This window comes from Arvicanthis niloticus, chromosome 2 (genome assembly GCF_011762505.2).
Source record: "Arvicanthis niloticus isolate mArvNil1 chromosome 2, mArvNil1.pat.X, whole genome shotgun sequence".
NCBI lineage: Eukaryota > Metazoa > Chordata > Mammalia > Rodentia > Muridae > Arvicanthis > Arvicanthis niloticus.
This window is the reverse complement of record NC_047659.1, coordinates 135,280,151-135,352,239: the sequence shown is the minus strand read 5'-3', so window position 1 is coordinate 135,352,239 and position 72,089 is coordinate 135,280,151. Positions and strand designations below refer to the sequence as shown.

Here is a 72,089-nt window from a genome sequence, read left to right as displayed (position 1 = left end):
ATGTGCCACCACTGCCTGGCAACCAAGGCAACTCTTATAAGGACAACATTTAATTGGGGCTGGCTTATATTTCCAGAGGTTCAGTCCAATATCATCAAGGCAGGAACATGGCAGCATCCAGGCAGGCATGGTGTTGGAGGAGCTGAGAGTTCTACATCTTCATCTGAAAGCTGCTAGTGGAAGACTGACTTCCAAGCCGCTAGGATGAACAGAGCCACACCTCCAAATAGTGCCATTCCCTGAGCCAAGCATATACAAACCATCACACGACCCTTTCTCAGGGGTCACCTAAGACCATTGAAAAACACAGATATTTATGTTGCAATTCATGACAGTAGCAAAATTACAATTATGAATAGCCACGAAAATAACTTTATGGTTGGGGGTCACCACAACCTGAGGAGCTACATTAAAAGGTCTCAGCATTAGGAAGGTTGAAGACCACTGGGTTAGAGACTGAGGCTAGGGTCAAATGGGCCCCCAAATTGATATCCTAGGTTACAGGGTCGCATTCCCAGACTCCAGCTTCTTCATCTTGGAGATAAAGCAGTCGAACCCTGGAACCCCTGGCTTATATGACCTCACCCAACCACAGCCAAACCAGAGGAGGAGGCAAACCCTGGACACCTACGTCTCTAAGTCTGGGCTTCTTGCTCAAATTCGTGGCTTCTTCAGCTATCCGCAGAAGGGGAACCTCATCTCATCTCGTCCGAAATGAATAGGAGACAGGGACATGTCAACAATCAAAGTGCACTCTCAGCATCCTAGGCAGCTTTCCTCAGTGCCCATCCCCCAGTGCAGACCCAAGGCCACAATCTAGCAGGAAGACAGTCAAGGAAGACAGTTTGTACAGTAAAGTCTGGCTGTACAAACAAACAACTTGGGCGGGGGTGGGGCGGGGCGGGGGCAGGTGTTCAGTTGGTAGAGTACTTGAGTAGCTTTCATGAAGCCCTGGGTTCCACCCCCAGTGCCACAGAAACCAGGAGTTGTGGCACACACCTGTAACACCACCAAGAAAGTCAGGAAAATCAGACAGTCACTGGTCATCTTCAGCTACATGGCTAGCCTGGGCTACAAGACACTCTCTCTCAAAAGAGGAAAGAAAATGGGCCAACGCCCGAGAAAGAGCCTTAGAAACATGAAATTGGCTCCTGCCATGCTAGAGCAGCTGGCACAGCCCTTATGTCCTAGACAGTGAGCACCTGGATGAGCTTCTCACTATAACCCCAGCTCCTCCCTCCTGAGGGTCTCCTTTGGCCTGGGGCAGCCTAGAAAACTGACACAGCCTAGAAAAAGACACAGCCTCCTACCTATGATGGCTGAGGACCACAGGACTGCCAGATATCAATTATCCTACCTCCTACCCAACGACTGCTATAGAACATTCCAAAATCAGCTCAGAAAACAGACCCCTAACTCAGATCCTCCTGTCTTGTGTATTTCTGGGGGCCCCTCCCAGGCCTGTGACTGCCAAGCGTGAAAGCAGAACAGAACAGGGGCCACGTAGGAGATATTTTAGAGTCTGGCTGTACAATCAACATCCCAACCGCTGCCTGAGTCCTTGAAGCAAGAAAGAAGTTAGACAGGACAAGAGAGCACAGGTCAGCGTGTCTCAGTAAAGCCTTATTTATGAAAGCAGGCGATGTAACCAACGTGACTGTGCTGGCAAGAGAGAAGATATTCTGAAAGGAAACATCTGTGTTATCACGTAATGGGGACAGTGGACTCCACAGAATTAAACTCTCTCCATAAATCCCATGCTGGGGGTGGGGGGCAAGGGGAAGGCTGAAACCCTGGTGCCAGACAGAGGAGGGACTCGCCTCTGGAAAGGGGCTCCACACGTTCTGATAATTCATCAGATTGCTCTGTGGGGGCAAGCCAGAACAGTGGTGGGTCATGATGGACAAGGCCTCTCAGTCCTTAACCAGGCCTTCTGAGCTGCACGGACCTGGTACCCATCTCCTGAAAACTAAACCTCATATCAAGACCCCACAGACAGATGTGAGGGTCACTTCCCAATGTGGTCACACTGAACACTGGTCTCTTTCATTGGTGTAGTGGGGACAGGTGGTCAAACCTGGCATGTTGGGGTTCCTGGGGCTCCAGTAGTTGGTGGTATCAGGCCACAGCTGTAGGTTACTTCCTGTCAGCAGCACAGAGGATGGCCAAGGGCTACCTCAGACAGTGGTCAGGGAGAGCCTGACTGAGGACATCACATATTCAAGAAAGGGCCAACCAAGAAAGGTCCAGGAGAGAGACCTTCCAGTAGGACCAGCCAGAAAAGAGGACAGGATGATGTGGGTAGGAAAGGGGTGGAGACCAGAGGGGTGAGGCACATTCCAAGTGTTGACTCCCCACTGCCTCTCCCTGAAAGTGGTTAGTTGTTCCCATTTCCCAGAGAAGGAAATTGAGGCACAGGGAGGTGACACAATTGCTCAAGGCCTCCCACCTTGGCTGGGTCATGATGTTCCTCCCTTTGCCCTTCATGGGAACTAGGTACACCTTGCAGTAATGCTAGGAATCAAGCTGTGCATTTAGGGGACAAAGGGGCACAGGAGACAGCAATGGGTGACAGAGGTCCAGCACTGATCCTGTGCCAGATCCCCCTTCTCAGAGGGTCACAGAACCAAAACATCTCCAATCATGGAATGATTGCTACCATGGGACAAAGGAGGACACAGAAGCATCCAGAAATTGTATTGTTGGCTTGAGATTGTGGGTTAGCCAGGACTGACCTGGGATAAAAATAGAGATCATGAGGCCCCAGGAGCTCTGTGCAAACATTTATGCACACATACAAATATGCATGCCCATGCGAGCAAACACACCTATGCTCCCTGCATCTCTCCCCTGGACCTTTCACCTTTGCACCCAAACATATTTTTGCACGCATGCATGCAAACACACGTGTGCACTCCTGCTGTGGAGGAGCAGCAGCGTTAGCAGATGGTGCTACAGAGGCCAGCATAAGCCACGTCTGCAAGGCTACCCTCCTGGGCTTCAAGTCACAGGTCTATGAGCTGACCCAGGAAGAGGTGGAGCCCTTCAGAGCTGCTGAGGACAGAGTGAGCGTATGCCAGTAGAGTGTCAGGAGCCATGACCTCGCACAGTAAGTACTTAATAAATGCAGATTTAACAAATGTCCTGTACACACCCAGTTCCCCGACTCCTAGCACCAGGCAGATGCCGGCGTCTCTGTAGGCATCACGTGGCAGTTCGCTGTTTTGAAGTCTCATTGATCCAGGCACACAGCAAATGAAATGTCAACCACAGCCACAAAATCCCCCGCCTTTACTTCCCTGTCCCAAACAGACTGAACAGAGGCCACATCATTTTTTTTCCTTCGTTCCTCCTGTTCTTTCTCTGTGGGCGTTGATGTGGGATGACAGCTGCACCTGGACTTGTTTAAATCACTTCAGGAATGCACAGGAAATTGTATGGCCTGAGGACATGGCATCTCAGGGGTTCATAAGGACAGGCCAAGAAAAAGGCCAAGGAACAGGAGAGAGACGAACACGGAGGGATGGGATCATTTAAAAGGAAAAAAAAAAAAAGCATTCACAGTCAAATAAAGCTAAATGTTCTTCTGGTTTTGTCCCTGGGAGACATTTCCAGGGAGTAGAAGGAAGGCCCCTCCCAACGTCCAGTTGAAGGTGAGAAATTGAGTCTATTGGGTTCCCAAGTGTAATAAACCTGTTCCCACCAAGGCCTTCCTCTGAGCCACAGGGCTCGTCTACCTCTCCTACCTGACTCTGCTCCCCATTGTAGAACAGCCTTACAGGAGAGAGCTCCATCCCCCTACACCCCTGCATCCTCTAGCACCAAGCACCCAGAACGAGTACATTCTCAACAATGTACACATACTTGTACCTTATTAGGTGAATGAATGAGTGAGTGGATGTATGGATAGATGGATGTGTAGAGTGAAGAATTATAAAGACCATTTTATGAAATATGTAGACTTTTTCTTGGCCCTTAGACCTGGGCAGAAAAAGTGCAGGTTCCAGAACGTGGAACTGAAAATAAGATTTCAGACCTTCACTGCCCCAAGACACATTCTGGGTGGAGGACATTATCCCTGAATCAGAGGACACTTACTGGATTACATTCCTCAAGCCTCAGGTAATAGACCCCACCTATGAGTGGGAAAAGCCCAAGGCAGGAAGACACATTCCTGACAACAGAGAAAGATGCAAGCCATCTAGGTGGGGCTATAGCCAGAAGAAGTAAAAAAAATAGTTTACCTGAAATAGTTGGTAATGATCATTTAGGGTAGGTTCCTCTGAAATGTTCCACTGTTCTGGGTTACACCCCCCCCCCTTTCCCTATAAAAGAAACCCCTCAGCTTGCTGGCCTTTTGTCAAAATTCTGTTCCTGCGTGGACAAGCTGTTTTGACCTTGGTTGGCCAACTCCCCAATAAACCTCTGCTGATTGCATCCAGGTATGGTTTCTTGTGATTCTTGGGTGATCGTGATTTCCTGAGACTAGAGGAAGGGTCTCCCGAGTATGGAGGTCTTCAGATGGATGGATGGATGGATGGATGGATGGATGGATGGATGGATGGATGGATTGCCTGGTCTCTATAGAAAGAGGTTTCCTCTTTCTCCTTACATCTCGAACCCTGCACACATTCCCTGGGACTGTGTTAAGCGGCCATCCTATGCTGCCCTGCACTTGAATCGTGTCCTTTGCTCTTGACCACCCCTACCCTCTCCAATACCAGCTTTCCCTGAAAGACCCAGAGCTCCTGGAGATCAGGGACTGGCTTCTCAAGACTGCATCAGTAAAAGGCTTTGAGCTTGACCAGCTCTCAGATACCCCAGGGCTGGGCTGCTACTGCTCAACTAGCTTGGGATTACGTTAGTGAGGAGTGGGGAGCAGCTGAGTGGAGTGGATTGGGATCAGGTGGGTCGGGTAGAAGGCTCGGATCAGTTGCAACCTGTTTGGCTGTACAGTGCTGGATTGGATTCCTTGAGTTCAGCTGAGCTGACATGGAAAACTGAGTCACCCGCAAAGTTCATTCACTCTCCAGCTCTCCCAGGCTGAACGAGGCTAGCCCATCAGCAGAAGCTGGTCAGGCTCCAGCCTCTGCATCCACAGCTCTCTCTGTTCAGGTGACTTTCCCTCTCTGTTGCTTCCAGTGAGCTACTATGTGTCCCTCTATTGCTATCCCTACTCTGTGACTTGCCCCCTCACCACCTGGCCCCAGCCTCGGTCCATTGGATTGTCACACACCTGGTGCCTGGCTCGGACTTTCAAACGCTAAGCCCCACACTCATCCAGAAATTGCAAAGCACCAAAGTAAATTTGCAAAGCACACAAAGCCAGGTGTGAGGGCACCAAAAGACACAAGCCAGGCATTTGATGTCTATTTCCCCCTTGGAGAGACTGTGTGCCCTGGCTTTGCCCTCAACCAACCCAACCCAACCTAACCCATCCCTCCTGAGACAGGAGTTCAGGAAACCCGAGTTGATCACAACCTATAGAGGGAAGAGGAAATGACTCAGCCCAGCCCAGGAGGCAGGTCTCAGCTGGCAGCTCCACATCCATCCAATGCGCATGACAGAGTGTCTCTATGTACTGCAGTCTCTGTCTCAAAGCACTGGCCACAACAGCCATTGTAGACTTGAGCTCACCCAAAGAAAGGCAAGCCAACAGCAGACAAACGACACAACCTGGAGAGAAAGATCAGATAGGATCACAGGTTTAAGATGTACATGAAAGTTCACTTAGACAGGTGACCAGAGAGGCCTCCCTGGGGAGAAGACATTGCAGAGGGATCCTGGGTGAATGGCAAACGGGGAGAACACAGTTCTTGGCTCTCAGAGACAACACACAGAAACCACAGCCTAAGATGGCCATGAGCTTGGCTATGAGAGGGAAGAAAGGGGTGATCTATAGGGGTGACGTTTAGGGGTTATGTATAGGGTTGGTGTATAGGGGTGATATATGGGGGTGATCTATAGGGGTGGTGTATAGGGTGATCTACAGAGGTTATGTATAGGGGTTATATATAGGGGTGGTGTATAGGGGTGATCTATAGGGGTGATGTATAGGAGTGGTGTATAGAGGTGGTGTATAGGGTTGATATATGGGGTGATCTATAGGGGTTATGTATAGGGTGGTCTATAGGGTGATATATAGAGGTTATATATAGGGGTGGTGTATAGGGGTGGTATATGGGGTGATCTACGGGGTGATGTATAGGGGTGGTATATAGAGGTGGTGTATAGGGGTGATCTATAGGGGTGATCTATAGGGTGATCTATAGGGATGGCCAGCCTGGAGGAGCAGACAAGAGAAGGAAGTGTCACCAGAGGGATTTTCTAGGACCCACAGAGCCCAGGGAACATCTCCTCATATCATGGGGACTAAAACACAGCATCCAAAATAAACTTTGGGTAGTTTTTGTTTTTTTTTAATGTTTCTGAATACTTGATGAAGATTATTAATATTATCATATAACATAATTTTTTAAAAATAGTAAAGGGAAGAACTTTAAAAAAAAAAAAAGTTGGAGATTCATCTCTGCAGTATTTGGACCAGTTTCTCAAGGATAAAGTCATAGCTTTTAACAAACATCAATAGACCATGTATCAACATTGCATTTAACTCAGTAGCTAATGTGAGGTCTGGGAAGATTTTTAGAGCCAATACAAGTAGACTAAGCTGTCTGGCTGTTGAGGCTCCAGGGATCCCCCTGTCCCCACCTTGCCAGCACTGAGATTTCAGGCCCACCACACTGCACCAGCTTTTCTGTTCTGTTCTGGGGATCTGAACTCAGGTCCTCATGCTTACACGACTGGGCAGGCACTTTCCCAGTGGGCCATCCCCAGTGCTGGGCATTTCTTTGATGTCTGTGGAGTGTGTCATGGTCTGTCCTGTGTCACCTGAGGTCTCGACCAGGAAGTTTCTGAGGTCTTGCCACTCTTGAAGCCACAGGATCATGTATCTCTCGGGAGCCTCACATCACAGGGAAGCTGTTTATGCGCTTATTACTTTGCAGACCAATACTGTAGAATTCTACTGTCCTTTTTCTATTATAAACAGTGTCCTGGGAGTCAGTTCTTTTTATCTGTCCTTGAGTATATTGTTAATGGTGCCTAGGCTGATCACTCTGTTTCTGTACCTCATTCTGGACTAGAGCATCCTGAGAAGATGCAGGAGGAGGATGGACAGAGAGCTAATACTGTGGGAAAGCAGAAAGCCACATTCCCATGGCCCATGGCTTCCTGTGGCCTCACACCCTCGTGATAACAACAGCCCAGTTCTTTTCAGGAGAGCAAGACCTTCCCCCCAAATACTCAGAAAGGCCTGCCAATCAAGGTGGCTGGCCCCTCACCCAGGCAATGTGTGCTTTCTTCCTGGAAGCTGCTCATTAAGTGGGGTGACCAAAACATCACAAGCAGTTGAAACTGGCCCCTCGGTGGCCAAATCTGTTCCTGTCGCTCACAGAGAGCCCTGACCTAAAACGAAAGAAAACAAACCATGAACAGAAATACCATTGAAAAGGCTGAAAGAACTGCTGGGGGTGGGGGAAAGTGCTCCACCAACTGGGGGTGGGGAGTGCTCCACCAGCATGCATAGGGTCACAGGTTCAATCCCCAGTAGAGGAGGGAGAAAAGTCTACAAAGAATGTTAATGAGGTGGGGGGGGGCGGTGAGGACCTGAGTTGGAATTCCCAGCTCCCACATAAAAAGCCAGACATGGCTATAAGTATGACTCCCACCCCAGCACTCTGAACATGAGAGACAGGAGGATCTCAGGGTCTGGCTGTCTGTCAATCTCATTCCATTGAGCAGGGTGCCAGAAGACATCCTCCCCAACACACACACATAGGGTGGTGGGGAGGAAAAACCACCCTATTAATTTGGGGCAAAAGAACATTTAATGTGTCCTTGGACAACGACTCTCATTCACAAAATTTAGCCAGGTCCTCTAGGCTTCTTCGAAACTAGGCCTCAACTTTGACCCTGTCCTCACCAGACCTGCATAGCCACCACATCTCAGCAAGAATTTCCACCTCACACATCACCTTGCAAGGACCCTGCTGATTGATCTACCAAGGTCCACACTGCTGGAATCCTCGAGAACATCCTCCTGGGACCTTCAGCCCCCAGGAGTGAAACTCACCTGTCTTGAGGTGACTGGGGTGGAGCCATCCTCACTTTCCTACTATAACAAATGCCTGATGTCAGACACTTGCTCGAGTAACAGAGCCAGTGTGATGTGGTGACTAGCTCCTTTAAGAGGTGGAGCTTGTGGGAGGTTGTCACTAGCTCACTTCCTCTCCCCAGCTTCCTGTCTCTCCCTCTCAAATGTATCCCCCCCCACCCCCCGCCCCATGATGCCATCTGTCACTAAGCCACACTACCCAGCAGCCCTCACCAGAGCCAGAGCTGTGCTGTTTGAGTTTTCATCCTCCAAGGTGTGAATTAAATAAACATATCTTTTCTTTACAGCTATCCAGCCTCAGGTATTTTGTTACAGTTACGGAAAGCAGATTGTTAAAAATATCTACTGCCATAGGCCTAAGTGAAGCCTTACTAGTTCAACAAGAACCAGATTTTTTTTTAACACCTTTACTCAAAACTATATGGCAGACCCTGTACCTGTAGTGGGGACAGAATACAGACAGACCTAAGAGCAATTCCCATCTCCATGGAGTGTTTACACATGGGGACTGGGATGTGCACAGAACCCTGACAACGGGCAGATTGACAGTGACAAACGCTGAAGCAGGAGAGGTGTAGTCATGAGAGGGGTTGTCCTAACTGAGCTTCTGCAAAAGGAACCTCATTGGGAAGCATCCCCCAGTCCCAGATCTCACCTGAAGCCTTATTTAAAATAATAATCATAATGGTAACTCCCAGGATGGGGGACGTACTTGAGATCATCAGAGAAGTTCCAGCTCTGAGCAGATATTTGATAACGTCTGAGGAATTGCTGTTAATCATTCTCAGACAAGATCTTTTTTAATTGGATATTTTATTTACATTTCAGATGCCATCTCCTTTCCCCATTTCCCCTTCCTAGAAAACCCCTATCCAATCCCCTCTTCTCCTTTTTGCTTTTATACACTTTTTAAAATGTTAACCAAAGGCTTTATAAGTTTGGTAGAGCTCAATATCAATCAGAAGTGTAACCCAATACCCAACCTAGATATATCAACTATCTTTGACTGGCAGAGACATGTGAACATCCGCCTCCATGTCCGCCCCCCCCTTCTCTCTCTCATCACCTAGCTCTTCCTCTTCTTCTCCTCCTCCTCTCCTTACTCCTCCTCTTCCTCTCCGAACTCCTCCCACCTTAGCTCCTCCTACATATCAGCCTTTCTGTTTAAATAAAACTTCTCTCAAAATACAATTAGAGAATAACTATACCAATTTATGTCAGTAAGGTGCAAGATAGACCTAATACCCAGTCCATCACTTTGTTGACAGAACCTCTGTCATCTCTCCTAACTAAAAGACTTAGATCTGAATCTGGTTTTTTTTTGTTTTTTTTTTTTTTCTTGGCTTTAGAATGAATGTCAGCTGAAAACCATCCTCTCAAATCTTTTCTCTCGAAGTAAATAGCCAGGATTGGCTATGAGACTATAAGTTTTCAACCCCATCAGAAATCCAGAATGACTGAGTTAACTGAAATTATGGGCAGCACAAAACATAGCTTCTAAAACTCGGCCAATTTATAGAGACCGCTGAACACCTGGACAGTCCCTATACTACAGAACGTTGGAGCATCTGATCTTCAGCCTTCTGACCCAGGATCATCTGACAGACCGAGTGATGCAGAATTATTAAGGGCTGACTACTCTGCTCAGACAAGATCTTGATATCCTGTCTGTACTTTGAAAAGAAACCCTTGTCTTTTAGAGACACGTACTGAAGTATTATAAAATGATGTCAGGTCTAGGATTGGGCTCAAGATAATCCAGTGGGAAAGGCACAGATGGAATGCGGTGTAGGCAAAACAAGATTCCCCATGAGAGTTGAAGCTGGAAACAGATGAGCCCTAGGGATGCCTCTCACTGGCATCTCTGCTTCACATGTGGTTAAAATGTGTAATGTTCCGGGCAGTGGTGGCACATGCCTTTAGTTCCAGCACTCAGGAGGCAGAGGCAGTCGGATCTCTGTGAGTTCAAGTTCAAGGACAGCCTGGTCTACAGAGTGAGAACCAGGATAGCCAAGGGTACATAGAGAAACCTTGTCTCAAAAAAACAAAGACAGAGAGAGAGAGAGAGAGAGAGAGAGAGAGAGAGAGAGAGAGAGAGAGAGAAGGCTTAATGTAGGAATAAGGTAGTTAACCTAAGGGAACCCCTCCCTGGGAGCAACAGATAAGGAAACAGTTAATCTCCTACCATTGCTGTTACAAATTACCTGAGCAAGTCAAGTTACATAAAGCAAGGGTTATTCTGGCTCAGAATTTCAGATTGGCTGGCTTGATTCAGTGAGTCCGAAGTGAGGCAGAATACCATGATGGCTGGAGCATGTGGCAGAGGGACAGACTGCAGGGGTTAGGACACTGGGACACTAGAAATGTCCTTTAAACACCCATTGCGAGTGCCTTTCTTCCTCCAACCAGGCTACACTTCCTGATCCCAGTGACACCATCTTAATGATCCACCAAGGTCAGAGCCCACCCCTGACCCTCTATGGCGTCCAGCCTCCCCTCCACACAAGGCAAGCGCCTGGGCAGACAGCTTTGTAATGTGCTTGGCACTTACAGCAGCAGGCAGCACTGAGGAGGCTGGGATGTCTGCCACAAGGTCTGTATGAAGCTGTGATTCTGGGAGCCCCTAAAGAGAGAATTAGCTTTATTTCCCAACCTACCTCAGTGGACAGATAGAGAGGCATCTTACATACAGTTCAGTATAATAGTTTTTCTCCTTAGGTGACAGAAGGAATAGTCACATAGGAGAGGACAAGATTGTGTGCAATGCCTGATTTTCTCCTTTGTGTATGTGTGTGTGTGTGTGTGTACACATTCGTGAGTGTGTACACATTCGTGTATGTTTGTGCATGTGCTTGTACGTATTTGTGCCTTTATGTGTATGTATGCATTCATGCTGTGTGTGTGCACATATATGAGATTACATATGCAGAGACAGGAGGTCAGCATCAAGTGTCTTTATGATTGCGGTCACCTTGGTTTTTGAGGCAGAGTCTCTCCCTGAACCTGAAGCACGTCTCTATAGCTAGACCTGGCAGTTAATTAATTTCTGAGGAGCTGTCTGTCTCGGTCCCACCCACACCAGGTTTTTACACAGAGATCCAACCACAGGACCTTGTGCCTGTGTAGCTAGCACTTTACCAGCTGAGCTATTTCCAAAGCCCTCATTTTCTCCTTCTAAAAGAGTAAAGAAAATTCTGAATAAATTGGCAGAATGGCTGACTGTAGAGGATTTCTCCTCCACATTCTTCAGAAACAAAGTTTTTTTTTTTTTTTTTTTTTTTAGTTAAAGTCAGTGGGTGGGGAGATGTATTCTACATATATGGCCCGTGAGTGTGTGTGCACTCATGCACACACGTGTGGAGGCCAGAATAGGACTGCAGGCTTGTTCCTCTATCACCTCCCACCTGCCTCTCATTTCGTTCTGTCTTGGCCTTCCTCCCCTCCCCTTCCATTTTCTTCCCTCCCTCCTCTTCTCTCCCCTCCCCTCCTGTTCCCTTTCCTTCCATTCCCCTCCCTTCCCTCCTCTCCCCTTCCTTCCCCCTTTCTCCTCTTCCTTCCCTCCCTCCCTGCCTCCCTTTCCCTCCCTTCCCTTTCTCCCCTTTAAGGCAAGGTCTTATTAAGCAGTGAGGTTGGTCTCAACTCCTGCCTTCACCTAGTGAGCACTGAGCTCACAGGTACACCCCTACACACCCAATCCATTGTGATTTGTGATCTTCCTAACAGAATCATCAGGACGTACAGTTTATCTCCAGTGAGCCTCAGCGCGTGTGAGCGGATTCTATTTTTATTCACATTCTTTGACAAGAGTGTTCAAAGTTCAAACCCTGCTGAGCAGGCTCCAGTCACCTCACAGATACCGAGAAAACAAACCTTCAAAGGGAGGACACTCCATTTGGCAGGGAGGTGGTTGTATAATGGGGATATTGAGAGCGTTCTGAAAACTATTCCACACTGGCCGGGTGAATCAATGTAACAGTCCAGATTGGGTTAGCCATGTTCCTCTCCGGCTATTGGACTCCACTGTGTCCCCTGCCTGTCCACTGAGCCACTGAGAGACCCTGTTCTGTTCTGTCCACCAAACTAGACATGTGTGAAGTAACAATTACATTTGGGGTTGGTCCTGGCTGTGACTATGTGGATCAGACAGACAGACAGACAACATTTCCTGTTTTTCATTTCATGTTTTGTACCAAGCATTCTCTGTCTTCTGACGAACTTCTCCAAACCAGCTCTCCAGAATCACATGGTAGACACCATAATCAATTATTTTGGACCTGAAACCAGGCACAGGGAGGGAATCCCTGCTACTCCCAGGTTGACACTCCAAGCAGGTCCCAGTCTTCAACACAATTTGAACATCTTCACTGAATGTGATCTAAATGGACACTGAGGGTTTGTCTGTTTATTTGTTCATTTTTTGGAAGCAGGATCCCACTACATAGTCCCAGCTGGCATCAAGCTCACAGAAAGCCTTCTGCCTCAGCTTTTTGATAACAAAACGGAGCCACCACGCCCTACTTCCAGATAGGTTTTTTTTTTTTTTTTTTAAAAAAAAAAAAAAAAAAAAAAAACCAAACTGGGAAACATAGCTCTGGTAGAAACCAGTCTGTCTCTGCTTCCCCTTCTGGATGCACACCAGACAGACTCCCCCTGGACTCTGGGTACACACAAGATGGACTTCCCCTTGGACTCACCAGACGAGAATCACAGACTGAGGCCTGTGCTCCTGACACCTGAGCTTGTGGCAGCCTGTGAGTGGGCAGAACAGACCTCCATCCCAAACCCCTTGCAATCCTAACCCACTCCCTTCTACCCAGATCTGTAAACTGCCTACCTCATAATGCCATACTCCAGGGGCAGAACTATGACAGCTCAGGGCCTGTAATTCTCATCTTGACAGTGATTTTCTTAACCTCAGCAACCCTCTCCAGGCAGTTTTTTTTTTTTTTTTTTTTAATCTTTTAAAAAATTAAAATGCTCTATTCCTCTAAGGCTTTCACTTAGTCACTTTGCCGCCAACTTGGCTTCACACATTGCAGAGATTTCATTCTTCTTTTGGTATGTGGTGAAGCCTTCTACAGCTGGGTTGCTTTTCCTTTTTTACATTGTTATTTAGTTTGTGTTTGTGAGTGTACACGAGCTGGCAAGCCACAGGGTATGTGTGGAGGTGAGAGGCCGGAACAGGCATTCTCCTTGCACCATGGGGGTGCCAATGATCAAACTCTGGTCACCAGGCTTGGTGGCACGCATCACTGACCACTGACTCATCTCGATGGCTCTTGTTTTTTTGTTTTTTTTTTTTTTTTAAAGCCAAAAGAATTGTCCACTATATGTCCTACATCTGGGATTCCCTGCCTCAAGACACCTGCCAAGACATGATTTCTCATCTCCCCACAGGTCCTAAAGGGAGTTTCCTCCTTGGGTTCTACTTTGTTCTTCTGGAACATGGTGGGGACATGAGGAGGGTCCTGGGGGTGGAGGAGAGATGACAGAATCCGTGGAATTGACTCAAAGAAGGATGTCAGGATTCTGATGCCTGCACTTAACACTCCCCACCCCCACCCCAAGGGTTTCTTTGCTCAAGGAATGGATTCTTATTGTCAGCCAACCAGAATTGTCTATTGATGACGCAGACACAGTATCTACTTGAATGATACAGTATTGCTAGTCTGTGGTTCAATTGCCTTAGTGCACAAGAATTACAAGTGTGTTTCTGCTCTAAACTGGTTCAGAAGATGGTTGCTTTGCCTTTGTTGTGGTGTATTTGTTTGGTTTCTTAGTATTTTTAAAATTATGGTTTGACTCTCTTCATAGTAATTTTAAAATAAAATTGGTACTTTTATTTTATGTGAGTATGTGAAATTCTCCAATTTTTTAATTAAAAAACTCAATAAAGTTGCAGGATACAAAGCTAATTTTTTTTAATTCAAATAAAATTGGCTTGCCACTAAAAAAAAAATTTAGAAACAGCTCAAATTTTGATTCCTGGCAAAACAATAGATACAGTCTTTAAAATTTTGATGTTTTGGGTTTTGTAGACACTGGTTTGATTTTTAATCTGTTGCATTAAAATAATATTTATTGGGCAGGGGATCCAGCTCAGTTAGTAGAATGCGTGCCTAGCATGCATGAAGACCTGGGTTCTACCCCTAACACTGCTTAAACCTGGCAGAGTGGCAGCCACCTTTAATCCCTGCACTTGGGAGACAGAGTCAGGCAGATCTCTGTGAGTTCGAAGTCAGTCTGATCTACAACACAGAAAGACCTCTCTCAAAACAAAGAACAACAACAAAAACAAAAACATGGTGTTCTTCCCTCTACAGCTCATCTGAGTCTTGAGCATGGAGCCTCATACCCATCTGTCAAACTCCGACATGCAGGAACAGGGTTGCAGGCGGGGAGAAAACACTAGCTTTGGAGACTCTTGTCATGAGGGCTCAAAGCGAATGGAGCCAGTATCCTCCACGACTTTAGTTGGGGAGGGAATGTCTGCTTAGGGTGAAATCAAGGCAGTGACCAGAGAAGCCAGGACTGGACTCTGGGTGGCTAAATACAGCCACCATCTTTGAGGGACAGGGAAAGGTGGCTCACAGCATTCAACAAAGCACAGAAAAAGAAAAGGTTGTGTTTGTAGGCACAACCAGAAGCCTATGGATGTTTTCAAATCGTTCTCTGTTAGGTTAGACAAAAGAACCATAAATATAAACAACACCTTCCCCCACCCACCCCATGAGTGAGAGAGTGTATTACTGGAAAGCGTAGCGGGCTCTCCTAACCAAAGGAATGAGGAATGACCCTCTCCACCATGCTTAAGCTGTTTAAACACATTCTTCCCCAGTCTGTTTCCATGGAGAGATCACGATTTGTTTACCTGTATTTCATGTTTTTTCTGTGGAGCCTTAAGAGAGACCCTGCACTCTCAGGTTAGGATGAGCACCCAACTCAGTTAATCACCTGATCAACCAAGCAAGTTTGTAACCTCAGAGGCCTGGATAAGGGAGGCCCATGTGCCCAGGGAGATGGGGTGGAGGCTGAGTATTCTGCCAGGGATAACACCTCCTAGATGCTGAGACTTTAAACAGCACTGCATCAATGCTGTTCCCTCCTCTTCCTGCCCCCCTTGACAGTGGCTACGGTATATCCAGACCGTATCTCTCATCACATCCCTCCCCTAGCATCCCAACTTGTCCTTCAGTTCTCTGCCCTGTCCCTTCCTCTGAGCTTATAAACGTGCTTTTCTTACATCTAGCATAAGCCCTTCAGATCCCCCATGATAGCTGCTCCTTACCCTTAAGGAGTCACCTCCTCAGAGAGACTCCCCCTGTATCCTACAACATGAGACAGTTGTCCTTCCCCAGGATGCCCTCTCTCCCATCTGCTTCTGTTCCTGCATCAACTTCCCCTGAAGCTGCCTGCTAATTTGTTTACCTAGACCCTGTCATCCTCTGAGGCAGGACCCTATTGTCAACAGATGGATAGTGTTCGCTGCCATGCCCAACCAAGCAGCTACTGCAGCAGCTGTGGTGGTCAGGGAGGTGCCCATCCGTATGTTAAGTGAAGGGACCGGTGTACGTGGATGGCTGCCTTGACAATCTCTGCAAAGGGACGTGCTATTTTATATCTGCCTCGGTCTGATTTTTCTGTATACACTGTGAACCTGCCAGTGAAGAACTTGTACCCAGCCATCACAAAAAAATTGTCTTGTTAGGGATAGACAGGTGACTCTGTGGTTAAAAGCACTGACTGCTCTTCCAAAGGACCCAGGTTTGGGACAAAGGTTCCCAGCACCCACATGGTAATTTATAACCCTCTGTAGCTCCAATCCCAGGGGATTTGATGCCTTCATCTGGCCTCTGAAGGCACCAGACATACATGCTGGCAAAACACTCATACACATAAAATAAAAATAAAAATCACACTGCCTGACTGGTCTTAATTTCATTTTCTATTGTTGTGCATTTAAAAAATTGCCCTGAAAAATCAGCGTAAGGAATAAATGGTTTATTGGGCTCAAAATTTTAGGTCACGAATTCCATCTTTGTGAGGCTCCTGCTGCCTGTGACTCCTGAAGGAAGAAGAGGTACAGAGCCCAGGAGAGGCCATGGGATGGAGCTCCTGAAAGAAAGGGGAGTAAGAGCAGGGCCAGAGTGACTGTCCTGGCAGGAGGCAGGAGAGTCTAAAGAAAGACACTGTGTCCCTCCCTCCGTTTGGCTATCAGACCATTGAGACAATGGTCCCCAAGAAATTGATGCTCCCAGAATCTGATGCTGGAGAAAACCACCACCAAGGCCTCAGCTATACCACATTCTAGCAGGGTGACTTCGGAATGCTTTACTCTCTGTGCCCAGCTGCTCCTTATCCACAGAGCAGGGACCACCATAGTGCCCATCTTATAGAGCTGCTGGGAGGTTGAGGAGATTGGAGATGCATCACTCGGTGCTTGGCATGCAGTATGTGTGGGCTCGGATGTGGCTGTGTAGGTGAGGACCATAGCCATGCAGAGAATCCGTAGCCATCCACGCAGGATGTCCGCGCTGATGCATGAAGCACAGTTGTCTTGCAGTATCGGTTCTCCCAGGGTCAGCCACACACTGCCAGCCTGCACTACTGACACTGGTCTCAAGGAAGAACATAACCAAGCCTGGTCCTCAGTGCAGCACATGCCACCCTCTCCTGGGGCTTCTGGGTTGGTTTTCTGACTCCATGTATGCAGAGGCTGCTGAGGACGGCTGGGGTTATGTTTATTACAGGGGACAGAAGGACACCAGGAGGGTGGACCTCAGGTGCACTGTGTGGCTCTCATGTGTAGTCCCCCCTGGGACAAGCCATATATTCCCATCAGCAAGGGGGGGGGAGGGTTAGAACCTGCAAAGAAGAGCTGAGTGGGGCCGAGCTGGCTTTGGTGATCAAGATGAAACAGCTTTTTTTTTTTTTTTTTTTTTTTTTTTTTTTTTTTTTTTTGGTTTTTTCAAGACAGGGTTTCTCTGTGTAGCCCTGGCTGTCCTGGAACTCACTCTGTAGTCCAGGCTGGCCTCGAACTCAAAAATTCACCTGCCTCTGCCTCCCAAGTGCTGGGATTAAAGGCGTGCACCACCACCGCCCAGCATGAAACATGCTTTAAAAGGAACTGAGCTGTCCCCAGGGACTTCCAAGGAGAGATAAAAGACTCAGGTAGAGGTGGAGGTTCACGTGGGAACAAGAAGCAAGAGAGCTGATCTCCTTAGCCCTCCCCCTCAGCCAGTTCTCTCAGCCCAGGGCCCATGCCCAGGGCAAGATAGATGAGTTGAGGAACTGGGCTGTCACTGACACACAAATGCCCGCCAGCCAGAGCAAGACCCACAGGGCCCAGCAAGAGCTGGGATGGTGACTTGTTCCAAAGTTTGCACAAGGGGTTTATTGGCACTGTTTGTCTGGCAGAGACTGAGGGGAACAGAATGAGTGACCAACACTTGATCCCCAGTGGCAGTTCCTCCCCTTGAGGTCCCAAGAAGCAAGACTTGGGAGCAAGCAGTAGACTGGTTGAAAGGTCAGAGGGAGAGTCACACACCAAGATTCATTCTTGTCTGCCATGGTAGCCCCTGGGGTCCCACACACCAGCCCCCATGTACAAGCCAGACTCCCCCTTCAAAGTCAAGGAGAGTGGAGGCACAACCTACACCCTCATCCTGATGTCTTAGGGAACATGGCTTGCACCCCTCCTGTGCTGTTGGACACTTGGGTTCCAAGGTGACCCAGAAGAGGAAGCTAATGTCCCCTCCTGGTGCTAGCATATTTAATAAAATGGAACAGAGCTTCTATGACTCCAGCAGCCAGGGTCCTGAAAGAGCCCCCACCACACATGAGCACCAGCGTCTGGTGACTGAGAAGGGTCAGGAACTGGCAATCACCGTATCCATGGCTCACAAGAAATCTCTCGCCCCATTGAGCAGCTGGCACAAGTGGCTGCTTGGCCATTGCTCTGGACTCCACTCTCCAGTTGGAAGCAGACCAGGGCAGGGCCCCTCAGTATCAAAGTCTGCTCAGCTAGAAAGCACAGGCTGATTTCACGGGTACTTACTTAGGAAGCCGCCGGGGCTGCTGCACAGTAAGTCCTCTCCCGGCTAAAGGACAGCAGCCAATGGCTCTGTCATCGCTCACAAAGGAGGGTTGCTTCGGTCCCCACAGAGCATCAAATGGTGAGCTCTGGTGCTTGCCACTGGGCATTCTTTGGAAGTGACCCCTAAAGGAGAGGCACCATTCTGAGGACACAGACCCACTGTGTCCCACAACCAGAGAAAACAAAATGTAGAACTTAAAGCCTGCCAGCAGGCCTGGGTTTCCACGGCCCTAGTCACCCCCAGTCACTAGAGAACACTGTGTGGGACACATTCAGACCCAGCACCCACCCCCTTCCCAGCTAAGGTGGGGTTGGTTGGGGGATGGTCCAGCAAGTTGTCGAGTGTATATTTTACCCACGTCCTAGCGGACACAGCAGACTTCACTGGGTCTTATATAACCTTGGGAGATCAGCCCTTTGATGCCACCAGCACCATAAGCCACAGCTATTGGCTGTGCTCACAGTATTTAACCCCCAGCCTCACCCTAATTGTACCAAACTCACTCCCAACACACACTCCGTACCAGGCGTCTATCAATCATGAGCCCCCTGCCTCAGCTCACAGGGCCTAAAGAACAGCTGAGCAGATGGTCTACATGAATTAACATGAGAGACTGTGTCAGTCCCTGGCTTTTAACCTGACAAACAGGTGTCAGGCTGGTTGCCATGGAGAGGTGAGGGGGTCACCAGGGTCAACCGGAAGTCTCTCCTATTATGGGCAGGTCCTAGGGGTTCTGTGGGGAGACCCAGGTATGCCTGGCATTTTAATTATGCCTAGCTTTGCCCACCTGCTAGTGTGATGTGCTTATGTGTAAGAATATACATCTGTGTGTATGTGCATGATGCATGCGTGTGAATCAACACAACTATGCATGGGTATATACATATATATACATGTATATATGTATATATACATATGTATATAGGTGTGCATGTATATTGAAAGTGTATGAATGTGATCATATGTGTGTGCATGTATGTGCTCACATGGGAAGTGTGTCGAACTGTGTATGCATGTCTGCATGGGTTGACAGACATAAGAGTAGACATGTGTGCAATGGGTGTGCCTATGCCTGTGTGTATGTGTGAGTGTGTGCAAACAAGTATATTAATCAGGATTCTGTAGAGCACTGGTTCTCAACCTTCCTAGTGCTTCAGCCCTTTAATACAGTTCCTCGTGCTGTGGTGACCCCCAATTATAAAATTGTTCTTGTCGCTACTTCATAACTTTAATTTTGGTACTGTTATGAATAGCAACGTAAGTATCTGAAATGCAGGGTATCTGATATGCGACCCTTATGAAAGGTCACTTGACCCCTCCAGGGGTCACAACCCACAGGTTGAGAACCACTGCTCTGGAGGAATAGAATCAATTAGAATGGAATTTAGTGGGTTGGCTTACGTACCATTTGTTGTGGTCCAACAATGTCTGGGGCAGAGTGTCTGCTCAGTCCGAGAAGATAGACACCTCTGCAGCCCCAGCCTCGTGTTGAAAACCTGGAGGATTTCTGGGAACCTCTGGTGTTCGGTCCACATTGGAAACCCAAAGAAACTGGGTCACGAAATCAGTGAAGGTGTGCAGCCGCAGTGACGGTAATGGCGGCTGCAACCACAGCAGAGCAGCTGAACTTGCCAGCAGGATGCAAAGTCAATAAGGCAACAAGCGAAGGTCTTCCCTCCTATCCCCCTTTATCGGCGCTGCTGTCAGAAGGTGCTGCCCATCCTTAGGGTGTGTCTTCCCACTTCAGTTAATAAAAGCAAGGAAAAATCCCCCACTCACATTCTCAAGAGCTGACCTCAACCTAGACAGTCCCTCACATGAGAACTCATGTCTGTCTTAGTTGACTCCTGGTCTAATCGGCTTGGCAACCAACATGAACTATGTCAGATGTGAGTCAATATGTGCATGTATGGATGTGATAGAGGCACATATATAGAGGAGTAGGCATGTATGTTGGAGAAACTGAGGCCTAGGGTGGAGATGACCTGTTCGTGTCCCCGACTAGCCTCCTTTATCATTGTGGCCAAATCTTGTCTCATTCTGACTGATCACGACTCTGGTGGTGCTCATGTGAATCAAGGCAAGGCCTGAGTGACATGGGACACAGCAGAACTCTCCAGTGATGTCTTCCTCCCCCCAAGGCCAACCTGCACTCTGAGCACCTGGATAGATCTCAGACACTCTTCCTCCCAGAAGCCACCTGGTCAGGCTGGAACACTCCCATAACCCATCTCCACACAGCCCATGGAGCCAAGCAGGACTCGGGCCTTGGGGTCTCTGACCCACTCTCCTCCACTGAGCAGAGTGTCAATGGGAAAAAAACAGTTTACAGGGCTGATGGTCCAGCCCCAGGATGCCCTGGCTCCAGGCTCCTTGGTAGGCCAGTCAGGTGTCTGCCAAGAGTCTGGTCTCTTTATCCACACTTAATTGAAAACAGCACACCATCATGGAGCCCATCCACTCATGGCCCTCTCTCCCCTCAATAGCCACCATTAACCTTTAGAAAGATGCTTCACGAGCCATTTGCCTGAACCTCTTTCTGCGAGCCCAGGTGTAATGAGGTTCAGAAACAGCCAGGCACAGGAGGGAACAGATGTGAGAAATGTTCCAGATGACAGCAGGGCAGAGCAGGTCCCAGGGCTGTCACACAGGCATAGCTGTGCATGTGACCATGCCACAGTCCGGGTCTGAAACACACATCCCAGGATGGTCAAGGCCAAGTCTTCTCAAAGAAGTGAACTCCCCTGAGCCGACCACAGCAGAAGCATGTTGGTGAAGTCCTGCTGCTCCCCAGCTCAGAGCCAGTTGCTCCATCTCCACGTGTCACTCAGGCCCTGTGGGCCAGCCTCCTCTGGGCTCTGGATCCCATATCCTCTGCCTTACTCCTCTCTGTCCAGACACACTCATCAGGTTGACCCTGGAGGGACAGAAGCAGGCACCAAATGAGTGTCCAGAGCAAATGCTAAAACCCTCAAAAAAAGAAAAAGAGAAGCAGAGACTCCAATAGAGCTGGGCCGAGGGATGAGCAGAGCCTCAGAAGGCAGAATGAACAGGTGAGAAGGCATAATGGTACTGACATAGTCTAAGCTTCGGGGAGGGTGGAACTATCGCCGGCAGGAGGGAGACTGGGCGTTTCCTGAGTGTCAGGTGGAAAGGCTAGCCACCTTTATTTTATTTATTTTTATTTTTTAGATTTATTTATTTTATGTATATGAGTACACTGTCATTGTCTTCAGACACACCGAAAGAGGACATCGGATCCCATTACCAATGGTTGTGAACCACCATGTGGGTACTGGGAATTGAACTCAGGACCTCTGGAAGAGCAGCCAGTGCTCTTAACCGCTGAGCCGTCTCTCCAGTCCCCTCCGGGCACCTTTAAGATGAGATAGAAAAGATCCCTACTCACAGTGTGTAACTGGGGTGCAGTAGAAGATGGTGACCTCTCGTGTGTGTATTAGGGGCTGGCGACTATGGTAAAAACGGTGTTCCTTACCTGAGCTGAAATTGAACCCTGCACTCCAAAATGAAAGCTACTGGTAGGAAGGACTTTTGTTTGTGTACAGGCGGAATGCAGGAGAGTTCTCACGGCACTTCTCCTCCGTGATGCAAAGCGGGACTGTTCCCAACAGCCAGCAGCAGAATAAAGACACATCTCCTGTCCCCTTGCCCCATGGGACGCCTCGCAGCGGGAAAGCACATGCATGGAAGGGCTGGAGCTGCAGCAACAGTGTGGACACAGAACAAAACCAGACATCTAGTGACTGCCGACAGCAAGTGCCTCCTGGCAGGGACACAGCACAGTGTGGTTGCTTCCTAGCTCGGTTCCAAAGCCATGGCTGGTGCTGGGCAAGCATCAGGACCTGGGTTCGGATTCCCAGAACTCACATAAAAGCCAAGCATGGGGCTAGAAGGATGGTTCAGTGGTTACAGGCACAGAGTTCTCTTGCAGAGGACCTGAGTTTGGTTTCCCTGGGCAGATATTAGTGGCTCAAAGCTCTAGCTCCAGGGGTTCTAACACTCTCTTCCTCCTGGCCTCCAAGGGTACCCATACTTACATGCACAAACCCACACACAGATACACATGCACACACATAATTTTAAAGAATAAAATATATTTTTAAAATCAGGTCTTTTGGAACACTCCTGTACCCCTGGCACTGTAGGGAGATGGCAGACAGGATTGCTGCCATCGGACCAGCAACTTAGCTCCAGTTTCAATGAGAGTTGTTGTCTTAAGGAAAGGAGGCAGAGAATAATAGAACAGGATACCCAATGTCCTCTACACATGTATGTGCCACACTGCCTTAGTTAGGGTTTCTCTTGCTGCTACAAAACACCATGATCAAAAAGCAAGTTGTGGAGGAGAGGGGTTTTTTTTGTTTTTGTTTGTTTGTTTGTTTGTTTTTGTTTTTGTTTTTGTTTTTTGGCTTACATTTCCACACTCTAGTTCATCACTGAAGGAAGTCAGAAAAGGAACTCAGACAGGACAAAAACCTGAAGGCAGAAGCTAATGCAGAGGCCGTGGAAGGACGTTACTTACTGGCTTGCTCCCCATGGCTTGCTCAGCCTATAGAACTCAGGACCACCAGCCCAGGGATGGCTCCACCCACAAGGGGCTGGGCTCTCCCCCATCAATCACTAATTATGAAAATGCCCTACAGGGTTGCCTGCGGCTTGATCTCATAGAGGCATTTTCTTAATTGAGGTTCCCTCATCTCAGATGACTTTAGCTTGGATCAAGTTGACATAAAAATGTCCGTGCCATCAACATTCTTTGTAGGTTACTCACGCCAAGTGAAGGCTGGTCAACAAGGGAATCTTGTCCAAGGAAACCTGGACAAGCCTCCACCTGGAGGAGCTGGGGGATTGTGCAGCTCTCCAGTGACACCTGGCAGGCTGTAAGCAGAGCTCAACAGCTAAGGCTCATGGGAAATTATCTGTACTCTAACCTTATACAGAGGAAAGCTCCTCTCCCTTCTTCCTCAAGCTCAGTCCTCAGGTTAATCTCCACCATCTATGGCTTTAGGAGCTGTCAAGAGCTTTTTATCCGTGTCTTTTTATCTTGATATCTACCCAGAGAGGTAGCCATGTGCACAGATGCACACACAGTTTCATCTGTGATAACTGTTCTGTTCCTAGGACTACTATTGTCGCTGTGATATTTTTAAGCTTTATGATTCCTAGGGATATTAGTCTGGTTCTTTCTGCTTTGTGAGTAAACTCCAAAGGTTTTGGTTTGATTCTGGTTTTGTTTTTTAATGGATCTGGGGCACGCACACCATGATAAAAGTATGGAGGTCATAGGTCAACTCTGTGGAGCCCACTTTCCCTTCTACCTTTATGTGAGCTCTAGGTGTTGACTGGGGTGGCCAGGCTTGGGTGGGAAGAACCATTAGCCAATGAGCCATCTTGCCAGCCCCCAGAGCACTTAAGGGCATCACCATGAGAAATCGTTATCTTGCTAGGGCACAGGCAGATCTGAGGTCTCAAGTGTCGTCGGCATGATTCCATCCTGCCCCCACTTAATGCCCCAACTTTGCCTCCTCCAGGTTAACCTTGTTTTTAGTGAAACACAAGACAAGAGCTGGAAAGATGGGTGCAGCTCCCAACCTACAATATCCCCTCCCCCAAGCCCCCAACAGTTTCCCAAAGACCTTAGAAGTCTCTCTCACTGGCCTGATTTTAGTCACATGCCCGTGACTAGGCCAATCACAGTGGCCAGGAGATGATAAGGAGCCATTTAGTTGAAGTGCACAGAGACAGGGCTGTTCCCAGGATACCACTTTCAAGAAATGTGGGACGGAAGAAACAGCTAAGCTCTGAACTAGGAAACATAAAACAGAATGGACACCACACACACACACACACACACACACACAGAGAGAGAGAGAGAGAGAGAGAGAGAGAGAGAGAGAGAGAGAGCGCAACAACAACAACAATACACACATAGTTAGACAGCAAAGTGTTGACAACCCATACCCATGTGAATGGGTAATTCTATGTGTCAGATGCCTGGACCATGGTGTTGACATACGGTTAAACATTGTTTTCGATGGCTCTGGGACATTGGGTGAGATCAACATCACATCGCCTAGCTTTAAAGGAAGCAGATTGCCTTCCATGCTGTGTCAGGGGGTGTGGAGGGGGGGCTGGGGGGGGGCTTATCCAACTAGCTGCGGGCCTGACTGGAAGAACATACTGAGCCTCCCTCCCTCAGGATTTGACTTTGGATTTGAGCTTCTGCATTGGCTTGTCTCTGGCTCTCCAGTCTGCCAGCCCACCCGCAGATTTTGGACATGGCACTTTCCATACCACAGGAGCCAATTTTCTAAAAGACTTCCCTCTGTCCCTCCCTCCCTCCCTTCCTCCCTGCCTCTCTCTCTCTCTCTCTCTCTCTCTCTCTCTCTCTCTCTCTCTCTGAAACAGGCTCTCTGGCCCATGGTAGCTTCAAACTTAATTATGTAGTCAAGGATGCCCCTTGAACTCCTATCCCCTCCCCCCCCCCCCCGCCTCTATCTCACAGATGCTAGAATACATGCTAAGTTTCTGGGATACCAGGGATCAAACCCAGGGCTTCATGTATCTAGGCAAGCACTGTGCCACTGAGCTACACCTCCAGCCATAAACACACACACGTGCACATTTGTGCAAGCATGCACACACACACTCACACACATTGGGTCAGTCCTCTGGAAAGCCCTATTTAGTACCCCGTGCCCTGGGTTCATCATTCGCCAGAGTGTCGTCAATGTGGCATTATCTAGGCAACAGTTGCACCACAGCCCCTCACCTCTGGCTGTACCCAGCTCTGTGGCAGACTTAATCCATTTCCAGCTGGTGGCATTTCCCCCGCAGGGAAAAGGCCATTTGACAGATTGACATTTCCATCCCACCCCCATCTGACTAGAGTTCTCTCTCTCTCTCTCTCTCTCTCTCTCTCTCTCTCTCTCTCTCTTTCTCATGTTGGTTCATGCTCATTATCTCAGCCAGCAAGGGAAGAGGAAGCACAAAGCCAAGATGAGGACAAACGAAGGCTGGTAACATGAAGAGCTTGTTTGTGCTTTGGGCTGTGTGTGTTTGCATGTGTGTCCGAGTGCGTATGTAGGTGTGTGAGTGAGTGTGTACATGTGTGTATGCTGGGTATGTGTGCATATGAGTGTGTCTATGTTTGTGTATATGAGTGTGTATGTGAGTGTGTATGTTTGCATGTGTGTATGTGTGTGCATGTGTGTGTCATGAGTATGCATGTATGTGCATGAGTGTGTGTGTGAGTATATATGTGTTTGCATGTGCATGCACGTAGGTGTGTGAGTGTGTGTGTGCATGTGTGTGTGATGAGTATGTGTGTACGTACATGAGTGTGTGTGAGTGGGTGTGCATGTTTGCATGTGTGTGAGTATGTGTATGAGTGTGTATATGTGTTATGAATATGTATGTATGTACGAGTGTGTGCAAGTATGTATGTTTCCGTGTGTGTGTGCATGTATGTGTATGTGTGTGTGATAAATATGTGTGTATGTGATGAGTGTATGTGAGTTTGTATGCTTCCATGTGTGTGTGCGCATGTGCATGTGCACACACAGAATGCTAGTCAGTGCTATCTTTTGAAGAGAGGGAGGAAGGTTTGTTCCTCACAGAGCTGGAGGAGACCCTGACCCTGACCCTGAACCTGCCTCCTGCCAGGGTACCACAGTCAGTTTGCTCTGACTCTGCATTCACCTGACCAGCTAAGGAGCCTGGACAGGCTCTCTTGATCACATACCTGCTACCCTGGGCTGGCCCTTGCACCAGCGAGGAGGCCCAGGATGCTCCAGTGCTTCTGCTCCTGCCTCTGTATACTCCTCCTCTTCCTGCCTTGAGACTTAATGTGTCCATCACCTGCCAGCTGGGAACCTGATCAGTGACCCAACACCTATGACCTGGAGAAGGCACATAAGTCCAGTGCTCTATGTGTGTTCTTCTGGAACGCTGTGAGATGACAAAGGAGCTCCGAGAAGCCCCCAAAGACTTTAAGGTCCTCTGAAGCATCTGGGGAGCCCTCCAAGGCAGGACATGAGACCTGCAGGGACATGGAGCAGACTCAATGCAGAGGCCCTGGCATCTTGACTCCAGTTCTTGGCTCCCAACCCTCCTGTCAACAGTCAGGTCACCAGTTGCCCCTCTCTTGCCCTGAGCCTCCTGCCCACTTTGACCTTGAGGGCACATGGGCTCTGCCCTCCTGGAGTGTTGGCAGTTGGGTTGATTTGCATATCGACCTGCAAGGCCTCTTGGGCTGACAAATGGGCCACAGAGAGTATTCCTCCCAGCCTGGCACTCTCTCTCTCTCTCTCTCTCTCTCACACACACACACACACACACACACATGCAGCTCTAGCCCCCAGGAAAAGTCATCTCAGAGAAGATTAGATTCCCACATCTGCAGAGTCATGTCACGCATCAGCTCCCTGAATGAGACAGGGAGACTCAGGCCCCAGCCCCACTGAGCAGCCACCAGGATCCCACTGATGCCGGGGAGGATGAGGGGCTGTGACCAAAACGGTAATGCAGCTGATATGGGATGCAGCCTGATGCCCGTGGCTTAAACCGATTAACCCCGAAATAGGACAGCTCTAATCGGCCTCCTGAGAGCCATGAAATAGGTTTGGGACACTTGGGACAACCATGGGGTGGGGGCTGGAGAACCAGGGACAAGATGGAAACAGACACAGTGCTGTTGACACTCGTGGGCCTGCAGCACCACACACTTGGGAGGCTGCCAGGGTGCATCTGGGATAGCAGGAGTCCACATGCTAGCCACCTGCCACCTCAGACTCCATCCCAGAATTGCTGGGAGCCAAAGACCAACTTCTGAGTCCCAAGCAGGGCCATTCTTGGGTTTGGCACAGAGCAGCTGCAGTCACTGAGTCTGGAATGCTCTGCTGAGATGACTGCCTGTCTGTCATACTCTGTACTTTGAGGGTTTCGAGACAAGTCCCCATCTGTTTCCAAGAGAGTGAAAACAAGGGACCACTTCCTGCAATGGAATCTCTGGGACCGAACTACAACGTTTATCAGGTCAGATTAGCAAAGCCAGGTAGACTGTGAGACATTGCAAGCACTTGGGATGATAGCAGACTCGGCTCTGGAAGTGGTGGGATAGACTCCTTATCAAGAGTCTGGAAGGTTCTTACCCCTGATTTGCCTGTTGGAGTTCACATTCAGGAAACTTCGTACTGGCTATGGTGGCTCACACATGTAATCTTGGCAGTTGGCAAGTAGAGACAGGAAGACTGTAGGTTGGACAGTCTGGGCTCTATAAGACCCCGTCTAGGGAATAAAGAATAAAGAAAGAGAGAAAGAAGGGAGTGGGGTGGTACCTCAGTCGAGGAAGTGTTTCCTGCCCAAGCAGGACCCGAGTTCTCTCCCCAGCACCGTGGAAAGGCTGAACTTGGCAGCACACACCCGTAATCCTAGGGCCGGGGAAGCAGAGACAGGAGGAGGATGCCTGGGAATCCCTGGACAGTTGGTATAGACTAGTTGGCAAGTTTCAGATCCCAGTGAGAGACATTGTCTCAAAAACCAAAGGGAGAAGAGAGCTTCTGAGAAATGACCCCTCAAGGTTGACTTCTAGCCTCTGTGTGCACACCTGTCTACGATAACACACGCATGTGCATATGTGCACACACACACACACACACTCACTCGGCACTGAGGTTGTGGTGCTGTCTATCACAGCATTGTTTATAAAGCATAACCAGAAACATTACAAATGTTGAAAACACAGGGGTGAGAAAGAGATCATGGATCAGAGGATGCTGGAGTCTCTTTAAAAACTATGATATCAGGCTACAGAGATGGCTCAGCAGTGAAGAGCACTGACTGCTCTTCCAGAGGTCCTGAGTTCAATTCCCAGCACCCACATGGTGGCTCACAACCATCAGTAATGGGATCTGGTGCCCTCTTCTGGTGTGTCTGAAGACAGCAACAATGTGTGTGTATATATATATATATATATATATATATATATATATATATATATATAAAATAAACAAATAAATCTTCAAAAAAACTATGATATTCTAGAAAATAGTAAATAGTCATTCTGGGCTATAGCTGAAAATGAAATGTTAGATATATTACTGTACCCACCAAGACCTCCCCGCAACCCCTGCCTCTGCACACACCCCTATATGGAAAGAGACAGACAAAACTGCTACCAGGAAGTATCATCACCTGTGGTGGTAGAACTAGTTACACCAGGTTTTAATTTTCTCAGGACACTTCCACTTTCCTAAAAAAGTAGGCTGATCCTTTACAACCACAAATATAAATATTTTCTAAACCACGCTGGCTAGCTGCTCAGGATCCATGCATGTTAGCAGCTTTGCTCACCTCTGTGCCAAAAAAAACCACCAAACAAACAAAAAAACAAACAAAAACCCACAGAAGCAACTGAGGAAGGAAGGAAGGAAGGGTTTGACTGTGGCTTACCATGGAGAGGCACAGCCCATCGTGACAAGAAGGCATGCTGGAGCTCACGGTGGCCGAGCCTGTGGCTGGGACTCCTCAGACCTCAGTAGAACAGGAAGCCGAGAGCCAAACCTGAAGCAGGTATATCTATGATCCCCACAGCCCAGTGTTGCTCCTCCTCCAACTAAACATTTCACATTCAAACCATATCGGGCCCTGGGTGCGAGTATATAAAATACAGGGCTGTTCACTAAAGCGCACGGTTATGTTAATGAGTGATACTCAATTTTTGTCAGGCTTAGGAGTTTTTCAAAGATAGAGTCTCATGTAGCCCAGGCTAGATTCAGACTCACTATGTAGCTGAGGATGGCCTTGAATTCCTAATCCTCCTGCCTCTACCTTCCAAGCCCTAGAACTGTAGACAAGAGCCACCACACCCAGTGTAAGTGGTCATTTTTAGTTGCCATGGAAACGATGACATCATGGCAGATCGTTTTAGGGAGAGCCACTCAGCCACCTTCTCATGAAGCATAGTAGTCAAGCACCTCGGAGAAGGATCTCGCAAGTGGTTGGCTCTCAAATTGAGGTCTCCTCTCTGCTCCTGCTCGTGTGAGTCAAGAGCCTTTTCTGCTCTGCATCAGCCTTGTAGTCAGCCTGCTCGAGAATACGAACAGGAATGACCTTTAAAAACTTAATTATGAGCTTCCTTTTTCCGTGATCTTATCACGGGGAGGGGGGCTACACATGAATATTCAAACTAACTTCTTCTGCTTCATCGGGAGGCTGCGGAAGAAGCAGAAGAAGCGTGTGATCTCCTCCTAGCTGACCTGGGTACCCTCTTGGCTTTCACATACCCTCCTGACTGGTTTCCGCTAGCCCAGGAAAGGGTCCAGGCTCAGGGCTGATTCTAGGCTTTCACACTTGCCTTGCCCTCCGCCTTTCCCGAGTCTCCCGTCCTTTGGGGAGCAGAAGCTCTTCTCCCTTCAATGTGTGCAGGCTGCTCACCTGCCTAACACACACCCCTCTGTAATCTGACTTTCCCTGGCTAATTACGATAGATTCTGACTCTGGAACCACTCTGAGATGGCTCATTCCCGTTATCGCTTGGACTTGGCCCTAGCTACGTCATCACATTGTAACCCTGCGGCCCGATGCCTGGGAGTTCTCTTACTCTAACCCCGGTTCCTCTGTACAGTAGTGCACACACGCTCCCACAAATCGTTCGGTACTTTATACTCATTCGCCCATTATCTTTCCTCCCCGTAGAATGTGAACCCGAGAAGCACAAGCCAGACTCTCAGCACTCAGGGGGCTGAGGCGGGACAATGTCAAACTCAAGACCATGCGGGCTACAGGCTGAATTGAAGCCATGTCACTATGTGAAAAGGGGGGAAACAGACTGAGATGCGGCTGGGGGTGAGGTAGTGACCTAGCATCGATGCCTTAGTCAGGAATTTTATTGCTGTGATGGAACACCAAGACCAAAGAGCTTGGGGAGGAAAGGGTTTCTTTGGCTTACACTTCCACAATGCTGTTCACCACTGAAGGAAACAGAGCAGGAGCCTGGAGGCAGGAGCTGATGCAGAGGCCATGGAGGGGTGCTGCTTACTGATTTGCTCATCATGGCTTGCTCAGCCGGCTTTATTACAGAATCAGGTCCAACCCAAGGATGGCCCCATACACCATGGACTGGGCCCTCCTCAAAAGAGTGCCCTATGGCTGTCTCTTAGAGTCATTTTCGAAACTGAGGTTCTCACATTTCAGATAACTCTAGCTTATATCAAGTTGACATAAAGCTAGCGTCGTGTCTGTCAGCAGAGCATGGCTGGCGTCTATTTGGAAGGGAGATACAGCTTATTCACACAGCCAGGCTTTCTTGGATCTTCTCATGTTGCTGGAACTTCTGGGTAAAACCAGCTCTGCTTTGTAGGTGGACACAAGAAGACATTCCCAGAGGAGACAACGGCAGGGTCTGAATCTGATTGACCCTATATAGACCCTATATAGATTGCACTGAGGTCTCCATGAAGCGGATCCTGGTCAGCGTCTTAGAGGGACACTGGAGACACTCAGATGGTTTCCTGGTGTCTTAGAGCACCTTTTGTCTGCTTGTTCCCCACCGCCAACCCTGCACCATCTGCTCCAGAAAGCAGACCAAAGGCTGAGGCAGAGCTTGCCCGCACCCAGGGCCTTCTACACCTGTCTAGTGCTGGTGGGTCCATAACACCCTCCCTGCTTTCTAGAAAAGCGAGTCGGGAGTGGGGTAGGGGTCTTGAAACTACCTTTTCCAGACAGCAGTTTCAAGCCCAGAGTAGAAGGATTGCTGCGAAAATCTAATATCCTCAGGAGTTTGAACACACTAAGGAGGCATACTAGGCAAAGTTTCCAAGAAGGATCAGAGAGGCTGAGGCACTTGTACCTGGTCACAGAGCTCCTGAGGAACAGGGGAAAGACCTGAGACACTCAGCTGCCAAAGGAGAAAGCAAAGGAGCATGCCTCGTCCTAGATGAGGCTGAATAGAATTATTTGGAACAATGGGGTTCTGAAAAGAGTCAGATCCAAATGTGCAGAAAGATTGTCAAGGCACAGGGTGGCAGAGCCCTGGGGACCTGGGGACCAGGAACAGAAGGGGACATTTTTGTGACGAGGGCACACAGAAGGAAGAGTTCTGAAAAGAGCCCTGAAAATTCCTAGGTTCGACACTGAACTGTGTGGAGGGTGTGGAAGTCAACCAACCTTGTGAAGGAAAACATGGGATGCAGACTGAGCCCCCACAGGCTCCCGAGGCTCCTTGAAGAGTCCCGAACTGCTGCAAGCAGCATTAGATCCAAGATGGCTCCCAGGACACGGATGAGAGAGCAAAAAGGAACAGAGGCCAGGGCGGTGGGTGCTTCCCTTGTCTTCACAGAAGTCCTAACAGGTGATGATGCTCCCTCAGCCACCAACACCTCCTTCTGAGACACTTCATCAGGCCGGGCTTTCACTGGAGCATGGTGACCGTGTGGTGAGATATGATTGGCCCACGATTTGAGGGCTTGGGATTGGCTCAGACACTGTATGTAAGATTATGTGCTGCTCAATAAACTCAGATCTGCACTGATGCTGGTCTCCAGAGTCTGATTCCTGGGATTCATCATGCGATTCCATTGCTTCTCACCCCCACCCTCAGCCCTGTTTCCACAGAACCTCGGGTCCCTGTGCAGAGCCCCAGACAAGCCATTGTCCTCTGAGTACATCTCTTTCCAGGTCGGGTGCTCTGGGTAAGATGCTCTGATGTACCTGGCCCACACCTGAAGGTCCAGCAACAACAGACATGATGCTCGCTGAGAGGGCACTGTGGGCTAGCACCTCCACCTTTGGCCTCCTATCCATGCAACCTGACAAACAGTGCGGATCAGATGGGAGACTTACCACAGCATGAGACTTGTTACAGGTGATGGAGAGCCTAATTCTAACTGGTCCATGTAAGGAAGACAGGGGACTTCCCCAGTCCCCTAAGAAGGACCCAGTATCACAAGAGTTGCACCATGGGTTTCTGTGACAAGGGCAAGCCAGTTGTCACCCTCCCTTTCCAGTTCCTTGACCTCAGTTCCTAGAACTATTATCTTCAAATGGAAGGATTAATCGGAGACAGGTGGGGCCACTTTTATAGTCTGTTATGAGGACACATTTGAACTTCACATTGCAGAGATGAATCTACAAGTCTGTGAAGCAAGTCGGCGGCGCACACCCACAACCATGTGTTAGCTCTGAGTTAGCCTCTAGCCCAGGTGGCACACGGCCAGGAGGAGCAAAGGGCTCAGTGCCCCTGGGAACATGTAAAACCAGAGAGGCTATAAAGCAGAACCACAGAGGGGGCCATAAGAAAGAGCACCAGCATCATGAGTCTCAGAGACAAGGCTAGCCCCAGACCAGAATGTCGAGGCAGAGTTCTAAAAGGATTGCCTGCGTCTGTTCCTGCTTCTTATATGACGTGCTGGGTGGAGAGACGTAAGGCAGACTGTAGTGTTCCTCCTCTGTCTTCTCAGAACACAGGCTCAGCACACAGAGGCATCCTGTTCACACACTCAGACAACCGTCAAGGAAAGGAGTGTAGGGTTTCCAGGAGCATTCTCTCAGGCCAACAGATGAGCTGAGGTACGCAGACATCAGGCCACACGCACTGGCTCTCCTACTATCCCCTGTCCCTGAAGCTCTCTCCGGACAGAGCTTGCTGTGGCCTCGTGGTCTCCCTTCCTCTTGAGATTCAAGCCTGGCTCCTCCCCACCCTTCTCCTCACCTCTAGACCCAGGCCCAAGAAAATCTTGAATTACAACATTTTTCTAGTGCTTCCCTGCTTTGTGACTCCTGGGTTGAAAGCTAAGTCACACGGTGTGGGACTTACTCCTCAAATAAATAAATAAATAAATAAATAAATAGCAACTAAGAAATTCCTTTTGCTTCTGTGAGCTGACAGCAGGACCCCATCATGCTATTGGTGTTGGTGTCTCTCCTAATGAGGCTCCTTCCCAGACCTGAAGGTTTACGCTTCCTCTCCATGACTGTCTGTGGCCACAGTGCCCTAAACTCTCCTAATAAAGAAGCCCTTCTGGGGATGATTTGTATCTGTTTCCTTCCTGCTGAATCATTTTGCATTTATGTAGCTCTTATTATCCATATAGCAGCTTTATTATTTATGACACTTTGAAATAAAACTCAGTTTAGAGATTCAATCCAGGTCCCCGCTTGATGGCATTGGTGGTGACAGCCAATGTGGGCTTTCATAGCCCAGTTACAAAACTCCAAATGGCTTGTGCAAAGGGCCTGGGGTTCGCTGTGCTCCACTGAGCTCAGGCTCCCTGACACCCAAGCTGATGACAGTTGGGGTGGGGGTAGGGCACTCAAGATGTTTGCTTGCAGAAGGTAATTTAATATATTCCTCACTTAAAACTAAAATTAGAAAAAAGATAGAAAGAAAGGAAGGAAGGAAGGAAAGAAGGAACAAAGAAACAAAAAAGAAGGAAGAGAGAGGGAGAAGGAGGGAGAGAGAGTCATGAGATTTTGAATTAAAAGCAGGACTAAGAAAATTAAAGATTTGGTCTGGCCGGGCGGTGGTGGCGCACGCCTTTAATCCCAGCACTTGGGAGGCAGAGGCATGTGGATTTCTGAGTTCAAGGCCAGCCTGGTTTACAGAATGAGTTCCAGGACAGCCGGGCTACACAGAGAAACTCTGTCTCAAAAAAACAAAAGCAAAAACAAACAAACAAACAAAAACTTTGGTCTGGTCTGGGAAAGCTAGTTCATGGGCCCCTTTTATCTGCCCTGCCTCGGTACTGTGGGGGATCCAGGGCTCACACACACTATGCTCTTGCTCTGCCACTCAGCCACAGCTCTGTGCACCCTCTTTCTGTATGGAGAAAGGGCCTGGGACCCACAGTCATCCTGATCCCACACCCTACAACTGCCCAGAAAAGGAGTGTAGGGTGTCCAGGAGCATTCTCACAGGCCATCAGACAGGCTGAGGTACAGCCAAGGTCCTCAGTCACCAGGGCAGTGTGTGAGAGCTGGCTCTTCACAGGGTGGGGAGACCAGGTTGAAAAAACAGAAGCCATGGTGGCCAGGGCACAACATCTCTACCCTAAGCTGGGATCCTAGGACACAACCCCTGGAAGGGTCATCACCCTCTCTCCTCCCTCCTTTTCTTCATTCACCTAAAAAACTCAGGGTATGAGGAAGGAGCATGTGACAGACTAGCTCTACACCAGTGTCCCTGCCTCAGGAAGCCAGGGGGTCAGTGGAGGTGGGCGGTGCCCCTGGAGACCACTCCTGCAACTCGTACGCACAGAGGGAGAAACACAGAGAAATATCAGCTTCATCAAGAGGAAGTGGATCATGGCAGACAGGTCCCATCTCTGCCCCACAGTGAGCTTTGAATGCTCAGGTGCCTCCAGAGTGGAGAGGCAGGACACAGCCGGATCTATGTACAGAAAAGGCAGATCCCTGGGGCCATCTCTAAGACTCTAAATTCTAGCTGAAAGGTCACAAGATGGTACTTCTAGGGCTGGCTCTTTTATGATGAAATCTTTTTACCAGAAAATTAAAATTCTGCAGGTTCTGAGAGTAATTAACTGGAGGTGTGTTTGCAACACTACCATCATCAAGTCACCTTTGGTCCTCAGTGTGCCTCCAGCATGGCGCTCCATGGTCCCATGGAAACAGCTGTTCCATGTGCCCAGCAGGGCTCTCATTCCACTGATGTCACCCTAACACTGTTAGCAAGTAAGAAGAAATCAGTCCCAGGTCACTAGGAGCCTGTATGGACACCAGGAAGGGGGAGAGGTATGCAGAGGCAGGAGCAGGAGCAGAAGCACTGGAGCATCCTGGGCCTCCTCGATGGTGTAAGGGCCAGCCCAGGGTAGCAGGTGTGTGATCAAGAGAGCTTGTCCAGGCTCCTTAGCTGGTCAGGTGAATGCAGAGTCAGAGCAAACTGACTGTGGTACCCTGGCAGGAGGCAGGTCCAGGGTCAGGGTCTGCTCCAGGGTCTGCTCCTCTCCATCATCCTCACAACTCTGTGAGGAACAAACCTTCCTTCCTCTCTTCAAAAGATAGCATTGACTAGCATTCTGTGTGTGCACATGCACATGCGCACACACACATGGAAGCATACACACTCACATACACTCATCACATACACACACTCATCACACATACATGCACACACATACACACATATACACACATACATGCACACATATACACAGATTCACAAACACACACGCAAACACACACACCTTGCTTGGAGCAAATGGTCTCACCCATCGGATTTCTGTCGTCTCCACTGTAGGCATATAGGGTTCTGAATCGGGAAGGATTTTCTCAAGGTTATTCACACCCTTCCTGGGTCTGTAGTACCCAGTGAGTACTGAGCTACCCAATGCCCAGCCACCTCAGCATGGTGGGCATGAGGAGAGGCTCTGGGAGACATACTGTGCCCGTTACCAACCAGAGAACCATTCTTTGGTTCCAGAATGGTAGATGGGAGTGGGAAGGGCTTAGTTCCAGGTAGTATTGTCTCCATTTCACCTGAAGAACTTTCTAGGCGGCCTCTTCACGCTTTGGAACTTAGTATTTCTCGAGGTACCCTGTCACCCAGTGCTGCAGACCTCAACCTCAGGGTCCTGCCCAGAGACTTTCAAAGCAGACAGGGAGGAGTGTGCAGCCGTTTAGTGTAGGAAGTCTGTCATCTCCCAGCTATCCTACTGTAACTGGTTGCTGGGCAAAGGATCCTGCATGTCACACATCTGGGACGAAATTGTCTGGACAGTATCTCCCTGTCTCCCGTTCTACCCAGAGAGAAAACATGTAGTTAACTTGTGAGTGTGAGGTAGGGATTCCTGTCACCTGCCAAAGGAGCCAGATTGTCACAATCTGGAGACCAGGGAAAATGACTCCGGAAAGTGACCAAGCTGGTAAGGAACAGGCGGCAAGAGAAGCTAGCAACAGTGGCCTCCCTTGGCCACCCTCACATGTGGTGTCCTGGGGTGTGGTGTACCCTACAAAGCCTGGATGCAGATTGTCTACACTCATTCCTCATGCGGAGCCTCTGCTCTCCCTGGGTGAATCTCAGAGGCACCAGGATCCAGGTTCTCCTACAGGGACACAACACTATGCAGTGTCACCAGGATTGTGTGTTTAACACTGGGATATGGGGCAGGAATCAGACCAGTGCTCAAAGCAAGTGTAGGACACAAAAAGGAGACACACCACATTCACCACTGACTTGATGCCCATTCACTGGGGGCAGAGTGGATCGTGTGGGGCAGAATCTGTAGGCTCTGCCTGGGTGACTTTCAGCTTCTGAGAGAAGTCTCTGACCCAAGTTCCCAGGCGCCTTGCCCAGCTCTCTTGGTTAACACTGATCTCGTGGGTCCCTGGGCATCACTCACACTAGCAACACGGAGTGCGCTGTTGGGGAGGAGGGACCACACCATCTTCATCTTCTCCCTCCACGGTGCTGATCTGACTACGAAGGCTCTGTCATGTCACCCCCAAAAGACTCCACAAAAGCTGAAGCAAAGTCAAAGGCAGGAGGAGGGGCAGGCCCTGATCGCCTGACACACTTAAGTGGCTTCTTATTCACAGGGACACAGATCAGGACCCGGCACCCACAGACAGGCTCATACATCACCTGTTCCTTCGCATGCAGCACCGACCGACCTCCGATTCTCCTGATGGGCAGTAGATGCAGGAGGGAGAGGATGTCTGTGAATCTGAAATTGTGCTGTTTACCTGCCAGGGACCTTGAACTTGAGAATGTCCTTCCTCAGAGTGGGGCAGGTGGCCAGCAAGGCAGGAATGCTGTCAAGTCACACACACGGGCCTCAAGAGAGGGAGCTGGGGAAGGAAAGGGGGTCATGCCAAGCTGAGAGGCCTTTCAGAGCTTCAGAGACACCTAGAAAAAAGGTGTCAACAATACAGATCCAGAAGTGACAGAAAGAATAGGCTACACTGGGGACAGAGGTCATTAGCAGGGGCAACAGGCAAGCTCTAGGCTCGGCAGGAGGGAAGCTCGTCCTGGCAGGGAACTGTGTTTTATTCTTTCTCGGGAGCCATAATTTTCAGATGATGCTTCAGGATGGATCCTTTGAGGACAATGGATGACCTGAGGAGACTCAGGTGACAGTTCCTCCTTGGGTGGGGGGGGGGTGATAAAAATCCAGCTCTTCTGAGCAGAAAAGCGTTGTTCAGAGACAACATCACTGAGTTTGTAAGAACGAGGGCCAGGAACATAGACATAAACTTTAATTAAGGGAATGTTCAGCAGGTCTCGCCATGTAGCCCAGGGGAGGTGACAGGCTGAAGAATGAGCCTCCTTGAAATGCAGCCACCACTTGTCACCCCTTAATTATTCACAGTGTCCCTGTTGCTGTTTTACTTGCACTTCCATAATCCCCCCACCCCTCCCCCACCCTTCACCCCACCCCAGTTTGGACTCCAATTACTCGTGTTGCGTAATGAAATAGTTAACTCTCCTAGATGTACAGTTGTAGCCAGAAGGCCTGTTTACCTCCCCTCCCCCAACAACTTTAATATTTTCAGTATCATGCAGGGACATAACAGTGGCCAGGAAGTCACCTGCAGAAACAAGCTAAGTATCTCTGAGTCCTCCCAGAAACACACAGCTAGAAACCCCTAGTCCAAGCACCTTCATCTCATCTCAGAGGCCCCTGTGTCCCCACACATGCTAATGCTCTGTATACGAGCCTCCAGCGCGCGCGCACACACACACACACACACACACACACACACACACACACACACACCCTCAATGCAGACACCACCCTCCATCACCACACTTACCCCACCTCCCACCATCCCACCCACCCCCACCCCAGTCAATCTTTGTTGTCTGCTGATTGGGAGTGAGTTTAACCCAGGAGCGGCTGAGTGTCTTTTGCAGCTGACACCACCCACACTCTGGCCAGGTAGATGAGTCTGGGCCTTATGGTAAAACTGAGGACCTCCCGGTGCTGGGGCTGTGGAGAAAAACAGAACAGAGTTGTTACATAGAAACAAAATCGCCTCTCTGCTCCCACAGGAGGCACAGCACGCCCACTTTGGTTGCTTTCCTAAAGAAAATGTTTCTCTGAGTGGAACAGAGCAGAGTCCCATTCAAATGTTCCCAGGCCAAAGCAGTGGAAAGGCAGAGGTGCCTGGGCCGCTCATCCCGTTTCTGTTACCCATCAGATCTCACTGATCAGGCGCTTTAAGCAATAGTGACCTTCGGGTATCTGCAAGGTAAGCAGGCAAGCGTTATGAACCTCACGTCAGAGGCGCCATCTGCATGGCAGCTGCCCTGCTGCTCCCTGTGACCTCTGAGATGGGTGAGGCCGGGGCAAAGTGAGGGCTTATTTAGATTTTTGCTCAGTAGCAGTTCTGCAATCCCTGCGGATCATGTGCACTGCATATTGAAATGTAGCAGTTGAGCTTGCTTTAGTTGGACAAGACTCACAATAAACATTCTGTCCCGTGATGCTCTCTGTTTTGGTTTTTTGTTTATCTGGTTGGTTAGTTGGTTTTGTTTTGTTTTGACAAAGCTATTGAAAGCATGCTTTAGCGGGTAACACATGAAGGCCCTGGAATTTATTTATCTGTTGTCCACTTAAAGGGGCACCCGCCTGCCTGTCTCAATGTGAGGGACATAGAGTCATAGGCTTGTCCTTGCCACAATATCTGTTTCCTCTCTGAGTCATCTGATTTAGTTCTCCCCCTCCCCCCCCACCCCCCCACCCCCCCCACCCCCCCACCCCCCCCCACCCCCCCCACCCCGGCTTATTTGTATGAAAAAACAAGTCAGGGCTGGGCAGTGGTGGCGCATGCCTTTAATCCCAACACTTGGGAGGCAGAGGCAGGCGGATTTCTGAGTTCGAGGCCAGCCTGGTTTACAGAGTGAGTTCCAGGACAGCCAAGACTATATACAGAGAAACCCTGTCTGGAAAAAAAAGAAAGAAAGAAAGAAAGAAAGAAAGAAAGAAAGAAAGAAAGAAAGAAAGAAAGAAAGAAAGAAAGAAAGAGAAAACGAGTCAGAGAACATTAAAGAATGCTGGAGTGGGGCCTAGAGAGATGGCCCAGCAGTTTGGAGCATGTATTGACCTTGCAGAAGACCCAAGTTCAGTTCCCAGCACAAATATCTGGCAGCTCACAACTGTCTGGAACTCCAGCTCCAGGAGGATCTAACTCCCTCTTCTGGCCTCTGTGGCAACTACACTCTGATGCACATACACATAGATACACAGGAATGTACATAATTAAAAGTAAAAAGTACTAAAGTGATAAGAACAGATATTATCCAAAAGGTGGAGTGCATGAATATCCAGAGAGAGAGAGAGAGAGAGAGAGAGAAAGAGAGAGAGAGAATTCCCCTGACTTGCTACCTATGACAATATGACGCAAACAATATGATCCAGCCTGTCACATGACAGAAACAAGGTCTCAGGGTATGTCATTAATTGATTTTCATGTGCACTGCATATTGAAATGTAGCTACTGAGCTTGCTCTGTTGGACAAGACTCACAGTAACATTCTGTCCCATGATGCTCTCTGTTTTGGTTTTTTGTTTGGTTGGTTGTTGGTTTTGTGTCTATTGTGTGCCAATACCACAGTAATTACACGCACACATGCACCTCACAGATGTAGCCCCACAAAGGTCCTGTAACAACAGTGAGTCCTGATGGACAGCATCCTTGTCAAGGTCCAACTGATGCCCAGGACCACCATGAATGGGTTCCCAGCCTCCATCTGCAGCTACCCTGACAATGATTCCAGACCTGGAGCTAATCAGGGATACTGTGGCCATCCTGCAAGCCAGGGCTTGGCTCCTTCCTCATCCTACCTAGGCAGCTAACAGGGAATATCTCACCTTCAGCAGAGCTCTGTTAAAAGGCAGCTGCCCTGTGGGCTCTGGAGTTGGGGAACAGGAAGGAATCCTTGGCTTCAGGGATGGGAAGAGCACTCAGAAGGCTCAGTCCTCAGAGTCTTAGACATTGCGGCAGTTTGCAAAGCCTCTCCGGCAGAGGAAGGAACGAAGATACACATATCTGTCAGATTCCTTCTGATCCAACCTGAAGGACCAGTTTTGGAGACACCTAACACTAGTGTTGTGCTTGGGGCAATTCCTGGGCTCTTCCTCATCTCCAGTTGTATGACTGCTGTAATAGGAACTATCGCAGTCACAGCTACCATTGGGACTACTTACCGGTCACAACAACCTCCAAGAGTGTTCTTTTAGAAGCCTCCGCAAATAGAAAGCAAAACAGAAGGTGTTATCAGCAGGCTGAGCCAGCCATAGGGTATGCCTGCTCATCTGGTGGGCTTTTCATTTTCATGTTTATAGGATGATGAGACTACAAGAATTCAAAGACACATGAGTGCACACCAGTGTGCTTGTTTATTTGATAATATTAGTTATTTTGGAGGAGTAAAGAGAGAGGGAGGGAGGGAGGGAGGGAGAGAGAGAGAGAGAGAGAGAGAGAGAGAGAGAGAGAGAGAATATCTCAGAAGGTATCTCCAGAATGAACAACTTCCATGTGACTCCATGTGTTTAAACACACAGCTATGTCTGGGCCAGAGTGGGCTCAAGCCTAAAACCCCCTAGCCTCTGGTAATGGGGAAGGTAGACTCTGACATCATCAGTCTGAGACTGAGAAGGAAAGCAAGCCAGGAATGACAGGGTTCTCTGAGCCAGTCTCAGAAGATGACATGACATAGATGGCAGCAATACAGGATGAAAGAATTCCTGGCATAGGACAGTGGCTGAGCAGAGGAAGGCAGGCAGGCAGGAAGCACAGGTGACGGTCCACCCTAAGAGGACACTGAGAGCCAGAGTGACAGGCTGCCTTCTACAGAGGACCCCAAGATTTCTCCCCCTTATGCAGAGGTGGGACTTGTGCCTAGAGTAGGATTTAAATCCCATCGATCACGTGATAGGGCAAAGGTAAAGGGATTTTTGAGGATGTAATTAAGGTTCTTCAAACGGTTGGCCCTGAGTTAATTAATAGGGAGATTAAGTTGTATGTACCTAGCCTAATCAGTGAATGCTTAAGAGAGAATTCGAAACTTCCCTGAAGGGAGAGTCTTAAAGTCAAAGATGCCTCCCCACACCCACTCTTACACAGCCTCACCCCCCCACATACCTACCCATCCCCCCAACACACACACTGCAAAGTGCACACTGCACGAGTGCCTGCACATGCACATACACACATGCACACACATGCGTGCAAACACTTGCATGCACACATATACACACTCACATGCACAAATACATTGTGACTGCTCAGAGTTCTGGAGATGCTCAGAGTTCTGGAGATGAATCCTTCAACAGTTCCGGAAATGTGGAAAAGCGCCATGCCACATCTTTCCTGCCACCTTTGTATGTGTACACATGGTGTGTGTGTGTGTGTGTGTGTGTGTGTGTGTGTGTGCGCTCATGTGAGCAGATGTGTTCACTTAAACGTGCATACATGGAGGCCAGAGGTCTGAGTGTCTTCCTCTGTCATTGTCCACATGTAGAGACAGGGTTCCTACACTGAACCTAAAGCCCACTGTTTGGGCTAGATGGTCCTGCCAGTGAGAGACCTGCCTGTCTCTCCCTCTCCAATGCCAGGTCTATAAGCTCACATTACCAAGCCCAGCTTTGACCAAACTCAGGTCCACTCAGAAAATGCTTTACCCACTGAACCCTCTCCCCAGCCCTTTGATTGAAGCCTTCAAGATTCTGACCTGAGGGCCAAGCTAAATCAGACCTTCAGTCCTGATCCACAGATAGCACACATGCCAGATTCACAGTAATTTACTGTGCAGCCAAGGAAAACTAAAGCAGCCTGCCAGGTGCCAGGACCCCTGCGGGCTCTGGGGAAACCACACTAGGCAGTCTAGACTTGCCTGCCTCTAACCTGCTGGGACCTCTGGTCAGTCAGAGACAGGGGACAAGTACAAGCTACTTATTTAAACGCTTTGAAAAGAATGATCAGGAGCTGAGATGGGGAACAGCCTCACCTACAGAAGTTAGGGGCTGTCAGAAAGGCCCATCCGAGGGGATACTTTTAAACTGAGACACCACCGCCCTCAAGGGTAAGAAGGTATTGGCTATCATAGATAGGTGGGAAAAGCAATCTCAGCTAGGGGAACCGCGTGTGCTAAGTCCAAGAGACGTGATGCACTCATTGGTGTTTGCATGGGCCGCAGATGACATCACGTCTCACTAAACACAGCTCCTGGTTGTCTGATGGCATAGGCTGAATGGGCATGGAGTCATACCACAGCTTTTCCAAACCGAACCGACGCTGTGTTATGTCCACTCAAAATACCTTCTTCCTCACGGTCCCCAGCGCAGCTCGGGTGGTCCACTGTGTGGTGGGAAGGCTCTGCAGATGTGACCCCCAGCTGGAGTCTTGGAGCTCACAAAGACAGACTGGGGCACGGCACGCACAACAGCTGGGCTGTCTGTTTTCCTTTCCGACCCTTTTAAAATATATGTATTTGTTTTTACAGTTGCCTGCTATTTTGGCAGTGAGCGGTGATTTGCCATTAATGTTAGTGACATAAAGCTGCTTTTAAAAGTAAGCTTTATGGGAATTTAATTGCAGACAGTGGAAGTCAGCGACTTTAAGTGAGCATTTTGACGAGTTTTGACAAGTGTAGGAAACCTCATAACCACCGTGACAGTCACCATCTAAAAGACGCCATCACCGGTGAAAACACAATCCCCTCCTGCCCGTCTTCCTGGCCCCTGCAAACCACCATCCATCAGCGTCACTTTAATTTTGAATGTTCTAGAATCACATGCAAGTGAAGCAATACATCGTGTCTGGCCTCTTCCTTATCATAATACTCTTTAGGATCCGTGCACAATGATTTCATCAGCAATCTTTATCTTTTGGTTGCAGTTGGCAGCCTTGTCCTCCGTGTCTATCCACTCTCATGGTTGATGGGCATCGTCATGGGTCGAGTTGAGCCTGTTCTGAATGAAGATATTCTGCCTTTCTGGGGGTGGCCAGGTCAAAGAGCAAGTTCAGCCAGCTTTTTCCCATCCAAGTACTGGCCAAGCAGACCCTGCTTAGCTTCTGAGATCAGAAGCATTTGGAATGGTATGATTATAGACTAAGGGCTTAGTCTTTAAAGACACATGGGGTGCACTGAAAACCTTGTATGTTTGCCTCTGTGATTTGCTCTTGAAGGTCATCTGTCATGTGGTGATTTTTCCCTGAGACTCCGTGCCTGTGCTCAGTGGCCACACACATCTCTGAAATTTCTATTCAATATTCACCCTTTACCAGCTGGGTTATCTCCTCAGCATTGAATGGGTCTCTTGAAGCTCTGCTACCTGCAGTGTTGCCCACGGTCACATTAGTTAACATGGGACAAGGGCTTCATAGATATAGCTAAAAATGACACCTGGCTAGCTTCACCATTTCAGTCAGTCCCACTGTCCCACAAGCCCTCACAGGCTGACAAAGGAGTGTACAGACACTTGAAGTGTGAGGGGAACCCACACACATGGGACCCTAGAAGATGGAGAACACACGAGAGCACAGAGCAACGGCTTCCGCCACCAGTCAGAGACGTTAAAAGAGACTGGAGTGAGGCCAGCCTGGGCTGCACCCTCCCATGTGACAAAACAAAACTGTAAGGACATTTTTTAAAATATCAATCAATAAGACACCCAAATTCAGTCAAAAGCTAGAGATGGCACAGCATTAAGAGCGCTCACTGAGATCAGGAGACCAGAGTCCAGATTTCCAGGACCCAAATCAAATGGCTTACCAAAGCCTGTCACTCCAGCTTCAAGGGATCTATCTGATGCTCGCTCCAGGCCTCTGTGAGTGGGCACACAGACACATGTGCATGCGCTAGCACGCATGCATACACACACACACACAAACACATACACTCCTGCACACATGCACACTTGCACACTTGCACACACAAACACATGCACACATGCACACTTGCACACACAAACACATGCGCACTTGCACACACAAACATGCACATGTGCACATCTGCACACACAAACACATGCACTTATACACACTTGCACACACACAAACACATGCATGCATGCGCACACACATGCACATGTGCACATACGCACACACAAACACATGTACACGCTTGCACACACACAAAGGCACACACACACACACACTGAATTATAGAGTTTGGTCAAGAGTTCTATAGAGTTGGGAGGTGGCTCAGCATTTGAAAGTGCTTGGCATGCAAGCATGAAAACCAGAGTCCTGATCCCCAGAAACCCATGGAAATGGGAACAGTGGCTGTCCTTTAACTGCAGCCTCTGAAGGCAGATGCGGGGGTGGGGGTGGGGGTAAGGGGTGTCCACAGCAAGCTGGATGGCAAGAAACAGCCATGCCAGTGAATTCTAGGTTTGATTGAGAGACTCTGACTCAATGGCCAAAGCAGAAAATCCATCGAGGTGGTGGATTCCCAACCCCAGGCCTCCAGATCCATGCACATCTGTACACACAAATGTGCACACAAATGCACACATGCACACACATGTGGAAACCAGGAAAAGAGAATGCCAAGTTCCTTCAGTTCCAAGGACAGTTGTAAAAGGGCTGTTTCCTCAGAGTGACTAAGTATTTTTTCTGAGCTTAACTATGTAACTATGTAACTACACAGATAAAATGCACGGAGAAACAGTGTATCCGGCTTCACTGGCATGCGCCTCCCACCTGGACCCAGGGCAACCGAACGCGTCGTTCTAGTTTCCAAAAATTCTGGGACTCCCTGATGCTCCTCCACATCTCCAGCAGTGAGAGCAGGAGTCCCTGGCCTCCATTCTCAGGGCCTCCCCATTTCTGCAGTGACGCCATCCCAGAGTGGCCAAGTTTCTATTTGGAGGTGTTTTCTTCCTTCCTTTGTGTTTTCTTTTTAATTTCCTTAGAACCAGGAACCAATCCAAGCAATGTTTGCTTCCCACCATGTTAGCACCAAGCAGCTCCTTTCTGAGGAGAGACAAGCACGCTGCCTTAATTGAGCGGTTGCTATTGAAACACAGAGTGAGAGACAAAGCCCTTCATTTGGGAGGAAAATTAATTGTACACAAACAAGAACACATTTCATCGGGAATTAGATTCTTCAACACTCCCCTGGCGGAGAACTTTATGGCTGCTTCCTTTCTGTCTGACGTTCAGCTTTCTCCGCTTCTTCTCTGGGAGACTTTCTTGGCAAATCAGGATGCAGGTCCCCCAAGGTCCCTTTACAGCCCCTTCCCTGACACTAGGCTGCTATTGCTCCAGCCCATCTTGAGCTGCGACCCTGTCAGCAGACAGTCCCTTCTTCTCAGCCTCTGAGCAGTGACAGCCCCTCAGTCCCTGGGGCCTCTGCTCCTCCCCAGCCCTCAGATTCAAAGGTAAAGGAAAGATTAAGCGTGATGAATCACAGGACAGGAGGTAACCTGGGGAAAGAGCTCGCCTCCATTGCAACTGCGAGATTTATTGCTGAGCGCCGCAAGTAATGAAACCATCCATCTCCCACTGGCTGGAAACGGAACTCAGCACAAGTCTCAAAAGGGCAGAGAGAAAATCGGCCTTGTTGGAGCAGTTGGTGGCCAGGATGCTCTGTGATCTCGTTGCCCAGTGGATGTGCTGGGAACAGACTAGCCCCCTTGTAACTGTTCTGACAAGAGAGAGGATATCTTAAAAAGAAACACTGTGTCCCTCTCGCTGAATATCAGACTATTAAGACAATGGACCTGAGGACCTGAAGCTGAGACAGTGAGCAGGCAGGATGATGCTTTTCCAAGACTGCCCAGCTGTTTAAACCTTGCCATCTATGTAAACCTAAACCTCATGTCAGGAACCCTAAGGTGGAGAACTCTTTTCTCTGCTTTTCATTGTAACCTCTCCCTTCTATTGCAATATTAGGGATGAATAGCACAGTCTAGTCTGTCAGGGCTGCCAGGACCCAGGCTCAGACCTAACAGCTTTGGTCACACCCTGATATTTGCTCTGAGGGAAAAGGGGCACCATCAGCACCCTGACTTGTCAGCTGAGGCGCCATCCTTGACCCCCAAACCCACTGAGAACTCAGATGTTCATAGAATGTTCTCATTTCTGGGGCCATTACAAGAGCCCTGCCCTCGGCTCTGGGCTCTGGGCACATTTCAAAGTTCCCAAGATCTCAAAATATGCCCTGCCCCAATTTCAGGGTTTTCAACCTCAGCACATGCATCAGCTTTATCCCGACAGGAAGCAGGGTACCATCCAACCGGATCAACTGAGGGTCACTTAATAAAAAAGCAGCTAAAGGAGGCATGCGAGCAAGGGAGCATAAAACAGAATGGGAATGTCACTGAGCCTGGGCCTGCAAGTCCACTATGACAGGCCGTGAGGGCCTGGACACTCAACCACACTGTCCTGCCCGGCCCAAGCATCCAGGCGACACCTTAGAGAATCTCTGAGGCCCAGCCATGGGCTGAGCAAAGCTGAGTCAGAGGGCAAAGGGCCCAGACAGTGGCACTTAGGGCCCAGCTCCATGGGCCTGGGGCAGAGTACAGAACGTGTCAGTCTTGGATTCCCGCAGCCTACGTGCTACCGTATTCAGACGGCATGCCCTTATCTCTCAGAACACTGATGTTTAGAATTGATTTATGGACTGTGTTCCTCCTGGGTTCTCTAGGAGAGTCTGTCTCCTGACCTTCTGTGACCTCTTGGGGTCATGCCTATGCCACAGCTCCTGGTCTTATTCCCAAAGCCAGCAATGCTTCTCCCCGCCCCCCCCCCCACCGTCTTAGTTTCTTTCCTGCTCCTGTGATAAAATACCCAGACAAAAGCAACTTAAGGGAGAGGGGATTTTTTTTAAGCTCACAGTTCAAGGTACCTCAAGTCCATCACCACAGAGAAACCACTGCAGCAGGCGTTTGGACTGGAGCAGTTGGTCAGGAACAACAGAGCAATGGACATGTGCACTCAGTTCTCTCCTTTCTATCCAATCCAGAGCCCAGCCTAGGAAATGCTGCTGCCCACATACAGGACAGGCCTTCCATTACAATTAAGAAAAGCCCTCACAATTATACCATGAGTAATTATCTCCAGATCCACAATTAACTACGTGAATTAAGTCCCTGGCTATTCAAGAACTCCTCTGCTGTGGACATCCTGAGGACTGTCTCTCAGCTATAGACAGGAGCTGGGGGCGGGGAGGCTGAGGAAGGAACCACTGACAGGAGCTGTCATACTCAACCATACTGGACCTATTTAGAGACTTACCACCAAGCAAGAGTCGCTGAGTGCAGGCCCAGCTGTGTTGTGTTGTGGTACTCTGTGCATGCCTGGGAGAGATATTTAATGCGTCTGGACCTCTGTGTGACTATCCAACTTGGTAGGCAGATTTCTATAGCCTCCACCAGCCCCAGGGATACCCCATCTTCTGACTTCCACTTCTTTGTCAAGACTTCTGCCCAGCTCCAGCTTGTAGGCCCCGCCTACCCATCCTCCCGCCCACCTGTGCTCCAAGCCCTGAGTACCTTCAAAGGCAGAATAAGGTAAGCACCTAGGCCTGGAGCACACCCAGGCAGGACCAGTTCTCTGCCCCAGGGATAGCTATCTTGCTAGGATTTCTCCGCCTCTGTTCTCCAGACTCTTGGAAAAGCCCAAGCCCCACAGTGGCCACCAAGTCCTCCCCTCAACCCTATCTCCTGTCTGCTCTTCCCTGCAGTCTGGCTTCCCCATGCCCATTCAACACCTCAGCCACTCAGGACCTAGGCAGGCCTTGCAGAGGCAGGCTGCAAACTCGCCTTGTTGCAGAAGTCCCCCTAGGATCTATCTTTCATCTTCTGACAAATCCTTAAAATTTGTAAGTTCTTCTTCTACCACAGCTCCAGAGCCAGCCATGCACCACCCCCACCCCACACATATATGTATGTGTATGAATGGATGGATGAATAGATGGGTAGATCTCTCTCTCTCTCTCTCTCTCTCTCTCTCTCTCTCTCTCTCTCTCCCAAGTACAGGGATATAATCTAAAAGAAGAGTGATCACCCAGCATGCACCAAGCCTTGGGTTCCATCTCCTGTATTAACAAAAAGAAAAAAAATGTTCTTTGCTGTGTCTAGAACCTGTGTCTAGAACCTGCTTGTCACCCAATGGCAGCTCAGCCAATATTTGCTGAAGGAGCCAACAGCATCACAGTACCTAACTGCAATTCCAGCCCTTGGGAAGCGGAGCTGGGGAGATACATACTCATCCATCTTGTTTCACCTCGTCCCCTGCAGGCCACTTTCCACACGGCAGGCACAGACCTGTTAAACCAACCTCCCAATGCCATATGGTCCTGACTCCTTGACTGGATCCCAACTGCATCTCACTACCCACTCTGCCCAGACCTGCTGCTGCCTTGCAAAACGCCTACACACTATGCAGGCACGCACTCAGTGTAGTCATGAACACTATCCCCTTGATATCCCTACAGCTCACTCAGCCATGACCTTGCAGAGTGGCCTTCCCTGACTATTATTGCTGCGAGCACCATCTGCCAGTTATCGTTGCATAACAATACATTCACAAGATTTAGCTATTTCAAGGACGGTGGTTTGTCATATAATACACCTCGCTTAGTAACCTGGTGAGACAAATGCTGATTCTTTTATTCTGGTCTTAATTACTAATATTAACTCTCATATCACATAGCACAAGGCACATAGGAGATATGTCTGTGTCTATACACACCTTTACAGAAAGGATGCAGGCTAAAGAGGTTGTAGCAGAATCCAAAATGCTTTAGAAGTGGCTTGAGAGTCTGTATTGATAAGATACCATGGGATGGAGACACAGTTTACTGGTTAAGAGCACTGTCCATTCTTCCAGAGGTCCTGAGTTCAATTCCCAGCAGCCACATGGTGGCTCACAGCCATCTGTAATAGGATGTAATGCCCTCTTCTGTTATGCAGGTGTAGATAGATAGATAGATAGATAGATAGATAGATAGATAGATAGATAGATCGACAAACAGATAGAATGTCATACCACACCAATGCTGGGAGGGGCTACCACTGCTGAAGTCAGGGTTTGGGGGTGAAGCTGTCCAGCTCTGAGGTAAAAGAGCAAACCTAGGACCAGAGAAGGAAATGGCAAGTTCATGTCCAGATGGGTGACGGATGGACTGGCAGGAAGTTGAATAAGCCTCATCAGGAGCAGGGAACTGAGCTGAGCTGAATGGAGCTCCAGAGATAGCCAGGCCACTCTCTGCTGGTTTGTCCTTGAGGAACACACAGGTATGGATGATAGGTTGACGTGGGGCTAAACCATTGTGCTGTCAGGTGAGAAGCAGTCATAGTTTCCTCTGTCTGGTATACCTGAGCTTCCTGATACGATCCCAATGCACCCTACACTCGTGCGCCCCCTATGGTCTCAGTTCACCCTAACAAACCTGTAAAGTGACTCCCCTTCTATTCCCAGGGATAAGTCCCTTACCAGTCTGGTCTGGGTGGGTGGTACCTGGCAGTTTCGGGGTTCACCCAGGGGCTGCAGTCATCCACATCGCCCCTCGCCATCAAGATGGAATCCAGAGTTCTTTGTAAGATGGAGTCTCCCAGGGCAAGGCCCACTCTGAAACCCCACTGTGTTATACAATATGCAGTAACTTAGCATAGGGTCTAGCCTCAGTCAGCAGTCGCCCTCCTTGTCCTGGAAGGTGAACTCTGGAGACTTTCTTTCCCTACTGGCCATGGACCTCGGAAGGATGATGCTGGGCCACAGGGTAAGTGCAGCCGAGCTCCCCACTGCTCAACAGCTGCTGTCAGGTCCCCTTCTCTACTGAAGTTCAGCCAGGCCCCCATATGCTGCTCCAGGCCTCTCCAAGGCTCACTGCTGTGGTAGCAATGCCACCCTGTTTGGCTGCAAACATAGCCTCTCAGGTCATTTAACCGTCTCTTCGCTTCCTGCTTCAATGCATCATGTTAATGAGGCTTTGTCTCCTACCCTGAAGAGAAGAAAATTAAAAACAGCGAACGCATGTCACATGGCACCTACCCAGGCTTGCGGGGACATTCAGGATGGGGAAACATGCCTCTCAGATCCATCTCTTCAGATAGTCCCTGTCCTTTCAGGTGGCCGCCTCAGAGGTGCAGTTGGCCTCCTTTGAGACGGATCTCTCCAGCCAGGAGCTCACCAGATAGGCAAGACTGGCTGGCCAGTGAACCTCTTGTGTCCACACCCCCAACATTGTGGCTACATATGCATGCCACCACACCCAGCTTTCTTATGTGGGTTCTAGAACTGAAGCCCTCAAGCTTAACTACTTCCTCAGCCCCTTTAAATACCTTTTAGATAAAGGGAGGATATCCAGTTGGTGGCACCTGGCCTTTCGTGGTGGCCTTGGACCCCGTGCCCCTTCCCACACAATGCAAATTCAACATGCAGGGGTTGGGAGGCACATTTGGTTAGGAAGGGAATGTGGGGCCAGTGGTCACATGAGCAAGCCCAGAGTCTGTCCTTCCCTGGCCCTTACAAGAACACCCTCAAGGCCTGCAGCTGTTCCCTGGAGCCCCCAAGCCATTCACCAAGTGCCAGGAAGTCCAACCCTCAGAAACTGGGGGCAAAAAGACTTGTGTATGCCACTAACATTGGAAGGGTAGAGGACTTTGCCTCACAGCTGAAACTGACTGGCACAGAGCCCACACTCCTATGTGTCTAGAAACATCCTGGATGTGATTCCCAGTCCAGCTGCCATTACCTTCCTGCTGCATCCCCTCTCTGCCTTCAACAAGCCTTCAGAATGGTCCCCATCTTCCAATCTGAGCACCAGTCCAGGAGAAGGGGGTTCCTTACCATTAACCCAAGTTTCCGTGAGCTCTGCCTGCCTCGGCCTATTTTCCTGCAGACTTAGATGTGCTGGAGTCATGGACTCGGGAGAGCATATGTCCATGAAGCACTCAGGGCCACGGTCTGAGATGCAATGAGATCTGCTCTGCAGAGATTTTTTATGGAGATTTTTCAATGTCATACCAGCTTGTCTTCATTTAAATCTTCCAACTGCTAAAGGATGTGAAATCTTTACCTCTGCCCACTTCCTTATCCAGGCCCATATGGAGAGCGAAAGGGCTCTTTGGGACTCTTGCTTGCGTGTTCCTTTAGAAGGGACAGGGCTTGTGTGCCCTTTATTCCAACTATGGGCACAGGAACATCTGCCTCTCCCTGCAACCAACAACGCATCCTATCCCAGCAAATATAAACTATTGCCAGGGACATGAAGAACCCATCTCCATGTCTTTGAAAAATCTAAACAGTCTGGCTGTGTCCAGTCACACTGTCAGTAGGAACAGAAACCATGAACATGGGGTAAGTACACCCCACAAGGCATCAGAAAGGGGTGCAGAAGATGAGCTCTCTGACTAGTGTGTGGGTGGGGCCGGTGAGGGAGGAGTTTGGAGCAACAGAATGGAAACTGGAAAGCTGCCAAGGAAACTATGGCCGAGAGAGCCAGAAGTGGAAGGAGGGTGGCGTCAGCAAGCTGACTTGCCTGGGCTTCCAAGAGACAATGGGGCTCATTTAATGAGAGAGGCCCCGACATGGCAGAAATCTAAATGAATTCTTTGCTCGGCAGTTCACAGAGGAGGATGGGGAAGAAGTTGTCTTCAGAAATCCTAACAGGTTTTCCCCACCAAGGTAAAAATTAGAGGGGAAAGAAAGCAGGATAGAGAGAAGAGATGGTGAAGAAACAGAGATGGGAAACAGACGGGAAACGGTGTTTTCATTCCTAATGTGGAAACAAGTACTTCTCAGGCACAAACAAACTTTCAAAACTGGCCCAGCCCTGTGCTTCCAGCCCTGGCTGGCTGCTCCCTCAGGACCTGTCCCAGAGTTCTCTGGGGAAAGCTGTTTCTGAGACCCATGAGATGTCTCTCCCTTGCTGCTGGCCTCATCCCTCAAACTCTCAGTTCAGCTGGCCAACTCCCTGGCTGGGTTTTCTTCTGGTGATTAAAAACACACAAGTCAATCTTTTCCAGATGCCTGTGGTTGCTTTCCCGTGCTCTGGGGCTTCTGTTACCAGGCAGAGTAGACTCTGAGATGAAATTGAAACCTGCCAACACAGGCAGGTCCCCTTTCAAAGACCTCAACTCATAAAAAAAAAGAAAAAAAAGAAAAGAAAGAAAGAAAAAACCGGGTGCAAGGATACTCAAAACAGCTGGGATGGGCAAATGGCTTTTAGAACCCGGGCTCCTGTGTGTTAGAAAGGAGGATGGGTTCGTCTCGCAGGGATTCTGATGGTCTCTGTCTGCTGTGCTGTGACTTCTCCCAGGGCAGGTTGGGGTGTACACACCCATCCTATAAGCTGGAGTTTTTATTATCTGTCTTATACACAATGCTTGCTGCCCACAGTGCTATTTTGACCAAAGACAGGAAAGTAATTTTCCAATACTGAGCTACCAGCCCCTAAGAGTAACAACTCCAGTCCTGAATGGCTCCGCTCCTGATTTCCTGCCTTGACCGGGCCTGTCCAGAGCCTCCAAAGACAGAGTCTAAGCCAATCCCTCCCACTCCCCTCCCCCAGGTTGTTGCTCTGGGCAACATCTTCTCAGGCCGGCCTCTCTTGACCTCTGCACTCTGCATCCCTGTCAGCTGACCTCCAAGGGAACCAAGAGCTCAGATTTCTTCTGTTACAATAGGACTTCAGGCATAAATCTACTCTTCTGAAATTTCATTTTGGCTCTGCATAAACCCAGAGGGAAGCACACACACTACACACAGCCACTAGGAGCTGTGTGTAGCTACTGGTAGAGTGTTTGCCTGACATTTGAAAAAAAAAAAACAAAAAACAAAAAAAAACCTCCCTCAGCATAACCCCTGCAGAGTGGCACACACACACCTATCACCTAGCACTGGAGAGATGCAGGCATGAGGATCAAGAGTTCAAGACCATCCTCAGCCACTTAGCAAGTTTAAGGCCAGTCTTATGAGCCTTATGGAGGAAAGGAGGGAGGGAGGGAGGGAGGGAGGAAGGGAGGGAGGGAGAGAGAAAGAGAGAGAGGAGCAGGAAGAAAGAGAAGAAGGAAGGGCAAGAAAGGAGGGAGGGGAGGGGAGGAAGGAGAGAGGGGAGAACAGGAGGGAGGGCAGGGAAGGAGAGAGGGAGGGGAAGAGGAAGGAGAGACACTTATCATTCAGAAGGGCAGATACTAACTCATCAGGAAGTGTCCACTGCTGCCTCAGGCTGCCTCCCACCTGCCTCCAGGGCCCCTCAGCTCTGTCTGACTCCTCTGTTCCCATGCCTTCCAGAAACGGAAACAGAAACCCTCACTTGCAGAGAGAGAGACAGAGACAGAGACAGAGAGAAACAGAGAGAGATTGAGAGAGACACAGAGAGAGAGATCTAAACCCCTATCACCCTATTATGCACCCTGGGTGTGGCTCTTAGCTTTATGGACTCCTTTCTCTCATCTCCTGTTCATCTCTTCTGGGTTTTTTAGGGGAGACACGGGAGGCTAAGCATCTTTGACGTTGTTCTCTTCAATCTCTGGAGTTCTTTAAAACCCTAAGTGCACTTCAGAGTTCGCTGCAGCTTTGGCTACAGTTCCTGGGTTTCCGGGTCAACTGCTCCCCTGTGTGTGGCTTCCTAGGTGTCCCCATTTTAACTGTGACGTCTAAGAGTGAGCACTGACCCTCTGAATCACCCAGCCCTCGTATTAAAAACATTAGTAAGAAAATTGCTTCTGGCCAGGGGTCGTGACATCTGCCTGAAGTTCCTGAACTTGGCAAAGCCAAGGCGGTCAAGAGGATGGTGAGTTTGAAACCAGGCTGGAGCTGGGTGTGGTGGCTATTACCTGTCATCCAGCATGAGGGAGCTGAGGCAGAAAAATTGCCTTGAGTTCAAAGTTACCCTGAGCTACAGAGTGAGAAAGATCTTATCCTAAAAGAGAAAAAAAAGTTTTATAAAGCAAGTGTGAGAAGGGAGCCCAGTTAGTAGACAATTGCCTAGCACACCGAGGGCCGCAGGTTCAATTCCCAACGCTGTATAGAACTGAGTGCCGTGGGATACACCTGTAATCCCAGCTGAATGCAGCTCGAGGTCATTGACAACTTGGACGACATAGCAAGTCCGAGGCTAGGTTGAGCTACAGGAGACCCGGCTTTTAAAAGAAACAAACAACAGTAACAAAAACAAAACTGGAAAGAGAAAGAAAAACCTTATTTAGAACGAGCGATACCTCTGTACGGATCACATGGAGACCTTTTGTCTATTTTCTCTAACTAGCACCATGTGACAGGTGTCACACAACCTCGCATTGGATCCGGGATTTTAGCAGTGAAGCGGAAGGGTCCGGGAGGATGTGTACAGATGTGAACACAACACCATGTGGAGAGCCGACTTGAGCACTGGATCTACAAACCCATCCCCCACGCGCACCAACGTAGTGCCTGGGACCCCTCCGGAAAAAAAGGGGGCGGGGTTCAAGGAGTTTTTACAAATGTGTCCACCTGGATAAACAGCCACCCCTTCTGAGACAGAGCCCCTCCTGTGAGGCCGCTTTTTATTACTCCGTCTTAGGTTAGGTGACTTGGATGGACCCACAGCCTGTGCAGAGTTTGAAACTTTGTGAAGATTTCTTTTGAACAAACAAACAAACAAAAAAAAAAAAAAAAAAAAAGGAAATCCACCTAAAATAACTGTGTTTGGATGTTCTGTTTTGTTTTTTAAGGAAGATAAGTTAGATGGCTCAGTGGGTAAATATGCTTACAGCCTTGTCAGTCCTCATGAATGAGGGTCACTCTCCAGGACCTACATGGTAGAAAGAGAAAACCAGCTCTCAAAAGTTCTACCCTGGCTTCCACATGTATGCCATGGTGTGCACACACTAAATAAAGCCACATCATTTTTAAAGAAACTTTAAGCTGGGCGGTGGTGGCGCACACCTTTAGTCCCAGCACTTGGGAGGCAGAGGCAGGTGGATTTCTGAGTTTGAGGACAGCCTGGTCTACAAAGTGAGTTCCAGGACAGTCAAGGCTATACAGAGAAACCCTGTCTCAAAAAACAAAAAACAAAGAAAAAGAAAGAAAGAAAGAAAGAAAGAAAGAAAGAAAGAAAGAAAGAAAGAATCTTTAAAACCTGGGGAGGGCATGCTGGAGAGATGACTCAGCACCGAGTTTTGACCCCCAGAGCCTAGGTAAAGCAGCCCAGCGTGGTATCACATGCCTATAATCCCAGCACTGGAGAGGCAGAGGCAAGAGGATCCCTGGGTCCTGCTGGCCAGGATAAGTGCCAGGTTCCATCTCAAAAAAATAAGGTGGCAAGCAAGAGGAAGACACTTCATGTTAAGACACATGTGCACACACATGCACCCAGCCAGGTTTCTATAACCCACCATTGACCACACCTTCATCTCTGATTGGGCTTCCATGTTGTTGGGCATTTTTGTGACTGTCCCACTCTCCTGCCTCCAACACATGGTCAGTTTGTGTCAAGCAGGGCCCTATCCTCCTGCTTGAAGCATCTCTGAGTGGACAGTCCTTGGTGTGGCCAGGTCACCCTTTGCTGACTCCAGGTGAATAGACTAACCCTCCTTAGGCCCTGGAAGCCTGCAGGGATGGATACATGATTTAAGGACCTTTGTCTTCAGACTCCTCTCTGCAGTGGTGCAAAGAAAGATGTTTCAGCTGTCCTCCCTTCAAGGGCCCCCAACACCTATTGGCCTTTCTGTTGTGGGCTTGAAATATGCTAATTGCTGACAACAGGGAAGGAGCTGAGAGACAGGAAGTCAATGGGTCACTCAGGCCAGCGGGCATGGATGGAGTGAGATCTCAGGGTAGGGTGTCTGTCGTGTTCTTCTGGCTGACAAGGGCTCCCAAATCCAATCCAGAACACTTCCCAGGGGATTGTGGCTACAGCCACTGTCCATGCTGTGTCTTTGTCATGGAGCTAGCCAGGACACGGAGGAATAGATAGGTAGATTTAATACACGGATACTCTGGGTCTCCTCTTATCCCATAAGCTTAGCCTTGGAGGACTGCACACTTGATAAGAAGGGAAGGCCAGATGCCACACTGCCATACAAGTGAGAAAATGCTGTCCCACCCTGCTGGGTGCCACGAGGACTGGGTATGAATAGGAGCCAGCCCCTCTCTGCCAGCTTTCACTACCGTCCTGTCCCTTGCAGGACACTGGCTTCTCTATGTTTGTGTGGGCCAGGCATTCCCTGCGCTCCCTCCTCCTGAACCCCTACCCCACCCCTATCCCCTGCCTTGCTCCAGGCACTTCAAATAACAAACTTGAGAGGACCCCATAGAGGTAACCCTGCTCTAATTCACTCTTCTGCCTCAAAGGAAATGCCTCAGTTTGATAAAAGTGCCCTTAACATCGTCAAACCCAGCATATCACCCTCTGGAGGAGGGAAAGGACAAGCCTGGGCTTCCTGCAAGTGCAGCCCCTCTGTTTAGGCCAACTGTTTTCATTTCTATGGTTACCTCAGAGCTGCCTGCCATCGGCTTCCTATTTACCCTGGTGATGGAGTTCCCTTTCAATAGAAGTGGCTTGGTGACAGCCAAAACAGACGGATTTAAAGAAAAAATATTCAATAAGCCATCATCCAAGGGATGAGTGGACACAGGGAGAGAAGAGAGGAGGCCAGAGAACATTTTCATTTGGCAAACAGTGAGCCGTGGTTGGAAGGGTGGACCCCAGATGCAACCCAGAGACTATAAGCTCCACACTCCCACACCCCCACACGCTACCACCAAGTCCAATCTCCTAACTGAGCCCCAGCCTTCCAGTTGATGAGGTGGTGGTATGAGCCATCAGCCAGGAAGCTCCCACAGGAGGACCACCACAGAGCAAATAGGAAGAACACCCTACAACCAGGATATAGGCTGCTTGGAGGGCAGAACTGCTCACAGTCTGAAGAGATGATCCCACGAAGCCACCAGGCTTAGAACATATGGCCCAAGGTTGAAATAAGCCCGAGAAGCCATGGGTGCTTAGAGAGCTGGAAGGCGGAGGTGAGGTCTAGAAAGGGAGGGAAGAAGAGATGGGGTTGCTTAGCAACACATCCTGAAGCTGGAGGTGGCAGAATGGGTCTGGGAACTAGGACATCTGTAAACTCACACCCCCTGTGCTGCTCCAGTGTCACCAGTAAGCAATCGGCTCTGGGACCCTGGAACTTGGAATTTGGGAAGGTTAAAAACAAGCAGAGGGAGGAGGCTGGGAGGGAAGGAATCTTGGGGTGGGGTGGGGTGGGGGGGAGGACACAGCAGCAAGCAGAAGTTCGGAACAGCCTTCTTGTAGATTTACACCTCACTTGGTCTTCTATATGGGCCAGGCTTTCTTACACACAAATTGTAACTCTACCTCTGCCTTAGACCACTGGTGTTGAATTTTCAACATCTTAGCACACAAAAGAATCCCAGCTTCCAAAGAGCAGAGCACGTGGGCATAATTACTCTCCTGTTTATAGACAGGGAAAACAGGCCCCAACCCCAGCTATTTTATAAGATGAGTTTTGGTACAGTTGCCTTCTTTCTCCCAGATACTGAAGCCTTGGTCCCTCCCAGCCAATGAAAACAGAAAAGACAAAAAAAAAAAAGACAATACTTGCACTTGATTGGCTACATTGTAACCACAAGGCAAACTGGGAGATGTAGTCTTTGATATAGTAGAGGTCCCTGGTTTCCCCCATACTGGCACATGGAGGGACACTGAAGACACTCATAAGGACTAAGAAGCTCAGCCACCAGTGAGAAAGGTGGCCTTAAGTCCCACACCAGTGTGACAGGGCATGTTTGCCACACTAACCAGGCTGCCAGGGTAAGACAGAGCCCGGCTCCGGTGGGACCAAGGGCTCTACGGATGGAAAGGGGTTAGGGCCACAAGCAGCCACCAGATTAACATCCACAAACGGACATCCAGCTGGTCCCTGCCATCCTGGGCACCTGAGGCAGTGCTGACCTGAGGAGACACTGGGCAGCCATTCAGAGTATGACTGGAGGCTCCAGCCTCAGCAGGAAGTGCTGATCTGGGCTCTGGTGCCGTCTACTGCCTGCTAAAAATATCTCTCCTCCATCCACAGGTGCAGCCATCAGGGGACTGGGCTGTTTTTAGCACTGGGCAAGTAGAAGACAACTGACTTCTAGATTCACAACCTTTCTAGCTACGTGGGAACATGTTTCCAGGAGGGCCACGCATGAACAGCAAGCCAATCAGAGGGGGCACCATAGCCTATAGCTGAAAGAAGCCCTTGTCAGATGCCCCAAGATGCCCAGAGGAAGAGACATTGGTCAATCAGGCAGAAGGAGGTATGACAGCAACCCGGAGGAGGGTGTGAGACAACATCACCCAAGAGGGGCTAGGGAACAGATAAGAAGAGGTGTGGGGGGGGGGTCCTGGAGACGGTGTAGTGGAGAGGCACTCATGGGCCCTGAGAGATTTCATTCGTTCATTAGTCCATCCATTCAGTAGCTATTTACTGAGCCCGACTATATACCAAGGTGGGGTGTCAGAAGCAGGCACAATCTCTGCCCACATATGATATGTCCACATATCAGTTGGGTATTCAGCAAACACATACTGAACTGAGCTAGCACCTGCCTTGGCCATAGGCCAGCACAGGGAGGTTCATTCCTGCCTTCCTGAAGCTGAAACTGTAATGGAGGGGAGTGGGGGGGGGTCAATATCCATCTGCAAGAGCAGATGAATAAAGAAATAATGACAAGAGTTGACGGCACTGGAGACCTTCCTGTCCCTCAATCTTCAAGTCTGCCTTTGGGGCAAGACTAAGCTGCCTGACACACCAGTACAACTTTGTGGCGTTTACTTACTAGCTCCGGGAGCAGAGAGACAGATCAAGCAGGCAGCTCTGAGGTGGCACCTGCCAGAGTAGTGAGTAATCAAACGACCCACACTTTAGGAGACTCAAAATCAGCATTTGGTTTGGTTAGGAGAGGCCGGGACGCTTGGAACTGGGTCCTTTCTGGGATTTGGCACCAGATGTCTGGGAGGGGGCACAGGAATGAAACGGTATGGTGAAGAGGAAGGTTTCTGCTGTGCATGCAGAAGAGAGAAAATATCCAGAGGCATCTGGAAGAGTCCAGACCAGAGAGAAAAGAAAGTCAACTGAATATGGCCAGAGCTATCTGCAAGATGGAGGGAAAGCAGTGGTGGTGGTGGTGGTGGTGTGTGTGTGGGGGGGGGTTATCAAGAGATAGAACATAGTAGAGCTAGAAGGTAGAAGGGGGACTAGAAGATCAGGGGGTTGGGGGGGGAAGCCTCACTTTGTCTCTATAAAGAGAACAAATGGGTATCAGGGAGGAGGGAAGCCTGGGGAGGCAAGGTGGACTTTGAAATGTATTACAAGTATTTTGTAATATATTACAAAAATATATTGCTTTGTGAGTAGGGACTGAGCTAGCCCAGAGGAGGTGGCATGGGCTTTGATATGTAACGACAGGTGTCAGGGAGAAGAGCCCTAGATCCTTTGGCCAAAGGCGGGGGGGGGGGGGGGGGGGGGAATGACTCACTGGGCAGATGGGAACTGGTTTCAAGCATTCCAGAGGAATGCTGGCTTTTATCTGACTTTCAAAAATCCTCCTGTAGTCCGGTTTGAGCCCATTTCTAGACACACACACACACACACAACACCTCTGTTATTCCTGCAAACCCTGAGCACAGAGTCTCTCTGATACATGTTGATTGAATAAACTGACCAAGAGTGAGACTGGGGCCCTGGCAATAGGAGGCTCCCAGGCCCCTGGCAAAGCTTCCTTCTCTCTAGATTTGCTTTTTCCCTGCCCACAGAAGGTCTCATTCAACCGAGCTGATCCCTCATCATGTTCTACAGTAGTCCAGCAAGACTATTAGACTGTGTTACTGTGGTCGGGATGCAGACTGGGAAGCATCCCTTTTAAATCCTGGGCAAGTTCAGAAGAGTGCTGTCCCTGTCCCATCTACCACCTGCTCCTCAGAAATGAAATTTTTGCCTCCGAAGAGGACAACAGTCAGAAAGGGGGAAGGGGGGGTTTCACAGGAGTGAGGCCAACAGAGCAAGGAATGATGCTGCTTCCAGGCCTGGGGATCAAAGAGGAGAAAACACTCCACAACCACGGTGGTCTATCCTGAGACACATTGGCCCCAGCGAGTCTGACCTGGAATTTGAACCTGGCGTCTTGAGTCTGAATCTGACCACCTGTCAGTGGTGCCATACGGCGTGTCACAGCTCACAGCGGAAGCGAGGGCCGCCTCCCTTCCTCCCACAGTGCTCTCCACTCCCTTTAGGGATAATTGGCATTTGACAGCTCGTCTCTTGAGATCGATTAGAAAGAAAGCTACTGGGCACAAAGCCACATCTCCAGGGCCTGCAAAATCCCTCTTCCTTAGCCTCGAGGGTGATTGCACAACTGTCTGTTGGTGGGCACAATTCATCCGGGCCCCTGATACTTACTATGTGCTGGGACTCTAATTCTGGGAACTCTAGTTCCCAGGCAAGCTGGATTGGACTGAGTAGGACCAATTCACTGGAGCGATAACTGCAGATTGGTTGAGCTGGTGTTCAGGGTACAAGCGGGCCCTGACCACTAGTGTTAGATTGCTGCTTACTGACTGGGCTCTGGTGGTTGGAAGAGGAACACAACAACATCCCAGACATCGAGACAGGACACCTCTGTCCCCGAAAAGCACTGCCTCCCCTCGGTCATGGACACAGGGACACTGACTGAACCAGACTGATCCAGGGAGCTTGGGATTTCATCTGAAGCACCCGACACAGCAGCCAGGCCCTCTGGCTGCTCTTCCAGAGGACCCAGATTCAGATCCCAGAATTCATATGGCATCTCACAACCAGTTCTAAGTGGTCTGACAACCTCTTCTGGCCTCCATGGGCACCAGGTGTGCACATGATGCCTGGGCCTACAGCCAGGCATCACCCCACCACCACCACCGTGTGGAAATAACGTCATTCAGTGGAAAAACAATGGCAATTAATGTGATACAAAGAAACGCACCTTTACTTTTAACAGGAACCAGGCTAACGACTTACACCTCCAATCCCAGCACACAGAGACACAAGCAGGTGGATCTCTGAGTGAGTTCCAGTCCAAGCTGGTCTACATAGCTAGTTCCAGGACAGCCATGGCTACATAGTAAAACCCTGTCCAGGAAAAAAAAAATCACTCTGTCAATGAGCACAATTTGCATATTTTATTTTTTAACCCAAGACACCTCTAAAATATCACTTCCACATTTAGTAAAAGTTAGGGTGTCTTACTTTTTTTTTTTTTTAAGGTCTCCAGCACTTTATGAGATGCTTGTAGCCATAGCTTGTGAATCCATCCATCAGATGTAGTCTGGCCCCCTGTCTATTTAGTTGCGGGTGCTGAGGGTGGAACACAAGGTCTAGCACCATTGAGACCTCAGAAACTGCCAGTTGAAAAAGCAGACCTGTACAAAACCAGTCAGACTCAATTCAAAAGTCCTCCAGTGGCTGAACCGCGTGTCCCACTGGCTAAACCGAGGGCCCCCCTTTCTGGTCATTTAATGAAAATTAAACAAATCGGAAAGTCGGCCTCGACCCGGTAGCTGCATTTGATATACCATCGCTGCCTGTTCCCTGTGGTGACAGTATTGGGCTGTGTTGTTCCAGATGTTTTTGCTCTGTCAAACCTCTCTCAGTGATCTGGCTTGTCACATCCAGCCGCTCCTCTGTCACCAGGCTGTAGTCACCCCCAGGCTTGCTCCTTTGTGAGGTGTTTGCCATTCTGAGCACAACTGGAACAGACAGGTTTGGCAGAAAACTGACTCAATGAGCTGGCCACGCCCTGCTGAGCTCAGAAGCAAGCCCGCTGCAAGCCATGGCTCTGGGTGGCTGTGTTCCGAGGGCGGCGAGTCTGATTCTCCGGGCCTGTGCTCAGAGGAGCAGGTTTTCCTGAACACTCACTATGCACCAAAGCTCTCAGGGCAGAAAGTGGCAGCCACAGTTCCTCTCAGTGCCAACTGTTTATCTAAGCATATAGTGGTACCCCACAGCCCTGCCCAAGAGACTGCCTACTGTTACACCCGTGTGCCTACTGGCACAACAGAAGCCTAACCAGGTTCTTGTTCCCACATCCTGTGCTGCCCCATGGTGGTTTAGAGGACACCATCAAGGTTCCCAGCCCCAAGCCATCTTGATGAGTCTGCCAGTGACATGGAGCAATCCCCTGACTCTTGTGAGTGGTCCCGGCACAGATACATGGGCTAAGGAGGTGAACTGCCCTGAAGAGAAAACTTTATGACTTCTGTTGCTGCTGGCAGTCATGTTGTGACCGAAAGGTAAAGTGACTTCAGAAGCCACAGCACCTGATGGATGGCAGTCACAGGATCCATCCCAGAAGCCCTCTCTACCACATGCCCTGGAACCTCCTTGTCTCCCACCACCCCACCACCCCACCACCCCACCACCCCACCACCCCACTACCCCAGTGTTAATATCTGTGTGTGCCATCCCAGCAGGCACAGAGTCTCATCCATCCCTCTCCTGCTTGTCACATATCACAAGGTTGGGGGCCTGGAGGGCTGGGGAGTGGAGGGGGCAGAGATGGCTCAGCAGCGGCCTGCTGTGGGACTCAAGACTGCCTTTTTCAATCGTTGAATGGAGATCCTGAAGCTGCAGGTCCAGGGGCCAAATTAAGAAATGCAAACAACCAGGAGCCACCTACCTTGAGCTAGCCTTGGACCACCTGAACAAACTCAAGTTTCTCCCAGCAAAGGGGAATGGGGAAAGCCAGTGTGGGTTTCAGCTCTCAGCATCTTGTCACTTACTAGACTGGACCCTGAGAGCAGGAGTTGGGAAAAGTCACCCTTTCTGGCCCCAGAGTCTGGAGGTTTTTTGTGGAACCCCGTACTCATAAGAGGTCCGGCAAATGAATAAATGTCTCACCAAAGTTGTCCAGAGATGCTGCTGGCCCTGGCTACACGATCAAAGTCCCTTGCTAAAGCTCCACAGGCAAGCAGCCTCTGGGCACTAGAAGGCCCCTCCCTTCCTGACTTCCTGCTCTGAAGTGACACTGTGGGATCAGCACAGTCTGTGGGTCACCTCAGAACAATGCTTGCTTAGAGGTCTTTGCGGCGGCTGTCTCCACACTGGTGGAGGCGGACAGCCTGTGGCCACTGATCTTCACAGTGTCTGCTAATGGCTCGCCACGGGTGGGCTCTGTTGAAGCCCTGAGAAGGCTCTCAATTCACTAACTGCCTAAAGAGTTGGCTCCAACTGGGAAGGCCAGAGCCGGGCATCTGCAGCCTTAGGAACCTGCAGGAATGCAGCTGCCAGCAAATCACACATTCTATCTTCCCTTGCCACGGGGGACCTTAGAAAGCTACTGACAAGGAATCCGATGGATGAAGGGGTAACCAGCCATGCTCCTGCCAGCATGGCTGGTCCTTCTGTGGTATACTACAGGCCTGTTTGATCCACCGGACGATTCCAGAGGTAACAAAGGAAGAGGCGACTTGGGTAGCCATTTTATAGATGGAGAAATGAAGAGTCACACAGCTGAAAGATGGATCCCGGGGTGGATCCTCCAACCGTGGATACGCACGTGAACTTTTTACTGGGTGGGCAAAACTGCTCCCTGCTTCGGTGAGAAGGTCAGGGTGGGACTTTGATCTTGCAGACACAAAGTCTGAAGCTACATTGCATAGGCTATGACATTCCACAACTATCACCATGTCCTTCTATGAGGTTACACCTGGATGTTGAGGACTCACTCCGCTGCCTCAGTGACATGTGTTCACTTTGACTGAAGCCCAGCCCAGCATTAGGGCTTCCAGGAGGCAGAGGCTGGGGAGGGAAGTTTGGGCCACTTTCTATGTCGCACTGCCTTTGGAAGGCTGAAGTATATTCTGGAACCTCCCGCAAGTCACTTGTCCTTACTGCTCCATGGTTCCCCAAACATAAACAGGCCCAGGGATGGGGGTGTGTCAGGTGCTCTGCCCAGGCCTTTTACAATGGTGGAGTGTTTGAAAGCAGCTGGGTTTTCTCTTTCATGACCACCCAATACCCTCAGGACACATTGCTGTCCTCTCCAGGATGGTCCCTATCTTCCCAGGCCAATTTCAAAACTGCAGATTACCAGACTGGTGGATTCCAGAGGTAACAAAGAAGGATCTACCCCAGGGTCCATCTTAAAGCTGTGTGACCTTGGCCCTCCATTTCTCCAGCTATAAAACTGGTACCAAAGCCGCCACTTTGGAATTACCAGGTGGATTCCCAGACTCCTCTGTGGATGGCTGTAGTCACCTGCTCTGGGTCCTTCAATAGGAGATGGAATGTGGAGCCTTAAGAAGTGATGGCTATGCCTGAGAGAGGCCCTGGGTTCCTCCAGGGCAGCAGAGTGTCATGGTGGCCTTGGTATATGGTCAGGGCTCCACACAATATATTTGCTTTGTGTCTACATGGCTAAGCCAGACCCTGATGGCTTAGCCCTAGGTGGGAACTGCTCAATGTCTCGGAACAAAGCCCCATCCTGCTTTAACCAGCTATGGCCAGTTTACTCTTTGCAGCTTATCAGAATCATTCTCATCCCTTGCTGCCTTCTCTAAGGTGATGAGGACTGATGGGCTGAGTCTGGCTTGTCCCAGGAGCCTCTGATGCTGTCTTGGTCGGCTGCCCAACCTTTGTGAGCACCAGGGCTAGACAGAGCCACTGCCAAGCAAAAGAAAGCCCAAATGATAAGTCACCATTGGGACTCATGGGGCAGGGTGGGCCTGAACGCAAGGTACCCTCAGAGGCCAGAGCCATGCGGTAAGACAAGGTCCTGCTCTAAGGAGGACACAGAGAAAAGTAGGGGATCCTGTTAGGTCAGCCCTAGGTGCTGAGTGGATCTTGGGAGCTGTAGTCTCCGTCCACACAATCCAGAGTTTAGGGGTTTCACAGGGCCAAAAGAGCCCGCCACTGGGTCCTCATCAACCTTGCTGAACATTCCCAGCTTGAGTTCTGCTTTAGCAAGGGATCCCTGTGTGTCGGTTCTGGACACACACAAGCTTCATGCTGAGGCTGGTGTCCCAACACTAACAGCAGTCACCCTCCAGGGCAGAAAGGCTACATATACCAGGAGTGCTTCCTCAAGTTCCCTTACAGAAGAAGGGGTGGATCCTGACCCATGCCTCCCTTCCCCCCACTCCCTTTGACTCATCCATGGCGAGATGGGTCTGTCCAGGAGTGGATCTAGGCTACACAGAGAAACCCTGTCTTCAAAAAATAAAATAATAATAAAATGTCTCATGCCTAGAGCCAACAGTAACCTATCAACCAAACCTATGCTTTTAAGCTCACCTTAATTATTTACATCAAAGATGATTTCCAAGTAAGATCACATTGCCAGGTTCTGGGCCAGCATGAACTTGGAGTTAGGCAGTTCTGCCAGCACAGGGGGGTGGGGGATGGAGCTGAACCCATCCTACATCGTGGTGCTCCGTCAGGCTCCAGGGGAGATACAGGTGTGGGTGAAGGGGAGCCCCCATCCAGTATCTACATTATCCACCTACAGTCGTTCTGGATGGATACAGAGATTTGGAGAAACCCAGAGGTCCAGTCCCACAATCTGACCCAACAGACCCAAGAGACTGTCTCACCCGGCTGAGAGTTTGCAAGCTGGGAAAGAGACAGCCAGCCGTTACAGACCATGCCAAGAATAATTGGAGGCCCTGTCTCTGCCCAAACAAGGCCACAGCCTTGCATCTCAGTTCATTTGACCTCATAATCACCTCAAGGGGTGGGTTCTCTCAGATTCCCCTTTCCACATAGAGGATATACCTGAAGTCCTTGCTCTGGGTCTCAGATGAACAGGGCCAGAGGTTCAAGCTCAAGAATTTGGCTCCAGCCTATGTTCCAAGACAGAGTGGGCCACCTGCAGCCCACAGGCCAATCTAATTCCTCTGCTTCCTGTGGCCAACAGGCTAAGAATGGTATTGCCATTTTTAAACGGGTGTTGAACAGAAAAAGAATACATACAAAGAAAGACCGTCTGTGGCTTGTAACACACAACTATTTACTACTTAGGCCTTTGTGGAAACTGTGTGTCAATCTCCCTCCAATAAACACGCTATCCACTCATGCCCTGAAAGACCCCATGAGAAGTGCCAGGAAGAGTCCAGAGGCTGTAGAAAGGTGGTGCATCCATAGAGCTGCAGTGTAAGATATCTGACATGTGAGTCACACCACACACACAACTCACAGCTCAGTCCTGGGGCCAGAGAGGATCCCAGGCTCAGTAAGTAACTACATAGATCAGGCATGTGGACTAGGTCCATCCACATGGTGCAGTCCTGGATATCTGCCAAAAGCCAAGGCTTAAAGGGGGTCTGTGGGTAAAAGCACTGGGAGCAAGCCTGATGGCCTGAGTTCAAATCTAAGATCCCAAGGCAAAAGGAGAGAACACCTACAAACTGGCCTCTGAGTTCCACACACCTAGCACCCTATGTACACCACACAAACACAATAAGATCGTCAACAAACAAGTTGTTTGTTTGTTAGTTAGTTTGTTTGTTTTTTGGTTTTTCGAGACAGGGTTTCTCTGTGTAGCCCTGGCTGTCCTGGAACTCACTCTGTAGAGCAGGCTGGCCTCGAACTCAGAAATCCACCTGCCTCTGCCTCCCAAGTGCTGGGATTAAAGGCATGTGCCACCACTGCCCGGCCAACAAATGAGATTTTTAAAGGAGCGAGTTTAAAAGAGGAGGAGGAGCACCTTATAGGACAACATGACCTAAAGTCCATGTGTGACAAGGTGGCTTCAGGCACAGCATGACCTAGGTGCTTGAACCTGCCTTGACTCCGTGGCATGCATAAGTCATCACACACAGTATAAAACATTGCATAAGTCAACACACACAGTATAGAACATTGCATAAGTCAACACACACAGTATAGAACATTGCATAAGTCAACACACACAGTATAGAACATTGCATAAGTCAACACACACAGTATAGAACAATGCTGTTTACTTCCCACAGGTCCAAAGGGTCAGGAGTCTGGCTATGGGCTTCCTCACCCTCTGCTCAGTGTCACGGTGGGTTGAAATGGCAGCCTGGGCTGAAAGCAGGCAAAGCTGTGGCCATAGCTCCCCAGAACTCCGTTCCTTGAGGTGGTGGGGCTAAGATTTCTAGGAGGACTTTTGTTTTTGAGAGAGTCTCACATAGTCCAGGCTGGCCTCAAACAATCCAGAACTTCTTGTTCTCCTGCTTCACCTTCTTAAGGCCATGCCAGGATTACAGCCATGCACAGACACTCCTGGCCTTAAATTGTGCTGGGATTGAAGCCCAAGGCTCCATTCACGCTAGGCAATCACTCTACCAACTGGACGACCCCCTAGCCTAGGATTCTGAATGTTTATTGTCAGTCAGGACAATCTTCACTCTTCACCATGTACCCTCCAGAAGATGAAAATTCACTCCTCCCTTTACAGCCAGCTAGATAATATTATTCTAGAAAGAATCCAACCCCCTTGAGGTTTGTGCCTGATTAACTGGGCCTAAGCAGGACACTCTCCTTCCCAGTGAATTCTATTAACTGACTTGGGAGCTTAATCACATCTGCAAAGTCCCCTTGCCACAGCCTCATCCTAGGGTGAAACCATTGTGTCCATGGTCCTGCATACACCCAAAGGGACAGTGGCATTAGAAATCTTGGGAACCACTTTGGAGTCCTACCTTCCCATCCCAGGTGCCTGCTCCCTGCCCATTGTGGCCCCAGCAGCTCCCCTGTCACCCAGTAGAAGTTGCCCTCATTCAAAGGCTCAAAAGAAAATCCTTGGCCTGGCCCAATTGGTCCCTCAAAGTATCATGGGCTCATGCCTGACCAATTCCTGGTCAGGACACATAATGCATGGATTAGCCAACTCGGAGTCACATACCCAAACTGGAGCATGGGGTTCTAAGTAGTTTTATATCAACACTGTGATAAGATACCAGAGAGGGCAACTTTAGGGAGGTAGGTTTATTTTGGCTCACGGTTGAACCCATTGTGTCAAACAAGGTCTGTTTATATCACAGCAGCCAGAGGAGAAAGGGAAGGTGGCGGAGGGAGAAGAGAGAACATGCCTGTGACTCTAGGCTCCAACCCCCTTTTAAGGGACAAAGAGTCCATTTCAGCCCAGAGTTAAAGGCAGCCAGAGCTGCTCCCATCCCAAGCGCAGTCAAGAAACAGAGAAGGGCAGAACATCTTTCTCCTTTTGCTCCAGGTCAGCAGTCTATGTGATGGAAGCTACAGTGGTCTGAGGGCCCCTCCTCCTTAGCTGATCATCTCTGACGAGGTCCTCAGGACATATCGGAGGTGGGTAACTCCAACATCACTGGGAGTCAAAAGAAACCAGCACAGCCCACAGTTACCCCACCAGAGGTGCCAGGGTTGGAAATCAGAGAGAGAGCATTTTCCCAGAGAAACAACTGGCTAAGCAGGTGCTTGGGAAGACTTCCCTCCTACTTCCAACACCTCCACCCCCATCCCCCACCTCCAACCCCCTCCCTCTCCCACACAGCCATGTCTCTCAACTATTTTCATATCTGAACTTCCAACACTGTCCTTGCCCACTGTCCTTGCCTTTACAGATTAATTTCTCTCCCCTCCATGTATGTGTGTGTGTGTGTGTGTATGTGTGTGCATGTGTATGTGTGTGTGGTAAGTGCAGGTCTTTGTGTGTGATACGTGTGCTGTGTGTGCAGGTATGTTCTGGTAGGCATGCCCAGGAGCACACCCAGGCCGGAGGAGAATGTTAGGTATCCTGAACCATCGCTCTGCTTTATCCCCTTGAGAAAGGGTCTGTGACTGGATCCAGAGCTAGGCAAGCAGCCAGCAAGCCCAGCAGTCCTCCTGTCTCCACCCTCACAGCCCTGAGGTTATGGCACCCACGCAGCCACGCCCAGCTTCTTACATGGGCGCTGAAATCTTTGTGCATTAACAGCTAGGGTTCTTGACCACAGAGCCACTTCCCCGCCCCACTCCCAACTTATACTGCAACTTAAGCTCATGACAACTTAAGCTGAAAACCCTTTACGTTCCTGTTTATGAGCATTCGGTCTTATATACCCGCTGTTTAGAGGCCGGAGCTGAAGCAAAGTTCAGACCAGAGCTACAGACAACAAAAAGTCCAGCTGCTGGGTTCACCCTCATCCCACTAGGAGAGAAGTCTCTGACCTGCCACCCCCCTCCCCCAACCTTCCCCTGGTTTCTAGTCTCACCTCTAAACTAGAGCCTCAAGGCTGAGAATCAAAATATTTAACCACAGGCTCTGGCCCGTCACACCAAATGCAGGCTGTAAGCAGGCAAAGCCTTCTCTGGGCCAAAGGTGGAGCTGGCTGGTCAGTCACATGCCAGGATGCGGCCAGCAGTGTGGCAGGATCCATTCGGCATGTTTTCCCAGGAGGGTACTGCAGGGAGGCAGTTCAGTGTGAGCAAAGCAGCCAGCAGGGTTTCAAATTATGGACTCTTGCCGGGCAGTGGTGGTGCACGCCTTTAATCCCAGCCCTTGGGAGGCAGAGACAGGCGGATTTCTGAGTTCCAGGTCAGCCTGGTCTACAGAGTGAGTTCCAGGACAGCCAGGGCTACACAGAGAAACCCTGTCTCGAAAAACAAAAAACAAACAAACAAACAAACAAAAAAATCATGGACTCTGACTAACCTGTCTCATGCTCATTAAAAGGGCTCAGCCAGTGATGTTCCCCCAGACCCAGGCACTTGCTGCCAAGTCTGACAACCTGAGTTTGATCCCTGGGACCCACGAGCTAGAAGGAGCAAATGGACTTGTGAAAGCTGACCTCTAATTTCCACATAGATACCATGACATGTGTATTTATACACACAAATAAAGAACGGAACAAACAAATGAGTATTTTAAGGTCAAGGTAGGTCTTTGTAAGCCAGGCACCATTTAATGCATGACTGTAGGTGCTTAGAGACAGACACCATGCCCATTGGAAAGCAAGGTTTATGGTGACCCAGAGCTGGTTGGGGGCAGCTTGTAGTTCTAGGACTTTGGATACATTCCGAAAATACTGAGGTCCAGAGCATTTTTTACCATCTCTTCTGCTTGGAACTGTCACCTACAGGATAGTCATTCATTTCCAAGTATGTATGGATTGTGTATGGTAGATGACATTCTGGACAGTAAACTATCATGGTGACAGACACAGCCTCTGCCTTTGGCAGCTGGTGTCAGATGGAACATGGGGTGAAGAACACAACCAATGGCCACAAAATAAAAACGGAATCTTAGCCAGGTGTGGTGGCATGCGCATTATTCCTATATATTCCTAGCATTCATGATGCAGAGGCAGGTGGATTTCTGTGAGTTCAAGGTCAGATTGGTGTATGTAGAAAGTTCTAGACCAACCAGAGTGAGAGTAAATGTCAGATATTGGCATATTATGTCCAGGAAGTGTCTATCGATAAAACATACAGGGAAGACACTTGGGGAGATGACATCTGAGCTGAGTCCTGGGGTGACAGAGAGACTGCGGAGCAAGTGCAAAGGCCCTGAACCAGGAAAGGGCTTGAGAGAAACAAAGAAAGAAGAGGGGGGCGATGGAGAGAGAGAGAGAGAGAGAGAGAGAGAGAGAGAGAGAGAGAGAGAAGGAGAGGGGGAGAGGGAGAGGGAGAGGGAGAGGGAGAGGGAGAGGGAGAGGGAGAGGGAGAAGGAGGGAGGGAGAGAGAGAGGGAGGGAGGGAGAGAGAGACAAAAAGAGGGAGAGGGAGGGAGGGAGAGAGAGAGGGAGGGAGGGAGGGAAGGAAAGAGGGAGGGAGGGAGAGAGGGAGGGAGAGAGGGGGAGGGAGAGAGAGGGAAAGAGAGAGAGAGAATGAACAAACTACTTCTGTGGCTCTGTTAATGGAAGCAAGCTGGAAGCAATCACAGAATCACCGCTAATTTTCTTAGATACCATAACGATGGAAGGCCTTCTGGGAAAGCAGCACACTCCTCAGTGATGCCTACTCCAGTCCTGAGGGGCGAAGGCAGCACTGTGTCTGCAGCCTCCTGTCAAGGGACCCAGCAATATATACAAATTCATGTGATAAGCCTCATCAACTGTGGCCCCAGGGGGAGGGGTCAGCTGCATCTACTGTGTGATCCTTTCGGTGTTGCTATCCAATAACACGATAACTTCATTGTAAAAAAGAGAATCTTGGGGCGACAGGTCAGCTGGTAAAATATGAGTCACGCAACACGCATGCCTGCATTCAGATCACTGGCCAATCTTGCAAAACCAGTGAGTGCCACGTTCAGTGAAAGATGCCGTCTCAAAAAATAAAGTGTCCATTTACTAGAGAAGACAGAGGTAAGAGATTAATGTCAGGTGTCCCCCTTGATCACTACCCCCACCCCTACCTAGCCCTGGAGTTACAGATATGCAGCAATCTCCTGGTTTTTTTATATAAATTCTGGGGGTTGAACTCAGGTCCTCATGCTTGCAAGGAAAGCGCTCTCCCAACCAAGTCACTTCGCTAACCCATCTTCATTCTTAAATGGGAAAACCGAATGAGTGGGTGGGGCCAGAGTCAGCAAAGGAACCACCTGCCAGTCAGTGGCTGAGCTGAAGGCGGGTTGCTAGACTCTCTCAACCCTAAAGCAGCATCAAGCCGTTGCCCACCATCTGTTAATCAAAATCTATGAACTATAATCAAAGCTCAGAAGTGATTTTTTCTGGAATCTGATCATAAAACTAAATATACTGTCCCAGAGAAAGCCTTAGATTGAATAGCACTTACGAACACCTGGATTGTACTTTTCCCCTCAAGAAAACAAAGATCCCAAGGCTGGAAAGATGGCTCAGAGGTTAAGAGCACACAGCACACACTGCTTTGTAGAGGACCAAAGTTGAGTTCCCAGCACCCATGGCAGGTTGCTTGTAACTCCAAC

The 72,089-nt window shown here is 49.4% G+C and overlaps 2 long non-coding RNA genes across 2 annotated transcripts; both read right to left on the bottom strand.

Moving 5' to 3' along the window:
• Nucleotides 1-17,230: 17,230 nt before the first annotated feature.
• LOC143441510 (uncharacterized) lies at nucleotides 17,231-29,678 on the bottom strand. Its single transcript, XR_013108997.1, has 4 exons — nucleotides 29,580-29,678; nucleotides 28,747-28,857; nucleotides 19,679-21,190; nucleotides 17,231-18,395 (listed from the first exon to the last, which is right to left on the bottom strand). It is a non-coding gene; the product is annotated as an uncharacterized LOC143441510 (long non-coding RNA).
• A 31,827-nt stretch (nucleotides 29,679-61,505) lies between these two features.
• Nucleotides 61,506-65,385, bottom strand: LOC143441509 (uncharacterized). Its single transcript, XR_013108996.1, has 3 exons — nucleotides 63,123-65,385; nucleotides 61,799-61,972; nucleotides 61,506-61,645 (listed from the first exon to the last, which is right to left on the bottom strand). It is a non-coding gene; the product is annotated as an uncharacterized LOC143441509 (long non-coding RNA).
• Between the last annotated feature and the right edge of the window lie 6,704 nt (nucleotides 65,386-72,089).